Below are 52,540 nucleotides of genomic sequence, written 5' to 3'. Positions count from 1 at the left end.
CTGTCTGTCAGCAGCAGTTAACAGGTAACCACGATCACAATGTTCAGTGCTGATCTCAGAATTGCTGGACATTAGACCTTCTGTGGCAATGCAATGTCTCTCAATTTAAAGGTATACAGTAAATGTGTAGGTCAGTCTCACAGCCTGGCAGAAACAGCAGGAGACACATTAACATGGTCTCACTAGGCCAGTGACTTTGTAATTACTGTACACTGCCCTAACCTTATAATTCTGTGGATCTTCATAATCCTCATAAGCTATAGAACTGAAAACATTAAGGGAGAGAAAAAATAGTATTTTAACAGTGGCAGTGCAGGAACAAAAGGTGCATTATATTAGTTTTACTCAGTCCCAAGCTATAATCTAACACAGTCAGGCTCACACAGCTGCTTAGACTCTGACATCATCATAGTCAGTGCTGTCAACAGAGGAAGTTTCGTCTTCTGAGGGCTCTTTGGCCAGGAGACTCCGCACTCCAGGGGCAATAGGAGAGACACCTACCAGAGAAACACAGTCAGCACAAGAGGAAGACAGGCCCCAGCAAATAGATTCAGCCTGACAAGAGGAAATGGGATCTTCACTGACAGAAAAAAATGGATAAAAAACACAAGGCAATGTGATGAACAGCTAGGAGCTATGGGAGCTATTTCTAACTATTAAATCAATGTTTTCCATAGCCCGGTCTATTTGAAAACATAATAGGTTCTCCGGCAGCCATTTCTTTTTTTTGTTTACTATATTTGGCATATTTCATATATATTTTGGCAAATATTTGCTTTTGTGATGTTGTTTTTGAGAATTGCGAATTATGGATGGAGTTTGGAGTTTCTCTTAACTGAAACACAACATAAATATACCTATAAAAAGATTAATTTGCTTTATTATTTGGTACCTGGTTATGAAACACACTGTTGAAAAGCTTGGCTTGCCTTGTGTCTTGTGACATGTAGTCTGTGCTGCTGTTCTTGTTTTTCCTATTAGAAATATTAGTTTATTTTGCTATTTAGAAATAGCAGTTTCTGTCTGAAGTGCTGTTGTCAGCATTATACTATTGTTTTGTTTATTACACAATAGTTTTGCTACTGTGAAAACAAACTTAATGGTGGTGTTTAGAGAATATTGGAGTTTAATATGTGATATATTTAAAGAAAAGTGTTTTTAGTAATGAAAAGTGTAGTGCTGAAAGCACATATATGTGTTTAGTCACTTAGGCCTACAATGGCTGAAAAGTTAGTCAAAGAAACAAGCTTGTAGAAAAGATATAAATTAACCGAAGCATCTGTCAAGATACATGTGGCGATCAATGCTGAGAAGTTTACAATTGGCATTCTTCCCACAATTTGAAAATGTGAAATGTGAGTGAAATAAGTTAATGTCAGAATATAATACCTATTAATTGTTTAATCAAAGGATATATAGAAAATGGTAGCTGTTTTCACCTTTGTTTATAGCATATACAACCATACAAAGGTTATTTTCAAGAAAATCAGTAGTAACTAGTGGTTCCCAGTAACTAATTGATCCAGGATATTAACCAGGTAGTTCTTGAAAAAAAGCCAGGGTATCATCTTCAACAATGGCTCTATATAAAAAGTTCCACAAATCTGACAAAGTTCCACAAAAAAGACACAGTAGAAAACTTTAAAATTACAAAATATGTACTTTGTAAACAGATATTCATATCCCCAATAAAATAGAAACAAGAAACATCAAAAACAGATTAATTAGATAATGTGTCTTCCTTAAAAATTCTAAAAATGTTATATTGTTTATATTATTTGCAACAATGTGGGAGTGGGAGGAGCCACGGCGACCACCTTTAAGTTCGACGCCCCATCTGATGGGGCAGAGGCATCAGTGTGAGGATAGCGAAAACCAAAAAAAAGGCTGGACTATCACTCTTAGTAGGGGTCCACCCTGGGGGAAAAGAAAGATCGCTTGGGACAGTGGCATCCAGACTGGACTATTCCTATTTAGTGGGATCCAGTATGGAAGAAAAGAAGAGCGAGGCCAAAACAAAAAAGAACTCAACCTGTCCCAGTAGGAGATACACGGCGGGACAGGCGAAAAGAAAAAAGAAAGTAAAACAGAGGAAAAACGTGGTCTCAAATGCTGTGGTCCTTAAGCAGTCACACAGCTGTGGTTGCTAGGGCAACGCGCCACCCTTTATCCAGGGCTCCGCCTCCACACTGAACACACCCCCAAGTAATGCCACATACCATACATACATTACTGTAAATGTATAGCCTGTCCCAACATCCTTTTTGCTTTCAATTTAAATATAGGAGAACAGTAAATGGGATTGGGATCTAAACTTTCTTCCAATTTAAAATCTGTAGAAAACAGAATATATTAATAGAATATACTAATAGACTAATAGATGTGTTTTTTAGTCAGGACTTCATGTAACGTTTCTGAGTAGGGATTCCAGCTGGCACTCCAGGGATTGAGTAAAACCCACTCTATGTAACCTGCTTAACCTCCCACCCCCAATGTGAGCTCCCCTGACTACCACAGCCCTCACCTGAGATGGGCTCATTCTCATTGTTCTCAACATCATCGTATTCAGACTGCAGCTCATCACAGAGGAGTTTTCCTGGGAACAAGAGATCAATTAAATACAGTATGTGTTTCACCTAGTAAATTAATTTTACAAACACACTGCTATTTTCTTCTGCTGCTTCTTATTACTTGTGAATTTGTTTAGATTTTCTATTCTAATTTCTTTAATTGCTCCTAACAACTTCAAAGTAATAAGTTGTAATAGCAAATCAAGAAAATACTGTTGTAGATAAAGAACAGAGGAAAATTTTGGAGGACAGTGTATATTGGCCACAGGACTGATGTGGACACATATCCCTGTAAGACAAGATAACAGTCTGATGATTTAAGACTTAAAAAGTTAACTCAAGATCGGAGTGGGCATTAACATGTCCAACATCATCATAATACCAAAAAGCATGTTAAAAATAAGTCAATGAGCTTCTTGCATTTTTCCTACAAACACGGGCTAAATTGATTTACTGAGGTTTGCAAAACAACAAAATTGAGTTTATCCAAATCTTGATAGAGTACACATGTGTAAGTGGGCAATGTTTACCTGGGACAGGGTGCTCCTTACTATCCTCCAGATTGTCATATTCAGAAGTCAGCTCATCAGAGAGGAATCTCCCTGTGAACAGGAGGACAGACCAGTAATACCTGCAGTCAGACAGCAGCCTCCCTGTCCTCTACTGGCTGTTCCCACTAGGAGAGAAGCCAGGATGTGAACAGTAACACAGAGTTTGTGTTTCTAAGAAGAGACCGGGTGAATACTGCATTGAATTCTTTCTATTTAGCTAAACAACTGTCACAGATGTCAGATGGGCCAAGTGTCACAGATGTTGGAAGGGACGAACCGTGGAATGGCAGGAGATAAAGACCCTATGCATAGCGGCTGAGCGAAGGTGAATGAGAGACCCGGAAATATATAGCCCCAGAGAGAGAGAGAGAGAAGGACAGCAAAGCACAGGAAACTAGGGACAGGAAAGGGTAGGAGTGCCCTCTGGCTGCAGAGGGCATGACAGTACCCCCCCTCCCTTTATGGGCGGCTCCTAACGCCCATACAAATAAATGAGCTGCACAGCACTGGGGGGAGGAAAAACCTAATTTAACTGAAAGGAAACCTCCGGGAGTCCACGGCTGAGAGCTGCCCCCTCCTCCAGGGTATAAACCTTTATTGGGTACAGGAAGGGGGGGTCAGGTAGAGCTCCAGAAACTTAAAACAAAGTACACAAGCACAAACCACAACAAAGATAAACATGGGAGACTAGGGAAACAAACCACAAAAAACAGATAGGAACCAAAAGTTCCGAGACACATGGGGAAGGGGCACCAGAGAGAAGGGGAAAACAGGAAGTGAAAAAATCAAAACACCAAGCAAAAACTAAAAATCAAAACACAAAAACCCCGGAAAAATACAGCCAACTGCGCAATAGGCACGTTCACATTCTATCACTGATATCAGAGTGGACAACCCGAGGAAAGCCAGGCCGCAGCCCTCTTACAGGCACGGATGTCTGGAGTGATATCCAGCAATAAGAATAGAAGAACGGCAAAAAGGCTCACCAATCTATCGCTGATATCGGCGGAAGACAACCCGAGGAAAGCCAGGCACTAGACCGGCTCACCGGCACGCATGTCAGGAAGGTGATATCCAGCAATGAGAATGGGAGAGATAAAAAGTCTCACCACCCTATCGCTGATATCGGAGTGGACAACCCGAGGAAAGCCAGGCACACGGCCCGGTCACAGGTACGGATGACCTGAGTGATATCCAGCAATGAGGATAGGAGGGCCAGCTCAACATTCAATCACAGATGCCGGAATGACAACCCGAAGAAAGCCAGGCCGCAGCCCGCTCACAGTCGGAAAGAGCATCCCATTATTAGAATAGGAGAGCTGAGAGAAAAAAAAGCCCAAGGAGAAAAAAAAAACCTGCGGGAAAAACAAAAATGCGCCACTCGCGGGGTCCGTAGGAGGCTCAGCATTCTGTTAAGGATGTCGGAAGGGACAAACTGTGGAATGGCAGGAGAGCAGAAAAGATCTTATTCGTAGCGGCGGAATGGGAGATTAGCCCGGCTCAGCAGTTCTGGAGTCGTATAGAAACCAATGCCCTCAGGCAGCGGACTTGGGGCGACCTGGTGCTAGGCAGGTCTCAGGCCATCTGAATGTCAATGCTGAGTGAAGGTGAATGAGAGACCTGGAAATATATAGCCCCAGAGATAGAGACACCAGAAGGAAAGCAAAGCACAGGAAACTAGGGACAGGAAAGGGTAGGAACGCCCTCTGGCTGCAGAGGGCGTGACAACAATGATAAGTCTTTATCTTTCCCCAGGTACAGTGTCCCTAAGAGTAACTTCACTATTGCTCTGAGGTGTGAAATTGAAATGTTTTGTGTAGAAGATTGCTGTGCATCCATTGCTCACTGAGAAAGCACATCCAGTGCCGGTAATGACAACCTGTGAACACATTCTGTGTCAGTGTGTTTGTTCACTTGTTGAGACTTAAGTATTGAGTGGTCAACAGTGTGATCTCCTGTCTCCTGTACAAGAGGGGGTGCTGTCATTGCCAGTGTGTGTGTCCACTCACCTCTCCTGGCGGTGCGGTGGGCCCCCTCTACAGTCTGTTTGAATGGAATTTCTTGGTAGACATTCATGGGTTCGAATTCTGCTTCAGCTAAAGCTTTGGAAAGAACAGACAAAGGGACACACAGCTTAATGGATATCTTAAAAATATTTAATTTTTTGTTATATTTTCTTATGGGTGTTTTTAACAGAGGGAAGACAAAACCACTTGTCACTGCATAACTGCACAATGTTGCAACCAAACCGACAGCAGCTCAGAAACTACTGCTATCCCGGGACACCATAGCATTACCATGAATGATCACATTTCTTCTGAGGCTCCTATTCAAATACACTCTGGCCATTTGTTAATAAGTCTGTCATCCTATCAATCAGCCACTCAGTCTTCCCATTGATCAAACATGGCATTTTGTATAAAATCCACTGGAAAGGTGCTCTGTCATTGAGATAACTGAGCTGCTACTAGAGACATGCTAGCAGTGAACCCCGAAACCTGAGGTCCAAGACCTGAGGCTAAACTGCCCAGCACTGTTGCAGTGGCTGCTTTCCCTGCCTGTTTCTGTCTTCTCTAGTTCCTGTTCACCTTCCTTAGTTCCTTCAGCCTCTGGAAAATACAGAACTCCTGTGAGACACAGCTTTCAGCAACATCAGGCAATATTTGTGAGGTTAAGTTCCTTCTTATTGTATCTTATTGAAATTAAGATACAATAAATTCTTACTTATGTATCATGCACTTTACACATTGTATATAGGGCAGAAGAGAATATTCTCAAGGATCACGATGTGAATACAAGAAAGCAGTCTAATCCATAGCCAAGCAATTAAGTAGCCATTTCAGAAACAAAGGGAAAAGAGGACACCATTAGTTGTCCTAATTTGGTAAGGTGAAGAACTTTTCAATGTGTACATAGTGAGCACACATAGAAGGCTCTGACCAATAAATGGGACCTAACATAACACTTAAACAAATGAACACACAAGAACACCCAAGAGCAACACAGTAGAGCAGAACAGAATGAAGTGAACTGTAGAAGAACCCCACACTGAAACAAAACCCAAAGTCCCGGAACCTTGGCCTGTGATCTCCCCAAACTGAAATCCCACCAAGAATCCCTGGATCATAATTTATTGTCAAGTAAAAGCTCTGTGAAAGACAGCACACATCCCAGAGCTTGACTAAATGTCTTTTGTGAAAGTCTGAACAGATCAATGTAAACCTGTTGCTGCTGCACAGGTGTGTACACCTAGTTTGGAGTCTATGACCTGGGAAGATTCCCTCAACTTGTTAGGGTGATATTTAGTTTGAAATGAAATGTGAATAGATTCTTTCTCATTGAGGTTGAGTATCCTTTGATTATTAAGATATACAGTTGAACATAAACTTGCATATACAGTGTAAGGAACAGTTCTTTCCGGACCCTATGCGGACGACACAATCCGAAGAAGTGGGGAAACACTAGGAAAAAGTCATGCAGGAATACGGGGCTGAAAACAGGGGGGGGGCGTGTCCAAAGTGCGCTGGTGCACGGGGAAGGTGTGGCCGAGGCAAACAATCCAAAAGTAATCCATAGAGGGAATCCAAAAACGCAAGAAAGTCCATAGCCAGGTGATCCATCCAAACAAGGAATTAAAAACACGAACCGGGTCGGAACCGGCGGACAAGTAACAGGAACAGAGGTTAAAACTTTAACGGGACCAGGCGCTTCCAGGTCCCGGACTCGCACGGTGCGGAAACCAGATGCAGAGCCAGGCTGAACGTCAGCGCCTGGCTTTTAAGGTGGGCTGGGAAAAGGGGTCAGGTGCACAGAATTAAGTCTGAAGTGAAAGGGCTCGAGCACCCTTAAGGGGGAGGGACAATAATCGTGACATACAGTTACTTTTACATGTGTAATAAACACAAACACCATCTCAGGTTTTCACAGTTGGACTCACTCCTTACCTTTACGCAGTTTCCTGTTCTGCAGCAGCTGCCCGACTAGCAGGACCAGCAGCACAAAGACCAGAGCTCCCAACGGGAAGAAGACCACAGCCGGGACAGTCCAGCCTCCTGCCTCCTGCTTTGGCTGTCTGGGTGATTTAGTGACCCCTGGTAAAGCCAGGAAAGGAGAAGAACTCAGAAGGGGAGATGTAGTGTTGGTTGAATACAAACCCTTGAAGCTTAAATCAGATGAACCCAACAGAAGGTCAACCAACCCCCTCCACCAGACCAGTAAAACTGTTAGTGTCATGCCAAGAAGAGAGAGAAAAGGTTTCTGCACTGCATATGTGAAGACGCATAAGTATGGAGAATAAGGATTATTTGGAACAGGAAAGCTTTGTAATTTACTTGTTGCTGCTGCTTGAGTAGCTGTTGTAACTGTTGTAGTTGTCAAACCTGGGGAAGAGAAAAGAAAAGCTTGTTTTAGAGAAATCAAGCATGTGGTCTTGCTGTCTGTCCAGATTTAAATCCCTTTACATTTGTCAGAGAAGTCAAGAGAATTCACAAATGGAGATCAGAGCAGGATAACCTAGATAGGCCTGGGCTTGAATCACTTCCTGCAACTAAATTAATTGGCTTAACAAGAGCTGAATGTTGCCCCTGCTTAGAATGATCATGAAATAAAGGAAATGACATGGCAGAATATGAAACTCCTGCAGAGATAAGAATCCCTGTTTGTAATGTATTGAAAATCCTCCATCCCTCCAATCTTACCCGTACAAGTAACCCCTGCATCCTCCTTGTGCTGACAGTCACTCTGATTCAGTCCAGAGTGACAGCAGTCCCACAGGAGAAGCTCACTGCCCCTGCAGTTCACTTCGTCCAGCCAGATGGCACCACTCCCTGGTCCGAATGAGGCCTCTATTGCTGCACTCACTGCGTCCCCACAGCCCAGCTGTCTGCAGACCACCTGGGCATCCTGCAGGTCCCAGGAGTCGTCACAGACTGTCCCCCAGGAGCCCTCGTACCGCAGCTCCACCCGGCCAGAGCAGTTAGTGCCTCCAGCCAGGCGCAGAGCCTCTGATGATGAAAAACCAGAACAATGTAAGAACCTCTGATTGATTGGATGCAGACTTTAAAGGAGCGGTGCCTGTTGGATAATCATGGGGAGTGTTTGCTTTGCAACATTTGATTGAATCATCCCATGCTGAAATGATTCCGCTTCTGGGGTCACAGCAGCTGTAAACTAACCTGTGCAGTGCTGCTGAGTGGGGTCCTCAGAACAGGACCTGTGGTTGCTGGAGGCTGAAAAACAATAACATAACACTTCAGTTATTACTGCTGTACTACATTACATTACAATACATTACAATAGCAACATGTACAAGAATGAATGAGGGTTAAAATGCTGCTGACTGAAAGGTTTGCTACAGCTATAGGTGACTAGGAAGTGTCTCTTTTTTAGATAGACTTTGTGATATCTGGCAGAGTTAACATTTCTAGCTGAGATGTGGAGGATCCCCTGATTAATAATAATTTCAAATTTTAACTTGGTATACCTATGTAATTAAGTCACGGGTTAATGATTGTCAATAAGCAGTACAAAACACACCATATAAGATCACATGAAGACCACAGGGAGACAACATATTACTATGCAATATGGCATATGACTTCTATGTGGTTAATTCTTCTTTGTGGTTAATTTGTTCATCATGATTTCTTGACCCTGGATAGGCTACAGCTCCTGTGTGACTATAAATTGGAAGAAGTGATTAGAAAATGGATGGATGGAGAGATGATTTATTGAAGTCTGCTTTGATGAATTGTTAAAGCTGAAGGCAAAACTGTTTATTAAATTCTTAACATGTTTTTTGAATTGCAAAGCCTCTATTTCACTCCTTCATTAGTCTCTCATTCCACACAGTTCATATACGTTCTAGCATGGAAGAATCAATACGGACTTCTTTTATGACAGAGAAAAGCATGAGATCTTTTTACCTGAGCAGGTGATGTTAGCCACTTCCCGGTCTGAGCAGTCATTCTGACCCCAGGGGGAGGAGGGACACTGCCACAGGGTGGAGTCATGTTTGCGACAGGAGACAAAGTCCAGCCATTTGGGATCCGGGCTCAGCCTAGAGTTTGTCTCTCTGATGGTGCCCTTGTCTCCACAGCCCAGCTGTTTACAGATCACTGCAGCTGTAATGTCCGTCATGGCGTTCTGACACACACTGCCCCAGGTGCCATTGTAGTAAACCTCTACCTGTCCTGAACAGCCTGCAGACAGCCTCAGCTGCTTGTGCTCTGGGAATAAAGTGAGAAACAGAGAAAGAAATCACTCTTACATAAACAGCTTAACCTTATTTTAATACAACAGTTAAAATTCTCAAAAACAATATTGCTCTACAATATATTTCATATTTAGGTCTGATCTGAAGCATTTATTTCAACATAGAGCCCTCAGAGTCACAAAACTTTTATGGATCAACATTTCCACACCTGTGAAAATAATGGCAAATATAATAATATAATATTTTAAGTTCTCAAAGTCTACATGTTCGTGATTTATTTCATGAAGTTGCACAATCAAATGTTGATATCCATTACAAAACATATAAATATATATGTCACGTAGCACTGACACAAAATATAAATGATCTCCAGAGTGCGTCTGTGCCAAGATTGCCTCCATTATCTGATATTCTTTCTCTCCCCACTCACTCCTGTCAGCACTGTAGGCTCCACATTGACCAAGAGTCCACTTTCACACATTACTCTCCACCTCTTCAGCCCCAGAAGCTTCAGTATGTTTTTCTGAGGTCTAAATGAAATTAGAATTTTTCCCCCAGTTTTAAATCTTCAGCAGATGGAAACATGTTTTCCTCTAGTATTTGTTGTACTTGGCTCTGTCCATTTTTCCTAAGGTCTTAATGATTTCCTAGCCCCTGCTGAAGAGACGCAACACTGCCATGCTTGACTGGTTGGTAGTGTTTACTGGGGTATATTGGATCTGTGCTTTGTATTTAGATCAAATGTCCACATTTAGTGTCATCTAACCTCCACACCTTTTGCTGCATTTGTGTATGCTCAATCAGTTTTTTTTGTAAATCTCTTATGGGATTTGAGATGGGTTTTTGAATTATATCCAAACTCCCTATGTTGAGGAACAGGGATATTTTTTGACTCATAGACATTTCCTCCCATTCCAGCCTCTTTTTCAATTTATGCTTTTACACCTTTGCACAGATTTCAAACATATAAAATAGCTGTCTTACCTGAACACAGGATTCTCACGTCCTCCTTGTGTCCACAGTCGTGCTGTCCCCACCCTGCTGAGGGACATTCCCACAGAGATGACTCGTTCCCCAGACAGCCTACCTCATCCAGCCAGATGGGTCCAGTTCCCTGGCTGAAGGAGGCCAGCACTGGGGCACTGAGGGGCATCCCACACTGGAGCTGGCTGCACACCACCTGAGAGTCTGCCAGGTCCCAGGAGTCATCGCAGACTGTCCCCCAGGAGCCCCTGTGATAAACCTCCAGCCTCCCAGCACAGTCACCTCCTGCCCCAACCAGCCTGAGGGACAGCTGGTCTAGGAGCAGAGAATTAGAGGTCAGGGGTCAGAGATCAGTGCAGTACTAAGAGATCACCATGACCTGCTGTTACAGTACAAGTTGAAGATCAGCTCAGCCCACTAGGCAAAGCAGATACAGTACAAGTACAGTGGTTCTTGACTTTTGATTAATTTAATATATCTAGTACTTGTAACAGACTCCGTGTTGATCATCAGCACTATACCAGATTTGTTACTGTTGTGATTCAATGTTGAGCACAGAGTCAATAGCTTTACAGGTGACAAACTGCTGTATTCAGGTAGATGTGTTTGCTGTAGGTCCCAAAGACCCAGACTGTGTGTGTGAGACACAGAGCAAACTATAAACACACACAAATGCGCAGATTCATCAGGGATTGAACTGAGCAAAAGAGGTCAACACATGAGAGCCCTGTAGATACAGAACAGGGGCTAATTCATACCTGGTGTTTCTGAAAGAGGAACAGCTGAAGAAGGGAAACCTTTCAAACACACAGAGAGAGAAATCAGACTGTGAGCTGTGTGTGAGAGGAGCAATTTAACACCATTCATTAAACTACAATTGAAACGGATAGACAGTCTTCATTCTCTCTTTACCTGCTGCAGGTGAATCTCTGGTCATATTTGATTCTGTAAAAGAAGAAATGAGCTCATTTCAGTCCACAGGAGTGATGGTTCACCAGTGCAGTGTCAGCTGTGTGTGGGGTTGAACTGTACATAACATCTGTAATCATTGACTTTCTGAGACTCACTTTTTCAGCCTCCTGTTTAATAGGGCTCTATTAATTAAACTAATTAAACAGTTCAGGTGTTAATTACAGGATTCTGAGATCCAAGACTTTCTTTCATTTTTAGGACCGTGATCTCAATATAAATATAAAAAAGAGTTTTGTCCACAGTAAATTTTTGTACCTAATCATCTGAAAGAAAATGACTATGAAAATGATTACCCCTTTAGGTAATGTTTGAGTTATATATGACAAGATTAAATTATACTCACACGCTTTAAGGAATATATTTTTGCTGGCAGCATGTAACAGAGCAGGTATTCAGTAAACCATGAAGACAGTGTGCTGCTGTGTGTAAGCAAAGAGGGTGTCACTGTGTTTTAAACACCCAATTCTCACCAGAGCAGATGACTCCTGCGTCCTGTCCATGAGAGCACACTGCTCTCCCCCATGAGGAAACAGCGCAGTGTGAGAGATGGCTCTCATTGCCCTGGCACTCAAACACATCTGCCCTTACTGGTCCACTGCCCTGTCCAAACCAGGCCTGCCCTGGCACTGCTACAGCCTCCCCACAGCCCAGCTGCTGGCAGAGAACAGTGGCATCTCTCAGGTCCCAGTAGAGATCACACACTGTGCCCCACTCCCTGTAGAGCCACTGTAACTCCACTCGCCCAGAGCAGGAGTCCGAGCCATTCATCAGCCTGAACCCTGTGTATCCTGCACAGGAGAAACAACAAGAGGAGAAGTGAGACTCCTTGTGAGGGAAAAGAGGTGTGTGTGTGGAACTGGCCACTCTTCTGGGCTCAGTTACCGGTCTATATGAACAGCCAGGAGGAAAAGGGTTTCTGTGTTTGGGCTATAGTTGGAAAGGAGGGAGAGTGAGTAGTTTTCATTAGAAACTGATTGGGTGTTTTACAGGCTAGTGGACTCAGTAGGGCTTGAGAAGATATAACTTCAACTACATCACAGGTGCTGGACAGATGAGCTATATGGTAATTTGTTTTCCAGGCTTAATGGGGTTAAAGTGAGCTGCTGAGTAACAGGACTGTCCAGGTGGACCAGGGCTGTCTGGAGGTGTGGGGAGGTACAGGTTGGGTCCTGATGTCAATTGATTCCCTGAATTGTACTGAATCATATGATTTAGCTTACTGAGAAGTGTTGAATTGCTCAGCTCTACACAGGGCAGCAGCTGATAAACTGCCTGCCCTCTCCTATGCTGACCACACACTTACAGTATCCACACAGAAAACACATGCCCCCAGACTATAACTGGGTACAATTGAAAACATACAAAAACTAAGACATGACTGGACAAGTGAAGTTGCATACAGAATTAATACATAATTAAATTATGGTGGAAGCAAAAATTGGAAATGGAAGCTGCCATTTTGCCTCTTTCCCCTATTTTACATACAAAACACTGTATAGTTTACAGAACCTGAAACTAATTATCTGTATGACAACAGTCAATAAGAGAAAATAAGTTTTCAAACTAGTAACAAACCACACTGCAGTTAGACACAGCAGAGAAAACTAGCCATGCCTTGACATAGTCAACTGCATTGTCAGCCTAAAATGTCTGTTAAAAAAGGGTGAGCAGGTATCTTCTTAGCTGTTACTGTCCCAAAGTGTGAATTTGTTGTGAGAGATGTTTTACTTTTGCAAAAACAGCTTCAGATTTTACCTATCAAGGCCTGAGCCTCAGCAGTAACCCTGTGCTCTAATTCTTGTGTTTCTCCACCGATCTCCAAGCAAGAACCATCAGAAGCTATGGAGCTAAATCATAGGTTATAATAGAGAAACTTCTGGCAAGCACAAAATCTTGTAGTCTTGATATGGCCTTATAAAGTACTCAAGGCAAATTGATGCTCTCACCTGAACAAACAATGCTCACATCATTTTTGTGTGTGCAGTTCTGGTGCTGTGTGGTGGAGGTTTGACAGAAGGTCAGATGGGTTTCATTGCCCTGGCATTGGATCTCTTCGGGCCAGACAGGACCCTGCCCCTCTCCAAAGTTAGTTCCACCAAATATGGCTTTAGGAATCCCACAATGCTCTTGCCTACAAATGACTGCTGCATCCTTCCAGTCAAGGTCAGTGTCACACACTGAGCCCCAGGTCAGATCAGGCATGATCTCGACACGCCCAGAGCAGGGATGACTGCCATTCACCAGCCTCACTCTGTAAAGATCTATATTTAAAAGTAGAAACAGATCTGCCATGAACACTATAAAACTGAAGGGAGTTAAAATAAGATTAAGTAAATATGGAGATAAAAAGCTGTCACAAAAAATAAGCTGTGAGACATTGGTTCTGTGAGTAAGATAAAAGTTGTTTAATGCAGAGGTGAAGTGTGCTGGTTTGTATGGTGAGGTGTGTTGGTGTGTGAGAAGTGAGGTGTGTTGGTATATTATTAGCTGAGTTTTATCATTGTGTTATCAATTTGAAGTGAATCTCTCAGCAGAGATGTGTTCAACTCACCATCATAGCAGATGAAAGGGGAAAGGACAGTGCAAAAATTATCATTCCATTTTCCCCTATTACTGTCGTCTAAGAACACAGTAGCACAGTCTTCAGTTCCACCAGCATTGTTGGGTTCACCTCTAGCCCAGTTCTGGAATGACAAGCTCTCCTGGTCTGACCATTTCCAGTCCCCCCTGTAGAGACCGATCCACACTTCATTCCCCTTCGCTGTCTCTTTGATCTTCTCATTCTCCCTCTGGTTCCTCACACTGACCAGGTCTGTGTGCCTCTCTCTACAGAATCTCTGAGCTTCTGGCCAGCTTTTTTGTTCCCAGATCAGAACGTATGTCAGCCCATTGACTGTTTTATCTGAATAGACAAAGAGTGTGTGAATATGTTAACTATTTTTGTAAAATATATGAAAAATCAATACGTATTTTTTATTACTCTATAATTTTGTTTTCAAGGATCCTTAAATTCATGTCTTTAATGTTTATAAATTGAAATACTGTCATGGTTAACTCTTCATCTTTCATGTTATTGTCAGATTGTAATATGTCAAAGCTTCTTGCTACAGGTTTCTAAATTTGTGTCCTCTGCCACCAGGAGGGATCATCTCAAAAGTCTGTGACAATTGATGACACAAATATCACCTTAATTCCAACACTGCCAGAGTGTCACACCAGTGTTTAATGTTTGAAGTGGTCTGTCCTAGTCTTTGGATCCTTTCTTGGATTGGAGCTTTTCTTCCTAGGTTTTTCTTAACTTGGTTCTACTCACACAGGTCACTTGATTTTCAAACATGCTCTTCAATCTCTGTCTCCATTAATCATCAGACAATGGAGTATTCAATCTAATTAATTCTGTGTTGAACAAAGGTTAATCAGCAGTTCACTAATCAGCTAAATAAACCAGTTAAATAATCTTTAAAAAAACTATTTCTATGAAAACTTTCATGTGGGAAGAACTGAAATTAACGAAGGAAGAGGTGGAAGGAGTGAGCTTTGAATGGGTGCATTGTGTCGGTAGGAGGAAACTGGGAAGAAGCCCTGTATTAACCAAACCCTGGCCTGTAGTGGCTCGGTTTTCGAGCTACAAAATGAAGTTGATATTAATGGAAAGAGGAAGAGAGTTAAAAAATAATCATTGATTAACCATCAATTCCCACCAGAAATTGTGGCCAGAAGGAAAAGGCTGTACCCCATTATGAAAAGTAACCGGCAACGAGGTGTTAAAGTACGTCTCATTCTAGACAAATTATATGGATGACAAGCTTTTTAAAGATCCAAAAATTACTACATGGCTGTAAGTAGTAAAAGACCATAATCAACGTTTTTCTTTTATTTTTTTGATAAATGGACTCTTGTAAACATAGGCATGGTTAAGTTAATCAATTTAAATAAAACTGCCTGTAATCTAGACTACATTAAACTGCTCTGGGGTCTCTGGCTAGTCTCATTTTGTCCTAAAATCAATTGGAATTGAAATTTGGGAAGATAGCCTTGCCCTCAGAGTACAATATGTTTCAAGATATGAAATGTAACAATGTCTACAAAATCACTCTTGTGCTTTTTTATGTACATTACTTTTTGAAGCTGTGAAGCTATATTAATAACGGTTAGATTTAGATACTGGTATAATAATTACCTTGGGTGAGTAAAAAGCAAGGTTTTTTTTTCAGCTTCATGATCAGTAAGGGAAAGGTGGGGGGGGGGAGAGGAAAAAGGGAAGGTTGAAGGAAGGGGAATGGAGGGAGGGGGGTGGGAGCTAGAGACAGCATTTTGGAGGCAACGCTTTGGTGGTCTGGATATACAACATTTTAATCTACTCTCTTACTCTTACACTGTATTTTTTATGCTTAATGGATAATTGTCTTAACCTTATGACATGGAATGTTAAAGGTTCAAATAGTATAACCAAACACAATAAGATATTAAATAGTTTGATGAGGTTAAAAACACAAGTAGCATTCCTGCAAGAAATTCATTTGAAAACTGAGGATGTGCATCACATGTGTAGATATTCGGCTGGACAGGCTAATGGATCTAGAGTTTCATCAAAAACAGTGGGGTTGCCATTCTTATTCATAAACCTGCTCCCTTTTTACTCAAAAGTAAAATAGAGGATCAGAATGGTAGATTTATTTGTTTAACTGGTAAATGGAACTCCTGGTTAGTGACTTTTGTTAGTGACATGTGCATGGTCCTAATTTAGATGACCCAATATTTATTACAAAGATAGAAGCTGAATTAGTAAGGTCGGCAAACACATATTATTCTTGGAGGAGACTTCAATATAGTAATGAATCCTAGTGTAGACAAAACTGAGAAACAAGTGAAAAAACCTTCCAAAGCAACTCTATCACTTCACAAATTGATCAAAATTATCAGATGTATGGAGAGTCCTCCATCCCTCAGAAAGAGACTATACTTTCTTCTCTGATAGACACAAATCCTTTTCCGTAATTGATTATTTCTTTATTTCTCAAAATATCATGCAACACACCAGGGATGCAGTTATTCATCCTAGAACCATCACTGATCATAGTCCTATACAGTTAATACTTTCACTACCTGACGTAATAACACCATTAGGAAGATGGAAAATTAATAACTCCCTACTACAAGAGGCTGATTTTAAAGGCAAGTAGAGTTGTTTAAGGGGAGAATTCATTAGAATTGCTACTTTTCATAAAAAGCAAAGGGAGTCAAAAGAAGGTTGCCTACTCATCATAATGAAGGCTAACAGCTCAGACTGAGGTAATCTGATACAAGTACAGCTACAATATAATGAGTTATTAAGGATAAAAACAGAGTTTTACATTAAGTAGAGCTCAACTTAACTTCTGTGAAGAGGGGGAAAAAGCAGGGAAAATGCTTGCAGCCAGGTTAAAAAAGAGCTGTACACAATACTACTAGCAGCATCAAGAAAAAGGATGGGTCAATTACCCAAGATCAGAAAGAAAGAAATTAAACCTTTGTTAGTTTCTTTGAAAAATGTATATTCATCTGAAGCCTCTAGCACAGTGGAAGATATGCAGTTCTTTCTTGCAGATACAGAGCTCCCAAAATTTAGTACAGAAGAAAGAAATATTCTTGAGTCATCTCTCACTCTATCAGAAGTTAAAGAAGCCATTGCTTCCTTTTCTCACAATAAATCACCTGGATCCAATGGATTTAAAGCTGAGTTCTACCAGACATTTCAGTCCATAATTAGTCCAATCTTACTGCAAATATTTAATAATATGTGGTTAACAGACAAGACCTCTTTAATAACTCTTGTACAGATGCAGCCATTCAAAATGCACGGTACAAACCTATACCGGACGCAACTACTCACGTTATACCGCGGTACGTGATTGGCTGGCCAAAGTGACCGACAGGGATACTTGTGGTGCATTGGTTGGTAGTGAAAAGATTTAATAACTTACACTCTTTACTATGCATTTTTTTAATCTGTTTAGTATTGAATATTTATATGGAATTTTACAACTAAAGGGAAATTTTAGTAGCTGAGCATAAAAAGAAGAGGAGCATAACGCATCTGATGATTATAAACGATATTAATTTAGGAACATAAACATATTGTGTAAACTGTATATGGCTGGTATTGGTATTTTAAAGAAAAAATACACACCGGTATTCCACTTTCTCCCTAAACATTTTAAGCATCAAAGTCTTACATGTGGTTATTTTGGAAACGTTTTTACGTGCTCCTTCTGACCATATTAAGTTTATATACTTTGTGAAAAGTGCTAATGTTTTAACCTTTTCTGCGAATACGCTCATTATCGGAGTAAACAAAAGCATACTTTTAGAATTTGATTAATAAGGAATATAATATGGAATTGTGTATCTAAAGAAATTAATAACAATATAATTATATTCTTAGACAGTAGCTCAACTAGTAGTATAATATACTTTCTATGTGTGCTTCAGTTTCACTATTTACCATGTAACTATGTCTGTGATGTGAAGGCTTTAGCGTGTGCATTGTAAGCCTGAGGTCCTCGGGACAAGTCCTACTGTCACCATCACTTTTCTTAACAAATAAACATTTCTTTGAAAAACTAAAATAGCAAATGTTATGGACACAACTGTATATTGACATTTTTTATATTTCTAAATATCACAACTGTTCGAAGCTACCTCATTTATTATTAACAACAAATAATTTGAAGCTGCTACTACTGTCGTTATTACTGATAATAAATATTATCGTCACTATATTGAATTTGTTGGTATTTCTAAATATCACAAAATGTTCAAAGTTAAGTGATTATCATTTTCCATGAATACTTTCACTCGTTATCACAGTAAAAGAAACTTTTCAGAATTTAATTATTTAAGCAATAAGGCACTCGAGGCCTGTGCCACAGTTAAAAGGTGTTGTTAGGCCCAACACGATAGTAACTCGTTGCAACACAACGCAGAAACACAGCCACAAGTAACATTTGCTAGCAAATAGAGGGCATTAGCTAGCCAATATGATAAATAGAGGGGGGAAAAGCAATTGGGGAAAAAAAGACTTGCTGATCTGTTCTACATACCAGGAATAGAACAGAAGCACGTTAAAGCCAGAACCCATGTAAATTACTAAGTTAAAGACTTTGATACATAAAATATTTATGATGAAGGTGGAAGGTTGTGTACTTTTGTCCAACTGAGCAATCTTGCTTTTATAAAATATACCTACTTTTTAATGTATAATGATTAACATGCTGTAATACACAGTTTAAAATTAAAAGTCTAAAGAGTATACAACTTAAATTCTTAATTGGATAAAGATTTTCCCTCAGCAGTGAACAGGATTCGAAACCTGGTGTTTTCTGGCGACAGCTCAAATGCTGTACATGAGAGGCTAAGCTTTATTAGCTCCATCTGGCAATGATTCCGGATAATAATACCATGACTGCGGTAAAATGCAGTATGATGTGTTATGATGCAACACACCCACCACATTTTACCGCAGCATACCTAGCTCGTTTTGAATGGCTGCATCTGTATACAGTATAAGAAAGGCAAAGATCCATCATTTTGCAGTAGTTACCGCCCAATAAGCTGAATGAACTTGGACAATAAGATTCTAGCTAAAGTACTCGCTAATCAGTTAGGTAAGGTGCTATCAAAAATCCTACATCCCAATCAAACATGATTTATGAAAAATAAATATTCTTCAGATAATACAAGAATGCTGTTTAATGTGATTTATCACACTTAACGTAGTAAATCAACACCAGCTATATGCACACTGGATGCTGAGAAGGCCCTTTTTTGTGAATTTAAGATTTTTTTGTTATTGTCTAAATAGAACAAAAACAAGAGAGTGAAACAAAATAAAAATAAAGAAGTCATCCAAAGTTGGGGGTTGGAGGTGGGTTAAAAAAATAATTTCTTAAATCAAGTCAGCTCTTTGCTCTTACACTTCACCCAGCACTAGATCACTAACAGCTAGTAACATGTCTAGTCCTTATCTAATGAAGCTCATCTAGTTTGGGATACTACTCTAGAATCAAAACTTGTGTCCTGGACAAAAAAAACAGCCAGTTTATTGTTTTCTCCCTCACACTCTGAGATCTCCTCACTGTGTGCTATTGTCAAGAATATTCAACCTGTGTCATCTACACTTCTCTCTCGTCTATGAGGGGAAAGTATGATCTCCCACTGATATACAAAGCTTAGCTCCTTCAGTTACAAACACCTTCCTAATGCCTCCTTGACTTAGTCACGCAGATCCATTCCTAATGAGCCCTTGCCCTCATTCTCCTGCCAGCCTAGAGCCAAGGTGAGGACTGATGCCTTTCTCCTTCTAGCTGGTCTATTAATTATCCCAGAGGAGTGGGACCATGTAGACATGGCCAGGAATACTTTAGCTCTCTGAGACAGGTTACCTGGACTGAATATGTATGTCATTCATTGTGGCTTCTAATGAAGTATTGTGTGACACAATAGAAGAGTCAACCATGAGCATAGCGGTGTCAGTCCTTTTAAGGGTACTTAATAATAAACTTAACAATGGCAGGGATGGTTACCTTGATAGCAGATGAAGTATCTGGTGAAACTGCAGGGCATATCATGCCAAGTACCCTGACTATCCATCGCTGCACAGTCTTCATTCATATTCCCACTATTGTTTGGCTCCCCACTATGCCAATTGCGGAAAAGAGTCTCACCCTCCCTGTAGAAATCACTGCCTGTCAGGGACCACTGCCATTCTACATAAAGTCCTATCCAGGCATAGAATGTCTTCTCTGCATTGCTGAGAAGCCTGTCTAGCTGTTCCCTGCTGTGGATGGAGGCCAGGTCAATATACTTTTCTCTGCAGTAACGCTGAGCATCGGTCCAATTCAGCGGAGTGCTCACAAAGTGATACTGATGTGTGCGACACAAAGAGAGTTTGCAGAGTCCTGGAAATACACAACACAACCCACAAGAGGTTTCAGTCAAGCACTGCAACCACACATAAGTTAGGGTAACATCCGTCGATGAGGTTAGTTTAGGGTGGGAATCAATATTTCCACTTGTCTCATACTGTGTGATGTCAAAGTAACTTCCACATGAAAAAGAATTTTGATATTCGATGTTTTGGACAATCAGTTTGTGCAATTTGTTACTCACAGCTATGCCATTTGTCTATAAAAACAACTTTGAGTGCACCTTTACCAAATCATTCTTACCAACTGCAGATGATTGGTTATTAACAGAGTTAGCTGGTTCTAATCATGTGACCCTAATGGTATTAAGTATAATATTATTCATATTATTTAGCAAAAACACTGTGAAAGGGAGGAGAGTAGCAAATTTGTAAAAAGCTACAAACTACAGTGAAGAAACTGGTAACAAAGATCAAGATTTGTAGCAGAAGACACTGACCTGAGAACAGTAGGATGAGAAACACACTCTTCTCCATGCTTCTGGATTTCCAGTCTGGAAATGTATAGAGGAACAAATATATCAAAAACATGGAATGAGAGAAAAACATTAACATTGTGACCTCAGAATCGAAACCTACTTCTCTCTAGGTTTACACAGATTAAGTGCATTTGTGTTCTGTCATTACTGGAGATTATGCTGATAGCCAACAGACACTGCTATCACTCAGAGCTGCTGTCCACCTGCTGTCACAAACACTTGAAGGCAACCTGAGAATGGAGGTTTATAGTGTTATAAAAGTGCAAGCAAACGAGACCTAGTAAAGACATTTAACAATGGAAGGAACCGAGTTTTGTTAAGATACTGTACTAAAGGACTGATTGGATAAAAGTAAAACAACTAAAACTATGTCTGGGTTTTTGCAGGGTGAGTTTATTTGTGCAGTAATTAGATAGCTGCATTAACTCAGTTTTCACATCTTCAAGGCACATACAGTGATAAATTATTATTGGTAATGAATTTTTCATGTCAAAGAATATTTTGTGGGCGTACAGTGCATCATGCAAACAGTATTATTTTCTATTTCCTGCATGTTTCACTTTACATAGGGGTTACTCAGGAATCTTTGATTTCCGAGTATGAAAGGCAAAAATAAAACAAAATGCTAAAATCCTGAAATAATGAGTAGTGCTCTGGAATGCGGGGATGACATTATCAGAAATAGCCATTGTGTAATATGAGGAAGAATCTAGTATAGTTCCAATGCTATGTAATGGTCACTTTCAAACACCCACTCATTGTAATAACAGAGGTGACCAGCTGTACTCAGACTATAAAAACTTCCAGCTATGAGAAGTTACACCTTCTTTGAATCTTCTTTAGTGTTCTTAGGAAAATTGAAAATGTTGTCACAAATTCCTTAGAGTATACTATATATAATACTCATAGTATACTGTATATATATATAATATCATATATGTATATATAATATTTACAGTATTATCTACATGGATTGTAGTACTATTTTATCTTCAGAAAATAATAAAATTGCTTAGCTTATAGCCTGTTGCAATGTATAAATTGTATGAAAAATGTCTTATACCTTGTTCTTGCACTGTTTATAATTGTTTTGAAGTAAAATATTATGTGTCTGGGGAAAGCACAGTGTTTAATTCCTGTCAAAGCATTTCTTAAATGTAAATAATGGCCCTGGGAATATCTGCACAGCTGCCTGGTTTTATAATATCCTTAAAGAAATAAACATGAAATAATGTCTAAACAGCCATTCAGTCTGTGTCCAGTTTCTATGTCCAGGCTGTGATATTTGATCTTCTCCTCTCTGGACAGTTAGGTCTGCCTGTGTCCAGGTTCAATTTCCATACTGTGGTCATTGAGGTTGTCCTCTCTGGATGGAAAGGTCTGTCTGTGTCCAGTTTCAATGTCCAGACAGTGGTCCCTGAGGTTTTCCTTTCTGGATAGCCAGATCTGTCTATTTCATTCATATGCACAGACTGTGGTCACTAAGCCTGTGTTCTCTGGACCTGGACAGTTAGGTCTCTCTGTGTCTACAGATGCAGCCATTCAAAGTGCGAGGGTCAATAGTGTGAGGGTCTTCAGCTCAAAATGAAAAGCTAAAGTGTAATGTAGGCTCTGAATGGGTTAAACTTGGACTTGCCAGTGTGGTGATGTCACTGCCTTTCAAATGAAATCCTGCTTGAATCCTGCTAAACTAAAAATTAGACACAAGAAGAGTATTATTGGACAATGTTGTGAGGCTCTGGTGAAATTTTTCTGTGAACTGAAGAGTTGAAGTGTAAAGTGTCTCCTCCTTAAACTTGTTAATGCAACATGGAAGATATTACTGTATTAATGATGTAGCGCTTCTGGGATCAAGTGGGTTTGCGCCCTACACCCTGCGGTACCACTATGTACATACAGTACGAACATGTTGTGATATTTAGAAATCAATACAGTGTCCATAATATTTGCTATTTTCGTTTTTCAAAGAAATGTTTATTTGTTAAAAGAAAACTCATGGCAATAACTGGATTTGAACACCTGACCTCAGGAGTATAAGTCAGTCACTTAAACCATCATGCCACTGATGACACAGCAGTACACATATCAATAGAAAGTCTTATACTACTTTTTGTGCAACAGTACATGAATATAATTATATCATTATTAATTTATTTAGATACGCAATTCCATATTATATTTCCTATTAATCAAATTCTAAAAGTATGCTTTTGTCTACTCCGATAATGAGCATATTTGCAGAAAAGGTTAAAATGATCACTTTTCACAAAGTATATAAACGTACAGTAATATGGTCAGAAGGAGCACGTAAAAGCATTTCCGAAATAACCACATATAAGACTCTGATGCTTAAAATGTTTAGGGAGAAATGAAATACTGGTGTTTATTTTTTCTTTAAACTACCAAGACCAGCCATCTACAGTACAGTTTACATACAATAATATGTTTATGTTCCTATATTAATATCTTTTATGAGTATGTGAAAGGAATGGTGAGTCTGAGATTCTCAAGAATTACTTTGCATGATTGGGAACAAATGCGAAATGCTGTGGTGTTACTTTTTGTCAATGAAAAAATAAAGTATTTTCGTTTACAAAGAGGGTTGCAAAGAATGTGGACCAGGGTAATACTTTCAGTTTACAGCTTGTCCAAGGTCATTCATTATTAATACTATTAGTAATATCTTTGGTAAAGACTTTGATGCATACAATATTTCTGCGTAATTAAAATATTTATGATAAAGGAGGTAGGTTGTGTACTTGTGTACATACAGGCACTCAAGGCTTGCTGATCTGTTCTACATACCAGGAATAAAACAGAAGCACGTTAAAGCCAGAACCCATGTAAATTACTAAGTTAAAGACTTTGATACATAAAATATTTATGATGAAGGTGGAAGGTTGTGTACTTTTGTCCAACTGAGCAATCTTGCTTTTATAAAATATACCTACTTTTTAATGTATAATGATTAACATGCTGTAATACACAGTTTAAAATTAAAAGTCTAAAGAGTATACAACTTAAATTCTTAATTGAATAAATATTATCCCTCAGCAGTGATCGGGATTCAAAACTGGGTGTTTTCTGGTGACAGCTCAAATGCTGTTTATGAGAGGTTAAGCTTTATTAGCTCCACCTGGCAGTTTTACAAGGTGATTCCAGATACTATTAACATAATCTAATTTGCATAATGTATGATGCGGTATAACCTGAAACGTATTTAGATGTGACAAACCCACCGCATTGTACCACACCATACCCCGCATTGTACCACTCGTTTTGAATGGCTGCATCTGTATAATGACATGCTAAAGGAACTGAATCTCTGTCTTAAGGAATATTGTTCACTGGCAGCCTAAAGACACTGAATCACTTTAGTCTGGGACACAGAATACAACAAGTAGATCGTATATGAGTATATTAGAACCTCAAAACCATAGAGGCAGTCAACTCAGACAATTTCTTCACAACAAACAATGACACATAAACCCAAGGGTGTGTGCAACGCATTTAAAACTAAGATGAGGCAGTTTCTTAAAAATGACAAGAGTGGACACCATGCCATGAATAAGAATGACATGTCAAAATTTGACAAGATCTGTTTTCCTCTTGCTGCTTTTCTCCTATGCTTACTTATCTTAAATGCCGATTAATTAACTGTGCAGTTTACCATGTTTTACATGTAGTGCATTTCTACTGACATCCAACACAAGTCTATCAGTGGATTTTAACCTTTAAATCTTTACTACAAGGTCTGGTTTACTTTTTTAAATGTGAACAAAGGTATCAGTCTGCCTTTTCATACCACAGCTTGTTTTATAATCAAAAGAGTAGCTTAACTGAAACAATAATTAAAAGCAAAAACATGGCGTAAATTGAATGGTATAATTTTTTTTGTATTTTATAGCAAGGAGTGGTTGTCTGAACTGTGTTTGCAATGGGTTATAATAAGAAAGAATGGTGAAATATTCTATGTGTGAAAACTTTGTTTTGCCTTCCAGGACTTCATTGTAAACTGTTCTCTTGTGTTTTAAGGAAAAACAAACTGTCTGGATAGCTCCTAATAGTAATATAAATAATGTTATAATTACTGATATACATTTAGTTCATATATATATAGTTGCTAATTGTATATAATTAGTATTATCAGCAATAGCTACAAAATACTGTGAAAAGAGCAAAGAGCTAGAACATAATAAAGCAATGTTGAATTATTATTTTATATATAACACATAAAGTCAAATGAAATACGTTTGTCAATATAAAATGTATAGTTGCATGTTGTGTAATATTTTGATTTCTTGCTATTAAGTTAAATCTGTATTATCTTTAAGTAGTGCAGTTGAAATTTAACACCTCTTGTAGAGTTCTTGTAGAGCTGCAACACACAAATCATTTCACAGACAATTTACTGAAACTGTACACATTTGAATATATTAAATCATTGTCTGCCTTAATTTAAACCCAGAACTCTACACAAAGATCAAATTCTGCATTAACTGTAGTAGTATCTTTAATTGAAAGAATAGCGAGTAGAACATCAGAATTTCCTAAAACTAGCAATATTCTTCTATTATTTTGAGCTCTTCTGATTCTTTTTGTATTTGTTTTGTGTCTCTAAAATGACTTTTAGAGTCACACTCAGAAAATTAAAATGGAAATAAACAAAGTATCTGTCTTATCTACTGTCACTGTTTCAAATAATGTGGACACCCTGATTCTCTATTTAATTTTACTTCAATAATTTAAGAGGCTTTACCCAAAAGAACACAGACAGTAATACATCAAATGTATCCTTAAAAATGGAACACCAACCACCTTTGACACAACCTCTGGAGCTTATCATCCTGACTGCCTGTCTGAAACAGAATCAGTGCCTCCTTCTGACCAAGCTCAGAGGTCAAATAATAGTGGAACACTTACTAGCAAGAGAGAAGATGGACAGGCAGCTCTCCGTTGTCATCAGGACAGAGTGCAGCTGAGACCCCTGTCTTCACCCCTGAGCCCACAGGGCAACTGAGCTGCTGCTCCGCACCCCAGACCCCCAGTAACAACACAGCCCCCCACCCCGCCAATCACACACAGCACTGCCTTTTCAGACTGACAGCAGGAACCTCTCACACAGGCGGGACGGCCAATCACACAGGGCCCTTTCAGTCTTCTCCATATATATCAGAGACACATCACTGTTTCCTCTCCCTGAAGACACTCCCAGCAGCGCGGAGGAGAGGAGAGACAGGAGCAGCTCTGTGTCTCACTGGAGGAAACACAGATACAGATACAGACAGCAGGGCTGCAGGTGCTGCAGGGGCAGGAAGAGATCAGATATTAAACTAAGAAAAAATTGTAGACAAGTATTATATTTTTAAATCAGTATCAAGATAATTAATTATGCATATATGGTCCTGTAATTCCTGCTGTCTGTATCAGGAAGTGTCTAGTGACTGGTGTCCAGAATGTGGTCCTTTGTGCTTTGCTGTCTGTGTCAGGCAGTGTCCAGTGACTGGTGTCCTGAATATAGTCCTGTGTGCCTTGCTGTCTGTGTCAGGCAGTGTCCAATGACTGGTGTCCTGCAGTGACTCACAGAGTTGTTGTGTCTCCAGACAGTAATGTCTTCTGGTCCTCTTCAAGGGCAGTGTGAGGAGAGCCTGTGCTCAAGGTGGCAGTGAGGTCATTCAGGTCAGCACAGGAATCCGGAGTCAAGGTGGACTGAATAAGAACTGGCTGTCCTGTGACTGTGATCAATAATTTAAATGAAAAAGAAAGAAAAGCCCAGCAGTGATTGTCCCTTATGTACTGAGCCTGTTGGACAGCAGCTCTTCCAGTTGACTCCCTCAGACCCTGAGTCTGTCTCTGTACAGCTACAATCCAAACAGATGTTCCAGCCCCTCCAGTTGTGACCCCAGTGTCTCTTTGTGTGGAGCCGACTGCATGACTGAGACTCTCTAACAGCACAGTGGAGCTGAACTGATACTGATGGACTGATACACCTCCAGTCTGAACAGTGTGAAGGCACAGCCCACATCCTCTTCCTTATTATGATAGGTAGTAGGAGCAGCAGTAAAATATTAGTAGTAGCAGTAGTATCAGTGGCAGCAGCAGTTGTGGTAGCAGTAGTACCAGAATGGAGGCTGACTCTCAGAGCTCCAGTGTCAGTATGAGGAGAAGCTCTCAGACCTGACTGCTGCCAGAGCCTCTGAGCCTGAGTGGCCATGAGCCCTGAGCTCCTCAGCAGCTGAGAAAAGCCTCCTGTCTCCTGAGGTCACAGTGTGGTTGAACACCTGCGCTGTCTTCCTGCTCCTTCTCTTCTCTCTCCTCTTTCCTGTCTCTCTCGCTGTGTGTGCTCTTATCTGTCCATCTCTCTCTCCTCTTCTCTCACTCTGACAGTCTGTGCAGAGTATCTGAAGGGGTTGTAACATTGATCGGCAAAGGAAAAGACTTCTCAGAGGCAGAATAATAAAAAAATCTTTATCTCCTCTCAGTCAGATTCACAGCTCAGACTCACACACAGAGCTCTGGGTCCTTCAGTACTTTACCCAAACTCCTCCCTCCTGAACACACAGAAGCTCATCTCCATTCTTCTCTTTATCCTGACAATCCAGAACCAGAGGACATTGAGACAATCAGTGCTGCTACATGAACAATATCAGACAGAACAGCCTGGACTCAAGTCACATCTCCCCCTTTTCTCCTTCCTCACAGCCTCTTAGAGACAGAGCAGAGCTCCTGGTTCTCCTCTCCATGAACAGGGCTCAGGGGTCACTGATCTGGCAGCTGTGAGCTCTGTTCCAGGTCAGAAGCAAGAAGCTTCTATTAACCCTTTCCAGGCCCTCCAGCCCTTCAGTATTACTGCCCTGATTCATTGTCTTTACTGTAAGTCAGCCTCCATCCCTCTGTCAGAAGTGTTTTACTGAAAATTGAGCAATATGTGATTTTCTCTTATTATTATTTTTACTGATTTAATGAACAGCAGTATTGCTACTCTTATAAGTGTAATATGATTATTAGCAGCAGCAGACTGATGGTCTTGTCTATGATAGTGACCAGTTGACCAGTCTGTAGCTCTGAGCAGTGGGACTCAGATCACACAGAAGACCTGTCTGTGTGTTATTCCACACCAGCCCTGGGATTCAGCGTCTCCCACACGTCTCTCACGGAGTCTTATAAATATACAGTTAAACAGAGTCTGATAACAATTATACAGTTAATTAAATCACCAAACTGAGTGGAAATAAAAGCAGGAGATGATGCTCTTCAACCTTAAAACCGCTTATTACAGGGACTTGTGCCCTTTCTCTTCTGCTCTACCGGAGTATGCTTTACAACGCATAATAAAGACTAATGTCTGTGAAGTAAACTATTTTTTTTGTTTAATAAATTGTATTCCTCGGTTTGTCGGTCTCCTTCTCCAGCTGTTATGAATCGCCTCTCTTCACAGCCTGGTGTTTTTTCTTTTGGAGATGATACAGTATATCTGTAAGAAAAGCTCCCCGGGCTCCGGACAGGAGTCTCCTCCAGCGGAGACGCGCTCTGCTCTGTCAGAAAGAGCGCTGTGACGTCACAGACACCAGCCAGAGCGCCGGGATCAGAGAGCGAGACCGCGGGAGGAGCGCTGAGAGCACGGAGGAGAGATATTGATAACTTATGTATCGACAACCACTTAATTCAACTAAAAAACCTTAGAATCATCAATTAACTTCACCGATTGGTGAGTACTGATTCTTTTCTTTCTTTAAATTCTTTAAATATCTAGAAAAGAGTCAATACAGCCTGTATCGATCAAATACCATAGTGCGTTTAGTGTTCATAATGTTCAATCCCAAATTAAAGAATGATTATTCAAATGATTGTTTAGAAATTGTATTCTAGAGCTTGAAAATTATATTCCAAGTTGATAAATTTGTGTAGGTAACAGTTTAAATGCATTTTTCCATTGTTTACAAATTATAAGTATGGTAACCACGGCGACACGTGCCACTTCACTGTGCCCAGCTAGGTGTCTCGCCTTCGTCACAAAGAGTGGTTTGACGTCACGGACTAATACTAATGCGAGTGTATTCATATTTAATATTAGTGAGAGTACAATCGGTAGCTTTAATATTAATGCTAGTGTTCATGTCAGTATTAATGGTGATTGCGCTTCTGATAGTTTTGATGCCAGTATTCATGTTAATATTAGTTATAATTATAGAGTTACTGTTAGAGTATTTACACTAGTAGTCATGTTAGTTTTAGTGATAGCATTATTGTTATTTGAGTATTAGTAGTGTAGTAGTAGTTTGTGTCAGTGATAATGATAGTGTAATTCTTAGTGATAGTGTTACTGTTTTAATGTTAGTGGCATTTGTGTTAGTGTTAGTTATACTGTATTTGTAGTTATGAGTGTGTGTGTTTTTGTCTGTGTGTGTGTGTGTTGGTGTGTGTCTATAAGTATTTGTAGTCTATGTGTGTGTCTGTGAATGTGTGCGAGTATGTGTGTGAGTGCCTGATTGTGTGTATAAATGTATGTCGTGTCTGTGAGTGTGTGTTGTGCCTGTGTGTGTGTCTGTGAATGTGTGTCTGTGAGTGTGTGTAGTGTATGTGTGTGTGTGTAATGTCTGTGTGTGAATATGTGTGGGTGGGTGTCTGTCAGTGTGTTATAATGTGTGTGATTGTGTGGGTGTATATCTGTGGGCTTGGGCTCCACTCGTGTGTCTGACAGAAGTGACCCATCAACAGGTGTTGAGGTCCAGAGTCGCCTGAGAATGGAACCATTTTCTAGATTCCAGACCAATGTCCAGAGAGCTGTGAGTGCTCTGTTTTTATCACTATTACTAGTAATGACAGCAGTAGTAGTATTAATATCAGAATTAGTATTAGAATTTGTAGTCATGGTCATAGTAGTAGCAGCAGAAGTAACAACAGTGGTAGTTGGATTATCCAAGCACTTACTCCAGGAACTACAGTATTACACATTTATACTCTATTTTCCAGGTATGTTTTGTAAAGTGCTGTGATGTTCTGGATTAAAAGGCAAAATATAAGACAAAAATTGATTGATTGATTGATTGATTGATTGACTATGAGAGTGAAGTCTGGTCGAACTTGTTTGTCTAACTGAACTGTCCTGTCCACAGATGTCAACAGAGGTGAACAGAGAAGATGTCCAAACTCACCAGAGACTGGAGACAAGTTTGAGAGTCAGGCCCCAGACCCAGAGAGCTGTGAGTCCACTGCTGGTCTTCTTCATATTGTGATTCTTCCTCTTCTTCCTCCTCCTGAAATTAAAGCTCATCGCAGTAGCAGGGCTCTGTTGTCTTCTCTTGAGGAGGAGAAAGACTCTACCTGACAGTGTGTGCATCTGCGTGTGTGTTAGTGTGTGGGAGTGTGTGTCTGTGGGTGTGTGTGCTTGTGAGTCTAGTCCAGCCCGTGTCTGTAACAGAACTGTGTCTGACATCCCCAGATCAGGAAGGAGGTAACAGGAGACTCAGCCAACACAGGAGCCAAACCCAAGACCCCAAGAAAAGCAAGTCTGCATTATTATTATTATTATTATTAGTAGTAGTAGTAGTCGTAGTAGTAGTAGTAGTAGTAGTAGTAGTGAGAGGGTGAGTGTGTGTGAGGTTGTGTGTGAGAGAGGGTGAGCATGTCTCAAACTCCATTCCTAGAGGGTCTGGTGAATCATCTGGTTTCCTGCCCAGAGGTTTTGGTTACAAAGTTGACCTATTTTTTTAATTAAACAAAAAATATTCTAATACTGTACCTTTATCCAGACCTTAAATATCCAACTGTGCCTTGAATATTTTGAGTCTTCAACAGTGAGAGACATCAAAATATATTATTAAACACATTATTTCCACATCTTCTTATGAAAATAATTAGATTAATTGTTTAATTGGCTAGCCCCGTTTGGAAAGAAAACCTGGAGATGCACCTGGCTCTCCAGGGATTGTGATTGGGCTTGAGACCCCTGGTCTAGCAGAACTGGCCCCTCAATAGGGATGTTGGGGATCATGAAGCTGGATAGCTGAGGGCTGGACACTGCGTCTGGATCGAGGATGACAGGCCACTGTCATGTAGGGTCATCTTGGCCCATGATGATGATGTGTGTTTGTCTGACTGGCTGGTAACTCTGTTTTCTCCTCCCCAGCACCGCCTGGAGAAACTCACTCAAGTTGAGAGAGGAATGGCCGAGCAGAGAGAAGGGTGTCACACCGAGACCTGGAGCAGATCCCACAGGAACGTGAGTATTGGCTTCAACAACAAGGTTGGATAGCTTGTTCCACACACCCACCTCCCTCTACATACAGTAGTAACTCCTGTCCTGACTGTAGGGTCTCATCCAGCTCTCTCTTAAGATAAGCCACACTATCGGCTTCAACAACATGGCTAGACAGCTTGTTCCACACACCCACCCTCCTCTATGTAAAGAATACTGTATTAATACTGTTAGACTAAGAATAAACCTGTACTGAGACACAAACTTGGTTGGCTTCTGCTGGTGAGACTAAAGCAGTCAACTTGCTGACAGGTCTTGACAGAGGTGGATGTGACCCTGAAAGGCCGGAGAGGGGGAACCGATACTGAGGCACTGAGCAAAGATTCTTCCAGTGTAAGACAACCAATGTGTTCTGCTCAGGATGATGATGGTGATGCAGATGGTAGTGTAGATAATGAAGGTGGTTATTATGATGATGTTGATGGAAAGGTGTTGATGATGATGATGGTGGACATGATGATTGTCATGATGAAGAAGGATATGGTGATGAAGATGGTGGAGATCATTTATTAGAAATGTGATGAAGATGATGGTGACGAAGATAGTGGAGATTATAATGGTGGAGGTGTTGATGATGGTGACACAGTCATGCCTGTGTGTGGCTGTGTGTGAAAGGGAAGGTGGGGTTGGATCAGGTCTGCCGCTTTCATCTGATAAGACTGTCAGAGGAAGAGGGAGCAGACTCCCCCTGCGTCTCACCCCAGGCAGCCGAGAGCTGCAAGTCTGTGAGCCTGATATGTCTGTGACATCTGTCGAAAGTTTGGTTTCAGCTGCAATGATGGTGACTGTGATTGCTGGGAGACCAGGGGCAGGGCTTGATCCTCCTGGAGAAGACCCTCTCAGTTTTCTCTCTGTCCTCCTCATGCCCTCTCTGTGCCCCTGTCCCCTCAGGCTAGCCAGCCAATCACCAGGCAGGAGACCGAGACCCAGCTGTGGAACTACCCTAAGGGCCCGGAGAGGGATCTGCAGAAGGACAGGGCATGGACCTCCTCCTTGGCAGCCCACATACCCCATTGCTCGCCCCCTCACACACCCCCTCACCCACCCCCTGGTACACCCGCTCACCCGGGCCTGACCCCAGCGGCCCTGTGGCGGCTCAGGGAGGGCCTGCAGGTCGAGCTGAAGGGGCTGCTCCAGGAGGAGGAGATACGGGTGCGGACCTGGGCTCAGAACATGATATCATCTATCCAGCTGGACTGCCTGGCGCTGTACAATGAGCTCCTGCCTGACTTTGAATCAGAGGGTGCATACGCGGGATTGGTAAGTCCCTTAAACCCCTCCCCCTTGCTTGAATCACACTGAGGTATGCAGGGGCTGGGGCGACTCACCTCTCCAAGACACCTGCGTCATCCCACTCCCATTTCACCTCAACATGGTTCTGAGAAAATCTCCTGTCCCCAAGGGGAGAGAGACAGGAGCCGGGCTGGGCCTCCAGCCCTCTGTTTATTCAAGATTATTGCCTCAGGAGGTGGGTGAGGTGGAAGACACACTGTCTACAGATCACCACTAGGGACAGCGTAAAGCAGGGGGTGAGACTCTTGATCATGGATAAGGATAACAGTGGGATGACTCCCCCTCTCTTGACTCACTGCCTACTGATGATGTTATGTCACTCCAGCTCCTCCTCATGGTGGTGTCTGCAGTCAGGCAATTTGGAGAATCGTTGAGGGATGATGATGAATATTCACCTTTCTTGTTCTCCCAGGGCACAGGAATCATGAAGCAGGACAACTATGAGGAGGTGAAAGAGGCGCTGAAATCCTACTTCGAAAATACAATGGCCAGGTGTGACTTATCTGAGGTGGACAAGTGCTTCCGCCAGGCTGCAGCTGAGCTTGACCTTATTCTGCAGAAGTACCTGGGAGATGTTGTGGCCGAGGTCTGTGAATAGCAGGTTTATTTTGATAAAAGACATTTCTCATCCCCTTCTATTGTTGGTGTCTATTTCATGTAAAGGATTTGACTTGAAAATGAAATGTTTAATCGACTTACAGGGAGTCTTCTTTAAGATGTATATCGGATAGCTCTCCACTGTCACTTTACTGGACTTTTGAAGTAACCAATCTACAATGAAAATATATACTGCACATCTTAAGGAACATGAAGAGAAATCCTTGTGCTGATTGTCACCAAAAATGTTACAAATTAACCGCCAAACTGTTTAACATGTCCAGCCACCTCTTCCTATTTTGCAGTGATTATAATTCGTTCAGTTTCTTCTCTTGTATTTTCCTTACTGTTTCACTGTCCCCTTCCCCCATGTGGAGATGGATCCACAGACGAAACCCTGTTTCACCATTTGTTTGTTCAAAGTCTTTGGACTGACTTGCGACTTGTGAAGCCCCAGTGGCACAATCAGTCAGTGTGCACAGCAGAGTCATGGTGATGTTGTGTGTTCACGCCTCACCTGGAGCAATGGCACCTACAGATCCAGCCATTCAAAATGTGTGGAGTACATGGCGGTAAAACGCGGTGGGCATGGCGAATCATACCACATTTGAATTGAAATATGATAATAGTATCTGGAAGCACCTTGTAAAATCACCAGGTGGAGCTAATAAAGCTTAACATCTCATATACAGCATTTGAGCTGTCACCAGAAAATGCCTGGTTTCGAATCCCAGTCACTGCTGACAGTCTTTTAACAATTAAGAATTTAAATTGCATACTCTTTAGATTTTTAATAATTTGAAACTGTGTATTACAGAATGTCAATCATTAAACATTAAAAAGTAGGTATATTTTATAAAAGAAAGATTGCTCTTGTGGACAAAAGTACACAACCTTCCACCTTCATCATAAATATTTTAATTATGCATAAATATTTTATGCATCAAAGTCTAACTTGGTAACTAGCATGGGTTCTGGTTTTAACATGCTTGTTCTAACATTATTAAGCTTATATTCTGTAATTCATAAAAAGTTATAACGTTTTATCCTTTTCTAAGAATACGTAGTAAAAACACCACTTGCTGTTATTGTAAAAAAATACATGTTGTAGTGATTCAACATCACTTGATAGTTATATTAATATGGGATCGTGTAACTAAGCAGCTAAAGTATCACAAGTGGACGTTTTGGAAACATTTTGACATTCGTTTCTTTTAAAAAAAAACGTCTATTGTCGTTGTAGTGGTAATGAGCACTGTAATTGTCACGAAAGCTTTCTTTCCGGACCCTATGCGGACGACACAATCCGGGGTTGAGTGAGGAAACACAGGGAAAAAGTCATGCAGGATACGGGAATAAAAACAGGGGGGCGTGTCCATGGAGTGCTGGCGGTCGGGGAAGGTGTAGCGAGGCAAACAATCCGGGGACGAGTCCAAAGAGAAGTACAAAAACAAGGCAAAAGTCGATGGCCAGGAGATCCATCCAAGACAGGAGATTAGAAACCAGAACCGGGTTGGGACCGGCAAGGGGAACAGGAACAGAAACTTAAAACCATGACGGAGCCAGACACATCCAGGACCCGGGCTCGCATGATACAGGAACCAATGCAGAGCCCAGATTGGGGTCTGCGTCTGGCTTATAAGGGGGAACAGAAAAGGGGCTGGAACAAGGGACAGGTGTGGGGAATAAGGCAAACAAGGAAGGGCTGGAGTGCCCTTAAGAGGAGGGGTTTGCGATCATGACAGTAATGTATCTAGGTGCACCTAGGCGCGATCAGAGCTGAATGCATAAAGATAGTCCTTTATTATTATAGTCTACTACTACTACTATAGTCCACTAAAGCTTATTGTGAACATGATGTGTCTTTTTCAGGTTTACACCTGAATTGAGAAAATCTATATTTTGTCTTCATCCAAATGTCATCAGCCAGTAATCAGCCAACAATTTAACTTGGAATTAAAACCAAAGATTAACTATACTATATAGTACACCACCTGGGATTGAACCCAGTCTGTCACGTCATTCAACAGGAAACCAGCTGGCTGGGCTAAAGGAGATCTCAGCCCAAGTGCCTGATTTGCTCTGGGATGTTGTGTCTGGCAAAATTGGCTCCTGCGTGTGTATTTGGATTGATTACTATACGTAATGGTTTTATGTTTAAGCATTTCTTAATGGAAATCTTTAAGTTAATCAAGGGAGGGTGGAATGGTTATTTTGTTTTACAATTGCCAGTAATTGGAGAACAGCCTATCAACCAGATGGCCAAACGATTTATTTTTTTTAATTAAATAAAAAATAAGATACAATAACGTGTCCCTGCCTAACATCGCATGACTTTAAAATCTGTAAAAAACTGGTTCAGTTAAAAACCACTTTTTATGCGCAAAAAATGGGTGATTTTTCATCTTCGTGATCAGCTTTGAACCTTTGTGTTAGCTGTAAGATTTTTACTTTTTAATTAAATGTTTAAAATACTCGAATTTCATAAACGTAACACACGTTTCATACAGAAAAAAAATCACATTCTCTTCTCTTCCTGTTATGTAGGACACATCAGCTGGTCTTTTTTTCCCAGTCAGAGGCTGTGAAAATACTGCGCCCCATCAAAGACGGGGGGAGAAGCAGCACAGCCTGAGCTTTCGCAGTGCAAATGGCACCAATCGCGTCTGCATTTATTATTTAGTTTTTAAAATTAAACAATGTAAATCATTATCTTTGTCTTCTAAGTTCCTTAATTAACTTTAAGCATAGCTTTCTCACCATTTAGATTTATTTTTCATACCATCGTTAAACAAAGCAAGAGACTATTGTACTTCCTAATGGCATCACACATGGAAAGATTAGATTGTAATCTGTTGTCATAACAATCAGAAATAAAATAATATGTGATATTTGTGTAGATTAAATGTTTCTAAAATATTTTTAAATTAAAAATGATTAAAATGTATAATCTTTCCATGTGTAATGTCATTAGAAAGTACAATAAGTCCCTGTTTTGTTTAAAGATCATTTAAAAAATAAAACGAACTGGTGAGAAAGCTATGTTTAATAGTAAAATATTTCAAGTTAAAATAAATTATTTACACTCTATTATTAAGTTTTAAAGGCAGGCGCACTCAGAGCCAAAAACACTGCGCTGCAGAATGGTGTCCTTACGGCGCCCTCCTTTTCTCTGACTGAGCTCAGTGGGTGCACCGTTTTCTCAATCTCCTGCTAATTCATTTCACACCACGGGAAAACAGGAGATTGTGATTGTTCTGTATCTGTAAGAAATTTGTGTTGCGTTTACAATATTAAAGTCTTTAAAATGTTTAATTTAAAAGTTTTAAAAATGTACAGCTTGCACAAAGATTCTAAGCTGATCACACAAAAGAAAAATGTTTTTTTAACTAAACCAGTTTTTATGGGTTTTAAAACCATGCAATGTCTATTTGAGACACACACTTTATTGTTTCCTATTTTTGATTTTCTTTAAAATTAAAAGAATCGGTTGCCCATCGTGCCACACAATATTATGTTACATTTTTATGTTTTTGAGAGACTTCAGCATGCTTCAAGTGATGCATAAAAAATATACCATAATGTCTTCTCACGTTATCACTTGCACCTGGGATCCGCTTTATTCAAACTAGGATTTCTAAAACTGCAAGCAGGTACTAGATATTGTTTAAAATAAAGCTGTGAAATTTTTCACAAATCACAATCTTTAAAACTGTAGGTTGCAGGCTCTGTCATTTGTTCACAAAATTATCGACATCTGAAACATTGTGTCTCTTAAACAGGTATATTAATAAGCGAAGCTTATGAAAACCGAAGAAAAAAATGACTCTGAAAAAGATACTTGAAATTATTATTATTAAATTAATACTGTTAATAATGACCAGACACATTATTATAGTTTCAATGGTATTTTTAATTTGTTATTCTCGATTCTAATTACAATATATACAACTTCATTTTAAGGCTTGAGGCGTCTGTTTAACTGCCCAACTGAATAAAAGTGTTTTGAATCAAATCGGTTGAACAGTTGACAGTATTCCCGTTTGATAATTCACGTTTTTATTTCATTATTAATATAAATTAACATTGAATATGTTATGATAAATATATATAAATATATATATATATAAACATGTTAATATAGTGTACATAATACTTACTATTTTTTTTTTTCAGTATTTGTTAGAAGAAAAACTTGTGCCGTAAGCAGGTATTGAACTTGGATTGTCAAGGGCTCCTCGAAAACACAGCTGAGACGAACAGTTTTAAAATGTTTTGAAAGTAATCATGCGCGATTGAGTCAAATTAAAAATAAACCATGTTTACAAAGAATGTGGAGTACAGTAAATTAATATCATTATAATTTCTTTAGATAAGCAATTCCATCTTATATTTCCTATTTAGCGGATTCTAAAAAGTATGAGGTTTTTTACTGCGATAACGAGCACAAGTATTCATAGAAAAGGTTAATCACTTAACTCAGTTAACTTTAAATGTGTTGTGATATTTAGAAATACCATCAAATTCAATATATTTTCAATAATATTTACTATTTTAGTTTTTCAAAGAAATGTTTATCTGTTAAAAGAAAACTCATGGCAAGAGCTGGGTTCAATCCTCCAACTTACAGCATACAAGTCAGATGCCTAAGCCATTATACCAACACACTGCTTGACAGTTCAAGTTATAACTGAACAGGGCAGGCCAAAAGTTTCCAAGTAATCGCGGGTGAATGAGTCAAATTGATGCAGATGTTTACAAAGAAAGTCTACTACTGTAATATTTTGAGCTATATGAATAAAATAATATTGTTATCAATTTATTTAGATACACGGTTCCATATTATATTCCCTATTAATCAAATTATAAAACGTATGTGGTTTTTTACTGTGATATCGAGCCCAATTAAATATGAATAAATATTAATGAAGTTAATACTTATACTTTTACTTAGTATATACTTTTATATACATTTTATGAAGTTCTGTCTATAAACTTAATACAGTCAGAAGTACGTAAAACCTTTTCCAAAATAACCACAGTATGTAACCGAATGAAAGACTGATGCTTAAAATGTTTATGAAGAAAGTGGAATACTGGTGTGTATTTTTTATTTAAATTACCAAAACCAGACATATACATTTTACATAATATGTTTATGTTCCTAAATTAATATTATTTATGACCTTCAGACGCGTTATACTCCTCTTCTTTTAATGCTCAGCTACTAAAATTTTCCTTTAGTTGTAAAATGTCCATATTAATATTCAATATTAAGCGGATTTAAACATGCACAGTAAAGAGATCAAATGAAGCAATCGTTTCACTAACAACCAATTCATCATGAGTGCTGCCTGTCAGTCATTTTGGCCAGCCAATCACTTACTGCGGTACAACTCGGTGAACTGTAGAAAATTTCCACAGTACGGGGTCGTACTGTGCATTTTCAATGGCTGTATCTGTATACAGTATAGAAAAAAGGTGAGTGTGAATCTGGTATGTTATCGTCCAACTGTAAAAGGAGACAGGAAACCCTGTTATACTGTAGTTCAGAGTCATTTGTTTTCTCCGGTTTTCATAACCTTCGCTTATTAAAATGACTGTTTTTGAGACCACTATTTTTCAGATGTCAATAACTAAATCACACGCGTTTAAGAGATCGCGATTTGTGAAAAGTGTCGCAGCTTTTATTTAAACAATATCCAGTACCTGGCTGCATATTTAGAAAACTTAGTTTGAATAAAGTGAGTTCATAACGTGAGAACACATGATGTTACATTTTTATGCATTAGTTGAAGCCTTCTGAAGTCTCTCAAAAAACATAAAAATATAACATGATTGTAAATGTAACCTCTATGACTAAAGTGCGAAGAGGAATGGCTTAAGCTATAAGCCGAACAGAGCCGAAAAGGTCTGGTGCCGTTTTCTCTGCTTTAAAGGTACCGTCCTCGCAGAAGAATTTTCACGCCGAACGTTTGCCCACCAGCACGCAGACAAACCGAATAACAATACAGGATGTATTTTGCAAGAATAGCAATTACAGACGTTTAAAAACCGTACGTGCAAGATCACAGTAATCCACTGATATAATAAAACTAACACTCTATGGGCACCACACCGCGACTTCACAGGGGCAGCGTCACGTAGCTAAATCATGGCTGGATACAATTTTATCTTCCCTCCTGAAACCGAAAATCCAGACATATAAACAAAATCCAGACATATCAACATTACTAAATTTACTAAAATTATCCATCTCAGTAATCTCACTGTGCGCCCCGGTGTTCAGGCAATTTTCACACCCCATTATAATAAAAAAAAAGAGCAAGGTGACTTTCTGCTCACGTAAATAAAAAATAAAGCTACATAACAGACAGATGTTTAATTCTTCAAACAAAATTATCTGTTTGTCAAAATCAGCTACTTTGCAATCAGTACACGACTTCTCTAAAGGTACCTTTTGTCTCTCGTGCACAAAGGTTTATTTTTTTATCATTCCGAAAGTTGGACGACACGCCCCCCGCGGGTCTCGCCTCCCGCTGTTCCACACACGCCAATCACAGGAAGTCAGATACACAGATATACTGAAACAGTAGCGCACACGGCAGTGAACGGCAGTGTACAAATATACTGCACTGTACCACGTGTGTCCTCTGGCTCATGTTGATTCTGAAGTCCGCTGGACTGACTTTGTCAGTGTTTTTGAGGATTTAGGATATTTCGAACCGTGATCCCTCATAGTTTTCTATCTCCGCAGTTTTCACAGTTCAAGACTAAAGAGAATCTGGACCATTAGATTCGTAGGGCGATGTGCATACTAAATAATTCATGACACGCAAAGCAACAGCTGGAAATCAAGTGTTGTCGGTAGTTTTCACTGCAGTCCGGCTCTGGGCTGAATTTAAGATTTTTACCAGGTGCTAATGCGATTCCTTTCAAATAAATGTGCTTGTTTCACATATCTAAATGCAAAGAAAACAAGATTACCCCATCTTAAAACTCTTAAAGAGCTGCAGGGTTATTGTTTATACTATAATCAAGATTGTCCTGTAAAGACTGTAAAAAGACAGAGTTTGGGCACAGCAACACCTAGTGGTCCAGAGCTGCAGCACCACAAGAGCCCAGTCTCACGTTCCATGTGACGCTTTTACTGCAATAAAAACTATGAATCACAAATTAAAAATATACAAGCAACTTTAATTTCAATTTTTTTTTTTACCTACAGTACAATATTAAACTACATTAACAAAGAAAAAAAAATCATGTTACTTATTTCATCCATCCATTTGCAGTCTGCTTTATCCAGTCCAGGGCTGTGGGTGCAGCCAAGCCTGTTTCAGCAAGAAAGGGCCCCAGGCAGGGCACCCCATGGCAGGACGCCAGTCCAGCTCAAGACAGATGGACACACAGGCCCAGCAACAGCTCTGGCAGCAGCAACACTGAACACTATGCCACTGCGCTCCCCTGAACTCGGTTTAATAGTATGGAAATTAAGATAAAGCTCAATCATTTTACAGATTTTGTTTGACTACCTAAAAAACTGTAGCTTCTTACTACACTTTAACAAAAAGCCCCCAGCAGTGATCAGCGCATCAATACTGTACATGGCCACAATATTTGACGTGATTGGTCAGGGACAAATTTAATCTCTAATTCTGCATTTTAAAGAGTTTAAGTCATGTCCACATCATATTCTCCAGTGACTCACAAAACAGATGTAGAGTCGTGGGCCAAATCTGTATTATAATCTAAAATTCAGTATAATCTTGATGATATAAAAGTTTATTTACAAAAGTCATTAAAAAACTTCTTCAGCGTCTCTTCTGCATTTCTGAACCTCATGATAGCCAGTTAAAAGACTGAAATAAACTACAGATCAGTAATTACTGCAGACCAGGAGTTTGAATGCTTGGAGCTTTATTGAGTTTTTAAGGAGTGATCCTTCACAGCAGGCAGAACAGAGCCAAGAGTCTCACCAGGGAGAGAGGTCAGAAGATACACTGAAAGAAGAAAACACAGAATCTCCATGTAATAAACACCAACAACAGGACAGGAGATACAGTGAGAGGAAGAGAGGAGATAAAGATAGATAGATAAAGAGTTTATTGATCCCAAAGGGAAACTGATGTGTTACAGCAGTCCAGCCCAAGACAGGCAAAAACAGACATCAGAATAGACAAAAAATTAAAATACGTACAGTAATACAACATACATATAAAATAAATATATAGGTATATGCATAGGTATATACAGATTGAGTGTCCAAAAAGTACAATGGAGCAACATGCTATCCATAGACGAGCATATGAAGGGCTAACAGTCTAAGCCTAGGACAGTGTTATACATCCTGACAGCCACCGGGAGGAAAGACCTGCGGAAACGTTCCCTTGAACACTGTAGCTGGAGCAGTCTGTTGCTAAAGGTGATCCGCTGCCCAATAACAGTCCCATGAAGTGGCTGAGAGGTGCTGTTCATGATGGCTGTGAGCTTGGTCAGCATTCTCCTCTCAGCCACCATCTCCAGGGGGTCAAGACTCAGCCCCAACACAGAGCCAGCCTTCTTGGTGAGTTTATTGAGCCTATTTGCATCTCTAGTCATGATGCTGCTGCCCCAGCACACAACAGCGTAGAAGAAGGTTGCTTAAGAGGAAGGTTACGAGTAGATAACCAAACAAACTGACCACGTCGAAGTCTGGGTGGGATACAACGGCGCCGATCAGTCACCTTCTTCTGCTGAGCTGAGGTGCGAAGAAGGGTGGCTTTGGCCTTCCTCCAGAAGGTCTTCAGGTTAGAGATGTAGTCCTGAACCGAAGGTACCTCTGTGTTGGGATGGGAGTCAGGGATAAGAGGAGGCTGATAACCTAAAGCACACTTAAAGGGAGACATGCCAGTAGATGTGGTATACAAAGAATTGTGTGCATACTCTGCCCATGGGAGCAAGGACACCCAATTATCATGGGTAGAGGAGATATAAGTCCGTAAATAGGTTAGCAGTTCCTGATTCATTCGTTGGCCTGAGGGTGATAAGCTGAGGTAAGTGAGACTGAGGTGCCCAGTGACTTACAGAAGGCCCTCCAAAATCGGGAGACAAACTGAGGGCCCCTATCAGAAACAATATCCTTAGGGATGCCATGCAGTCGGAAGATATGTTGTACAAACAATTCTGCTAGTTCTCGAGCAGTAGGTAAGGATGGTAGTAGAATAAAATGGGTAGATTTGGAAAAACGGTCTACCACCACCATAATAGTCGTGTGTCCATGGCTGGGTGGAAGGTCAGTAATAAAATCTACTGAGAGGTGGGTCCAAGGACGGTCCGGGATGGGTAAGGGTTGAAGAAGGCCCGCTGCCCTCATCCGGGAAGACTTCATTTGGGAGCAGATAGAGCAGGCCTGGACATATTCCTTGACATCCTTGGCCATAGTTGGCCACCAGAAGTCTCTGGAGATGAAATCCAAGGTACAGTGGAATCCAGGGTGTCCGGCGAAGCGGGAGTCGTGTCCCCATTGTAAAACTGCCGATCTGACGGAATTAGAGACAAATAACTTGTCCTGAGGGCACTGAGGAGGTACCGTCTGCCCTACCAAGGCTCGTGGGACAATTACCTCAATGTCCCATCTTACCGCTGCCAGGAACTTACCAGACGGGATGATGGGTTCTGGAATCAATTCGGCCTCAGGGGGGTCGTGGATCCGTGAAAGGGCGTCTGCCTTGATGTTCTTGGAACCTGGAGTGTAGGTGATCAAGAAATTAAATCTGGAAAAAAAAAGGGACCACCTTGCCTGGCGAGGACAAAGACGTTTGGCCGACTGCAGATACTCCAGGTTTTTATGATCAGTGTAAATTAAAAAAGGGTGATGAGCACCCTCTAACCAGTGCCTCCATTCCTCCAATGCCAGCTAAATGGCCAAGAGCTCACGGTTACCGACGTCGTAGTTCATTTGGGCAGGGGATAGCTTCTTAGAGAAGAAGGCACAGCGATGAAGAACCTGTTTTTCTCCATGACATTGGGAGAGAACAGCACCCACACCATGGCCAGAAGCATCCACTTCGACCACAAAGGGCAAAGTTGGATCAGGGTGTTTTAGGATGGGGGCTGTAGTGAACAGGTGTTTCAGACGCTGAAATGCATCTTCGGCTTGAGGGGTCCATTTGCCTTGTTTAGGTCCTTTACGGGTCAAAGAGGTTATGGGAGTGACCACCGCGCTGAAGTTTCGAATAAACTTCCTGTAAAAGTTAGCAAAGCCGAGAAATCGTTGAATGTGTTTTAGATTCTTGGGAGTGGGCAAATCAGTAATCGCCGAGACTTTACTCGAATCCATTTCCACCCCCTCCGGCGAGATGACGTACCCTAAAAAGTGAATCCTCGAAGCATGGAAGGTACACTTCTCTAGTTTGACATATAGCTTATTCCTTAATGAGCCGGGAGAGTACTTCTCTGACATGGAGAACATGATCCTGGAAGGAATCAGAAAAAATTAATATGTCATCTAGATAAACCAAGACAAATCTTTGTAGGAGATCACGAAAGATGTCATTAATAAAAGATTGAAACACTGCTGGAGCATTAACCAAACCAAAGGGCATGACCAAATATTTGTAATGTCCATGGGTTGTCATAAATGCCATCTTCCATTCATCCACCTCCCGAATGCGGATTAGGTTATAGGCCCCTCGTAAATCCAGTTTTGTAAAGATCTTGGCTCCATGCACAGACTCAAGAGCTACTGGAATTAGAGGCAAAGGGTACAGATTCTTGATGGTGATCTCATTGAGGCCACGATAGTCGATGCAGGGACGGAGCCCACCATCCTTCTTCTCCACAAAAAAAAAACTGGCACATGCTGGTGAAGTGGATGGACGTATAAGCCCAGCCTTCAGAGAATCTTGTATATAGACTTTCAGGGCCTCAGACTCAGAATTGGAGAGTGGAAAAATACGACCTTTGGGAGGGATAGTACGAGGCAAAAGGTCAATGGCACAATCGTAAGGTCGATGAGGGGGGAGGGCCAAGGCCTCCTGCTCATTAAAGGCTTCCTGTAGATCAGAGTATTGAGGGGGTATGGTAGGAACCCCTGAAGGGGACGTCGCCATGAGTGCAATCTTCACTGGTAGGCGACAGCATTTTCTAATACATCTGGGTCCCCAAGCTACTTTCTCTTTACGGGACCAAGAAATGTGTGGGTCATGCTGCTGTAGCCAAGGAAAGCCTAGCACCAGAGGATGTCTTGGGGTCTCAAGGAGATAAAACCAGATGTCTTCCACATGGGTGGCGCATATCTGCAGGCTTATAATTTCCATTTGCCACCTAATAAGTCCTGGAAATACGGGGGAGCCATCAATAGACTGGACACGAAGGGTGAAGGGTAGTTTCCAAGCTCGAGCGACGGCGGCGTCTATAAAGTTACCCGCCGCCCCTGAGTCTATAAAAGCAAGAAGGGGTCTCCTTTCATTACCCCAGAATAGTGTAGAAAAAATAAAAAATCCTGAGGAAAGGTGAGGGAATTGAGTATTCTCACTCACTTTAGGATTCTGAGAAGGTGGGCGGCGCTTCAAGGATGAGTATGCAGCAGGGCAGGCCGCTTTAAAGTGCCCAAATTTCCCACAGTACAGGCAGCGACCCTCTCTTTGGCGCCTCTCACGTTCTTCAGGGGTTACCCGGGTGCGGGCTATTTCCAAAGGTTGTTCTGAGTCGGCAGATCTGAAAGGTGATAGCCGAGGAGCCTCTAGTATAGGGGACCGAGATCTCTCAGCACTCCTATGACGAATTCTGAGTTCTAATTGCAGTACCTGTGAAATAACTTCCTCCAAGGTATTGCCCAATTGCGGCATATTTACCAGATGGTCCTTAATTTCTTCACTGAGTCCTTGACGGAAAAAAAAAATAAGGACCTCATCGTCCCAGTGAGTCTCTGCTGCTGCTACTTGAAAATCAATAGCATAATCATGTACAGACCGACGGCCTTGATGGATGGAGGAGAGGCGGAAGGCAGAGTCTTGGCCAACTATGGGACGACAAAAAACCCCCTTAAATTGTTCTAAAAAAAAATCATAATCCTGAATTTCAGGAGCCCCGCGATCAAACAGAGCAATAGCCCATTCCAAAGCGCGGCCGGTTAGCCGTGAAACTATGAAGGCGATCTTGTCCTGAGGAGAAAAAAAAGTCTCCGGGTGAAGCCTGAGAACCAGCGCACACTGTGCTAAAAAGCCCCAACATTTCGTAGGGTTGTTGTCAAACCTGTCAGGTGGAGTTAGTGGAAGAGGTCGAGGGGCAGGTGTAGGAGCTGGCGGAGGCGGAGCCGAAGTGGCAGCTCCAGCGTTGCTTCCTCAATTGCCGATGGGCGGCATTGCAGACAGGTGCGCAGAGATCTGTTGGACAGAAGCCTGGAGCTGGAGTAAGGCTTGTCCGTGCTGATCCAAAGCCGAGCGAATCTCCTCTTGCTCCGCTGGGTCCATGTTAAGTGGCTCAGTATTCTGTTATGGGTTCGGTAATAGGGACCGAACCAGTGAGTGAACCCACTTGCAGGAGCGAACAAAACCAAGTCGTAATCCGAAAGCAAACCATAATCGTAGGAACGAGCCGAGAGTCCAGGGGAAGCCAGAAATCCGAAAGGGAACGAGTACCGAAGCCGAAGCGAGATCTGAAGTCGTAGTCCGTAGAGCAATCCAAGAATCCAGGGGTAGCCAGTAATCCAAACAGAGCGAAAGTAACCAATCCAAGCCGAGATCCGAAAAGCCGAAGTCCAAAGGGAAAAACCGCAAACCGAAAGCCAAGACGAACACAGAGTAGAAGTAGCGCAACCAGGAAGCTCGAAAGGGAAAACCAATACTGAGCAATGAGGTAGGGAAGGACAGGTGTTTAAGTAGGATGAGACGGGGGTGTGGTGTTGAATGGGAAAACTGATAGGTGAACTGATGGATAGGGGCTACGCCTACTTCTGCCTCCTCCGTTGCCGGGAGGCAGGGATCGTAACACTAATGAGTTTTATTGCCCTTGACATCTAACTTACTCCAGCCCCCCTTGTGGAAACAACCCCTAATTACTGTTCATGAGCTCCTGGCCACACTTGTTCCCAGTGGAACCAACCTGGAGCAGCAGAACAGAGGTTTTTGTTTCTTTAAGTTGTCTGCTGTTGTAAAACAAGTCATCCCTTAGGAATAAAAACTCTCCCTCTAGTCTGGTTGCTATCTCCTTTATTTGCCCTATATTCCCAGGGCAAAGCAGCTGAGTGATCCAAAGCTGAACTGCAAGGAGCTGAATTTCACACTGGGTTACAACAGACCCTGGTGGGAGAATGGGCAGGAGAGGGCCGGTTGTGCTCCTGAACTAGTCCCCTCCTCTCCTACTCTCGTATTTGCATCACAGTCTATAAACTCCAGGCCTATTGCTTTTCTTCCAGTTCATTTTTTTTAATACAGCTCATGCATTATGTATACTCTTGTGAAGTATCAAGAAAGCACTCTTATCTTTATTTCACGTACAGTATACAACAGACTGCTTGATAGTAACCACAACTCCAATAACTTTAACTAGAGGAAGAAACCCAGCTTCTGCTCAAAAGGAAAAAAAACATTGAAATCATAAATCTCCAACACTGGCTGGAGACTCTGTGTGTCCGTGCTCAACGGTTATATAGGACAGGACTCAGCGCGCAGCAGGTGCGGCTCATTGCTCTACGCTCCCCGTGCGGAATGCACGTCTCCTCCTTCCAGACTCGTAACACCGCTGCATACTGTACATCCCTCTTAAATCCCAGAAACACAGAAACTCCGGGGTTTCTGTGAGTCAGTACTGGGTTTCTCTGTTCGAGGTTACAAGCAGAAACCAAAAAAGCGCTGAAAGCAGGAAGTTATTTCTGTTCGTAGGCATAAACGTGTAAAAATACATTTTCTGATTCCTAAAACCCTAATAAAATCCATCTAAGTCTCCCTTTCGTTCCCAATGCACATAACTGAATATAAACCAGTCAAGTTCAGGTACTTTTCTGATGTACAGTATCTGAATAGTTCTGGCGCGGCTGTTGTAACAAAGATACTTACGAACTTTTTTTTCATACGAGCTCTTGCTGTTTTTAAAATGAATATTTTTTTGAATTCGCTAAATCACACGAAACACCAGCATCACTTATCGTAAGCATCTGACCAATTACATTGCTGAATGTTAAACCCATTTAGTCTTATATTTATTTATTTTATTTATTTATTTATTTTTATTTATTTTTAACTTGTTTTATTTTTTTTTAAATTACACACCTGTTAATGTAGTCCGGATCGCGGTCACCGAGGACCACTCCTGTCTCCCCAGGTGACACTTTTTATTTTTAAGATAAACGCGAGATAAACGTTTGTTTGAAACCGCTCCACAAATTTTCTCACATGCACATATTCTCCAATATCACCACAACAAAACCATAAAGTTTGTTTCCACAGACATGACACTATTATGCAATAAACCAATAAATTAATGAACTAGCAGAATCCCAAAACACATGGCAACCCGGCAAGCACAGCATGTCAATATCATACATTTTTACCAACAAAACCGCAAAAGCAAAAACCAGCAAATATATATATATATCCCATGTTTTTACCTTATTCTGGAGCATGATATATATCCAAAATAACCCAGACTAGTTTATCTCAAGAGCTAGAGACTAGTAAACGTTACTGATTACGTAGTAAATGTTTGAAGAACGAGCGCCAGAAATAAGGCGATTTGATTGGTAAAAACCGCTGTCATTCTTTGTATTTTCAGGCATTCAGAGCCCTTAGGGGGTGAGACTTCCTCTAGAAGCTTCAGGCTGCATTTTTAGCTGTCAATCATTGACTCAGAAGGGATAATCAATCAGTTTTTTATCAGTTTCTTATCAGTGCTCCTTTTTTTCACACCAGAAGGCAACTCTGAGGTTTTTTTTCATTGCATAACAGCAGATAAAGGCTCTCTAGCAGTGTCTTAAGGTTTTTATAGCAATTGCAATGGTTTTTATTCTTATTATTTTCAATATTTTTATGATTTTTTATTATAGGCGTGAAATTTCATTCCAGGTCCAGTCTTCACAAAACATGATGTAGAATTTTTTCTAATTGATCAATTTGTCCCAAATTTTATCCAAGCTAGAAGCCACCTAGAACAAGGTTTTCAAATCATTCCCAGGCCCTTGACATGCATATAGTTGAAAAATCTGACATCTGAAGACCAAAAAAAAAAATGTTCGCCAGCTTTTTTTTTTTTTCATATGTTTGTCTGCTGAGTGGACACATTAAGAAATACAAGACATTTGACTATTCACACTCAAAGCCATGGGGGCTAGCTTCAATTTAAGACCTGAACCAGGCTCCTGCTATGTTCTGCTGCAGAGATATAACAAATGTTTAAGGGGGAGGAAATTCCAGGCAGACATTGGCTAAATATGTCACTGGTAGTAAAAGGTTAAGTATTCTTGCCATTTTTAGCATATTGTAAGTGGATTTTTTGCAAACATTTTATTTTTTAAATCACATGAAACACAATCAACCCATTGTAACTTCACATTGATAATTCCTGAGCTTTATAACTGTGTATTATTTCTTTTTACCTTGTTTTAATATTTTTTATTATTTTTGCATTTTACAGAGCTTTTTAATATATTGTGAGCATTTTAGTGTCATTTTAAAATAGGACGATCAATGGTCCTGACTTTTAAACCTGTATTTATTCTGACATTATTCTCTCCACCTGCAGATGAGGGAGGTATTTGATTTTAAATTTGTTGATTTGGGGGGAAAATATACATTCATTTCCTTGTATGTATCACCAGTGGGAAACTTGGCATTTTTGGATGAATTGCAATCTTTACTGCAAGGCCTTCAGACTGATATAGAAATGACTGGAGATTTAAATGACACATTTGATAAATCAGACAGGAACTGCATAACATCTAAAATGGCAAAACCCTCTAAAGTACTGAAAAATTTCCGACACTTTCATAATAAATAAAATTTAATTTAAAGCATAAAATTTGCTTTAAAAAGAAAACCACAATTTGTACGATATCATATTTCAATATCGACATTCAGATGAAGAATTTGAGGATTTGAATATCATTGAAGAGTACATCGATTTTGGGACAATGTTTGCATCTGAATAATCCTTCCTCCTGGAAAGAAGGAAAAAAAAAGTTTTGAGTCTCAGTCTTCAGGATCCCCCCCAAAAAACGTGCAAATTTGTTTCCGATGTATTTTGGATAAGATATAACTCTCATAGAAGATACATTTTATCAGTTGAATGCAGTCGATACTTTCGACTTTTTATATGATGATAGGACCTACATTTAGGGCTCAGTACTGATAACACTGCTGCTATTGATGGAGTAGAAATATCTGGCAGTTTTTTTTTTCTGAGGCAAGAGGTCCTAGAACACCTCCTATAAAAATGTTAAGATTCAGAGCAAGAAATATTTTTCCACCTCACCTAATGCTATTGCATTAACGAGGCTGAAGTTGGCTTCTTATTCGCCAGCTGCTGCTTTGCGTTTTTCGTTCCATATTAAATGCTGCTGCTGTGATGTTATGTCGTCTTTCGCCTGTAGATGGCTCTCTACAGTCATTTTTAAAAATACTTATCCCGATGTATTACTGTATATTTCCTCAGTAAAGGGGAATATGTAAGTAGAGACTGTCCAAATTGCATTTTTGTATGAAACACATTTCAGAAACACAACTCACAATAAAACAAACTGGCATGTTATACCACGAGTAAATAAGACAAAGGCAAAACGTAAATTCACCGGCACTTCCTGCATATTTTCCACGACCTTGCCTTCTGATCATAAAAAGACTCAAACTCTTGCATTTTACAAGAAATTTTAATATAGCAGTTTTAAATTGGACATTTAGAACATGGTATATGAGACTATATGGTTAACTGAGGATGAGCAGAGGGTGATCGAACCTACCTCCTGGTTATAAAAATGTCTAAAAATTCTGACACAGATGTATGAGAGACAATGGAAAAGACTATAAAAATCCTGAACTTCAGGACATTGTACTGTACCGTTTTTTAAATACAACCCTCTGAACATGGCATGAGAGAATACATTGTCAAATGGTAAATGCAATGTTTGCTATATTTCTAGGGCCCTCCCTCCTGATTTTAAAATCGTCTCATATTTCTGACATCAAGGTGTGAGACACAATATAACAGACTGTCAAATTCCTGAACTTCAGGACATTTTATGATACCATTTTAAAAATATGACCCTCTGAGCATGGCATGTGAGAAAATGGCATGTGAGAATGCATTGGGAAAAGATGAATGCAATTTCTGCTGAATTGCTATGGCCCTCCCTCCTGATTACAAACTCGTCTCACAATTCTGACACTGAGGTGTGAGACACAATGTAACAGACACTATTAAATTGTGAAGTACAAGAGATTATACTGTTACATTTTTTTTAATATTGACCCTCTGGCATGTGAGGACTAAAAATAGCACACATTCTGCGAATTTGCTTTGTCCCTCCTTCCTCGTTACCAAAACATCTTAGTATACCGACACTAAGGTAAATGTCTCTTAATCCAGAAGTTAAGTTGTCAAAGTATATCGGAGTCAACCGATACTGATCAGGTTCTGCTGATGCTGAGCCCGCAGCCTTCACCATAAGGTCCAATTCCCCAAGCCTGCTGACCTTATATGTCCATCTCTTTGCAGTATAGAATGAAAAAAACTCCAATAGATATCGGCCACTGTTGGCGATTTTCCTTTAAGATGGAGTGTATCACTTTCACTGAGACCGAGAAGTGTTAAGCTGTACATGAGTCTTTGTGGCTCGGTTGTTAACCAAAAGGGTGGTGGTTTGAGACCTCCCTGGGACGCTATGAGCCTTTTAATGAACACACCCTCTTCACTTCATTTCTCCATGGCCGGTCTTGTACCGCAATCAAATACAGAGCCCGTAGGGGGCAGTAAGCCCGCATATATAGCTCACTGTGTATATAATGAAGAAGCGGAGGTTAGTTTCTAATCTGCATGTTGCAGAGCCTTACGCAACTCATACCAACAGTTGGGGTTTGATCCCTGCACGGGCTATTAGTTGAAAGACCATTGTAAATGACGTGTAACAGATTTATCCAGCTGGCTTTTATGTTTCATACTAAATTGCTATCTTGAAACCAAAATCATTAGAAATATGGAACACAACTGTTGTTCCCCATGAAGGAAAGCTGTTTTACACTGACGTCACTCCTTTTTATTTAATCCAGATTTTAAAAACAACTCCGACCTATCAAAGGAAAATGTTACACAAAAGTTGGAAAGCACACTCTGAATCCATCTGTATATTTGATTTCCGCAATCCGTTCAAGGCTGCCTATGTTAATCGTAAGTGTATAGATGAAACATTTAATATATTGTTCAGTTTAAATCAAAATGCTTTACTACTACAAGAGAGAAGTATAGTATGGAGGATGCGACAAATGTGTGATTTCTTGGAAGAAAACTACTTTTCTTTGCGTTCGAAATTAATTCGAAACAATTGACACACAAACCCTTTGTCTTTTTTAAAGAGATTATATCTTTAAACAGACAAATGTATAAAACGTGTTTTTTTTACCTAGAGATTTTGGACAGGGGCGATGTATTACTAGTAGAGGCTGCTGACTAACACTGTACTGTCTGGAGATCAGCTCCATTTGCAATAAAAAAACGTGCGTAACAAAGCTGGAGAGCAGCTGAACTTGTGCTCAGTAGTCAGTATGGTGCTGAGGGTTCAATACTGTCGTTGTTGTATTACCACGAGCTGCACAGGCTCTGAATCAGACCATTTCAATTAGTCTGATCAGTGCAGGACAAGTTAATGTAGAATTATTGCTTTGTCTGTCTCTTGTTTGTATATAAATGGATGTCTCTGATAACTTAATGTTAGTTTTTATTTTAGTTTTACGATGTAGGTCATGCGTTGATATTCCTGATTCAGCTCATGTTCCATAGGAGAGAAGAGATTCCTCCTGTTTCTCGTACAACCATATCAGAAAAGAAGCCCATGTCACCCAGCTCTGATTCAAGATCAAGTTGCATCTTCAACATTTTGTTTTTGTTTCTGATCATAATTTTCTTTAGTTATGATCAATATTGAACTTTTTCTAAGTAAAACAAAACTAATCAAACATGCAGGCAGATTTTTGAAAAGTATTAGGAGTTGATAGGGCGCTCCTTCGGAATAGTCGTCAGAAAATGTGAGAAAAAGAAGTTACGTAAACTCTCACACAGAGCATTAAAGACTGGAATCTGATCATAAAAAAACTAGCTGTCTCCCCGTCGGTAATCAAACCCCGGTTTCCCGCGTGACAGGCTGGGACACAAACAACTTTACTAACTAGGAGCGCTTGCTAGCTATTAGGAGGCATTTACTCTTAAATATGTTACTGTTTTGGGTTTCGACTTTAATTTTCCCGATACCAGTTTTTTACAAAAGTAAAGGCACATGGCACATGTGTGGCACATCACGTCCGAGTTTAGTGACAACTACCTCAGAGATTGTAAGCTGGGTAGTTTCAGATCACTTTTTTTTAAAGGTTCAAGCAAACCCGAATACCTTTGTGTAATCGTTTTTCATAAAGTGTCATTGTATTATAGCATGTGCCCTTAATGATTTTCTTGATACGTTATATGTGCTCTTGTTTGT

General features: G+C 40.5%; 2 protein-coding genes and 1 long non-coding RNA gene across 3 annotated transcripts; 1 reads left to right on the top strand and 2 right to left on the bottom strand.

The window, feature by feature from the left end:
- Positions 1–353: 353 nt before the first annotated feature.
- On the bottom strand, positions 354–11,256 carry LOC148663181 (antigen WC1.1-like). Its single transcript, XM_088630874.1, has 10 exons — positions 11,232–11,256; positions 10,320–10,634; positions 9,046–9,348; positions 8,296–8,349; positions 7,819–8,124; positions 7,066–7,341; positions 5,131–5,223; positions 3,101–3,172; positions 2,525–2,596; positions 354–497 (listed from the first exon to the last, which is right to left on the bottom strand). The coding sequence occupies exons 1-10, from the start codon at positions 11,254–11,256 to the stop codon at positions 391–393; spliced, it is 1,623 nt and encodes a 540-aa protein (XP_088487000.1). The 3' UTR covers positions 354–390.
- An 8,670-nt stretch (positions 11,257–19,926) lies between these two features.
- On the bottom strand, positions 19,927–25,737 carry LOC148663180 (uncharacterized). Its single transcript, XR_015937132.1, has 3 exons — positions 25,659–25,737; positions 20,697–20,750; positions 19,927–20,230 (listed from the first exon to the last, which is right to left on the bottom strand). It is a non-coding gene; the product is annotated as an uncharacterized LOC148663180 (long non-coding RNA).
- Positions 25,738–28,294: 2,557 nt separating this feature from the next.
- LOC148663179 (uncharacterized) lies at positions 28,295–32,919 on the top strand. Its single transcript, XM_088631354.1, has 7 exons — positions 28,295–28,443; positions 29,454–29,521; positions 29,852–29,938; positions 30,178–30,240; positions 30,865–30,957; positions 31,885–32,253; positions 32,699–32,919. Exons 2-7 carry the CDS (start codon positions 29,480–29,482, stop codon positions 32,882–32,884), a joined length of 840 nt encoding a protein of 279 aa, XP_088487480.1. The 5' UTR covers positions 28,295–28,443; positions 29,454–29,479; the 3' UTR covers positions 32,885–32,919.
- The last annotated feature ends 19,621 nt before the right edge of the window (positions 32,920–52,540 follow it).

This window comes from Lepisosteus platostomus, chromosome 5, assembly GCF_059453375.1.
Source record: "Lepisosteus platostomus isolate fLepPlt1 chromosome 5, fLepPlt1.hap1, whole genome shotgun sequence".
In the NCBI taxonomy this organism is placed as follows: Eukaryota; Metazoa; Chordata; class Actinopteri; order Semionotiformes; family Lepisosteidae; genus Lepisosteus; species Lepisosteus platostomus.
Note: the sequence above shows the minus strand (reverse complement) of the source record. Positions and strands in the feature narration are given on the sequence as shown.

Bases quoted from the DNA above. Each gene is read 5' to 3' on its own strand.
- LOC148663179 (XM_088631354.1), top strand. From the start codon at position 29,480: ATGGAACCATTTTCTAGATTCCAGACCAATGTCCAGAGAGCT. The intron at 29,939-30,177 runs GTGAGTCCACTG...TGACATCCCCAG, and splicing joins GGCCCCAGACCCAGAGAGCT to ATCAGGAAGGAGGTAACAGG. The intron at 30,241-30,864 runs GCAAGTCTGCAT...TCTCCTCCCCAG, and splicing joins AACCCAAGACCCCAAGAAAA to CACCGCCTGGAGAAACTCAC.
- LOC148663181 (XM_088630874.1), bottom strand. From the start codon at position 11,256: ATGACCAGAGATTCACCTGCAGCAG. The intron at 10,635-11,231 runs GTAAAGAGAGAA...CTCTGCTCCTAG, and splicing joins CAGAGATTCACCTGCAGCAG to ACCAGCTGTCCCTCAGGCTG. The intron at 8,125-8,295 runs GTTAGTTTACAG...TTTCATCATCAG, and splicing joins CACTCAGCAGCACTGCACAG to AGGCTCTGCGCCTGGCTGGA.